The sequence below is a fragment of the Athene noctua genome, chromosome 3 (genome assembly GCF_965140245.1).
Source record: "Athene noctua chromosome 3, bAthNoc1.hap1.1, whole genome shotgun sequence".
NCBI lineage: Eukaryota > Metazoa > Chordata > Aves > Strigiformes > Strigidae > Athene > Athene noctua.
The window spans coordinates 5,717,081-5,773,431 of record NC_134039.1 but is presented as its reverse complement, the minus strand read 5'-3'; the positions used below and the strand labels follow the sequence as shown (position 1 = coordinate 5,773,431).

The 56,351-nt window shown below is 45.4% G+C and overlaps 2 protein-coding genes across 2 annotated transcripts; one reads left to right on the top strand and one right to left on the bottom strand.

Annotated features, from left to right (window-relative positions):
* Positions 1-229: 229 nt before the first annotated feature.
* On the bottom strand, positions 230-36,617 carry ARHGEF5 (Rho guanine nucleotide exchange factor 5). Its single transcript, XM_074901212.1, has 15 exons — positions 36,509-36,617; positions 14,315-17,882; positions 12,450-12,531; positions 12,022-12,086; positions 11,455-11,717; positions 10,414-10,574; positions 9,338-9,490; positions 7,828-7,957; positions 6,875-6,949; positions 4,883-4,972; positions 4,400-4,554; positions 3,571-3,732; positions 2,504-2,574; positions 2,070-2,174; positions 230-1,798 (listed from the first exon to the last, which is right to left on the bottom strand). The coding sequence occupies exons 2-15, from the start codon at positions 17,865-17,867 to the stop codon at positions 1,644-1,646; spliced, it is 5,220 nt and encodes a 1,739-aa protein (XP_074757313.1). The 5' UTR covers positions 17,868-17,882; positions 36,509-36,617; the 3' UTR covers positions 230-1,643.
* Positions 36,618-36,814: 197 nt separating this feature from the next.
* Positions 36,815-56,086, top strand: LOC141958352 (uncharacterized). The gene is made up of 4 exons (XM_074901141.1): positions 36,815-37,173; positions 41,397-41,502; positions 46,439-46,607; positions 53,916-56,086. Exons 1-4 carry the CDS (start codon positions 36,815-36,817, stop codon positions 53,966-53,968), a joined length of 687 nt encoding a protein of 228 aa, XP_074757242.1. The 3' UTR covers positions 53,969-56,086.
* The last annotated feature ends 265 nt before the right edge of the window (positions 56,087-56,351 follow it).

The following is a 56,351-nucleotide window of genomic DNA, read 5'->3' as shown; positions in this document are numbered from 1 at the left end:
CCTTCAGAGCTGGTGATAATGCCCTGAAGAATCTTAAGGTAGGGTTAGTAAAGCAAGATTTCTTCACTGCCTCTTAAGTAACGTTCACTCAGAAAGGAGAGTTACATGGAAAAAAATAATGAAGATACCAAATATATATTCAGTAAATATTAAGCTACTTACATCTGAGATGAAAACGTAAATAACAAGGAAAGCAGAAAGTTGTTTATTTTAACTGGAGAAGTGCATGAGTTTATTAGGACTAAAAGCAACTTTTTTTTTTTTTTTAATCCAGCTAAAATTATTGATATAAATAGGCTGTAATAAGCTATACTAGGTACAACATAAATGGGAATTAAAGGCAGAACATTACAGAGACAGAAAGCTGGAGAAATGAAGATAACTAATTCTTCAAATATATTAAATGCAAGAAGGCTACACATTGCTTTCTTTGGTGTATTGATTCTTATACTTGATCTTGCATTGACTGAACCGAACGCAAACACTTTAACACAGAAACAGTATTTTACAGTTGAAGGCATATCCTCAAATAGACAGGTTCTGCACAAAAGCAGGACTGCATGTAAACTGGACTTGAAACCAGAGAGTTCTAAAAAAGAACAAAGCCCCTGGTACATATTTTGACTTTATCTACAGTGGCTAAATATCTCAGTGTTTTCTATAAGTGTGCAAAATGGTGCATGCAATACCACATCAGCTATCAGATTAAGAGCAGCAGGAAAGTGCCACTTCATTGCATATGCCTAGTCATGGTTATTTTGTACAGGGCATGTACCAACACATAATAAAAATCTTTCTCAAAGTCACTGTTCTACTTTGAGTAGGAGGCAAGATGGCTTATTGGGACACTTGTTCAGAAAAGAGGTGACCTTTGTGAAACAGATTCTTCAGCTTGATACCTCTTAAGGTGGGAGAAATCATCACAGTGGCTTCTGAAAACTTTGCTTAACTCCAGTGGATTTTCAAATGCTGTCAAGGACCCTTAAGAGTATGTGGAGACTGAGTTAGATTTAGGTACAATGAAATATTTGCCTATCTAAAAACCAGTAGACTTGCACGATCAAATAGATAAATTGTTCTAAGTGGATATTACACCATGGAGATCAATACCATCAAGATACCAAGAGGATATTCAAATGGAAAACTCTCCTCAACTCTACTGTGCTTTGCACTTAGCACCTTCCTTCTCAGGAACTCAAAGCTCTTAGTATGCTAATACTAGTGAATTTAGCCTCACAACATCCAGTGAGGTAGGTAAGCTTACCCCCATTTCACAGATGGGAAAACTGAGGCAGAATTCTGACGTGACTTGCCCAACGTCCTGTAACTTGTCAGTGGCAAAACCAGGAATTTTCAGAAGTCCAGATCCCAGACCTCTGACCGATTAAAGTCCCTCCCTACTACCACAAAGCAAGCAATACATGCAACTGTTTTTTCCTCCTACTGCTGCCGTAGTCCCGGTGACACAGAGGAAATGAATGATTTTTCCTGATTGAATTCCCGCTTTCTTTGGCAAAAAGCACCTGGTTCTGTCAAAGTGCTGTATTATGCTCTTTGCAGAGGCGTTTTCTTCTGAGGCACTACAGAAAAAAGATGGTTTCCCCTTGGCAGGGAGACTGTACAGGTCCAAACACAGTAGAGTCTTATTTCTTGCAGAAGACCTGCTGCTTGGCATTCTTCACACGTTGTTCCTCCTTCAGGTTCTTCTGCCGTGCATGTTTGCTGGAGATGAGTTCCACGTGTTCTGAGGGGAACCAGCCTCTCTCCCGGTCTGAAAGTTTGACTCCTTCAATCCATCCTGCGGTACGGGGAAAAGCACAACATGAGGCAAAATAGTCAAACATTTTTTCATTCTTCCCAAAAAGTCCCCTCTGACAAGGCCCTAAGATCAGAGAAAAAAGATCCCCTTTCAGCTTCCAAATAGTGTCTTAACGAAGATGAAGAGTCTCCTCATCCTCTCAACCCAACAATCAGGGATGAGAGGCTCTTGCTGAAGCCTGATGGCATTGTTAAAGCTTTACACTACTAGATTTAACTAATTTAAGATAGCCATTGCTCGTTCTGCTCACCATCATTGCTGTACTGCATAACCATGATGATATCTGCTTTCTCCAAAGCCAGCTCATCGTTTTCCCGAGCCTTGTAAGTCTTTATGCATTGAACCTGTGGTGCATCTAAAGGGGAGGAAAGATCATAATGATATATTAGAAAACAACAGTAAACCTGTGTGCACCAGCCCCTGAGAAGGCAGGGGAGAAGGGACTGCCCAAACACTAGAGCAGAGAACTAGAATGGAGACTACAGGTCTTCTACCTAATACAAGGAGTAAAAATAGGTAAAATAACTGGCAGAACCTGGCACTGAGAGAAAGCCCGTGAGTATCTTTATTTACGAAAAGGCCAGTATTTTGCCTTGGAATCATTCTAGGATGTTCCACTTCACAGCGACTCCAACTCCTCTGAGCCAGCCCACCCCCATCGCTGTAGCAGCAGAGCAGTCTCACCAGGGCATTCCAGGAGGTCCAGCTCTCCTCGCGGAGGAGCCAAAGCAGAGATCCACCTCAGCTTCTCGCTGCTGGAAAACATCACCAGAGAGGTGTCAGGATTCAGCGTGAGGGATAGCAGTCTGATGACGGGAATGGGGGCGGGCACATGCAGGTTTGCTCACAGGAGGGTGTCCTGGTTTCGGCCAGGACAGAGAGAATTTTTTTTTCTTCCTTCTTAGTAGCTAGAATAGTGCTGTGTTTTGATTCAGTATGGGATTTGATATGAGAAGAATGTTGATAATGTACTGGGTTTAGTTATTGCTAAGGAATCAAGGACTTTTCAACTTCCCCTGTCCTGCTAGTGCGCAGGTGCACAAGAAGCTGGGAGGGAGCAGAGCCAAAACTACAGACCCAAATTGGCCAATAGAATATTCCACATCATATAACATCATGCTCAGTATATAGATGAGGGTTGACCGGGAAGCTCTCTATCACTTCCAGGATTGTGGTTTCAGGATTCTCTCTTCTCTGGGATCACTACCCAGGAACAGGCTGGGCATCATCAGTGGGTGGTGAGCAATCACTGTTCATTACCCGTTTGTATTTTCTACTATTATTATTTTTATTTTATTTCAATCATTAAATTGTTTTTATCTCAACCTATGAGTCTCTTTACCCCTCGAACCCTCCTGCCCCTTCCTTGGGCTGGGGAAGGGTGAGTGAGCAGCTGCGTGGTGTTTGGCCACCGGCCAGGTTTGAACCACAACAGAGGGGTCAGGGAGGGGGTACTTAGGGGAAGCAGAGAAAGTGGAAGTGAAGAAGGGGATGGGAAAAGGCAAAACCTCCCGGTTTTGGAGGCTGATGGTATGACATAACATGGTAGTATCATACGAGCAGCTACGATGAGAGAGCAGCAAGGTGGTCCATTAGGGGCTTGTTATGGCAAGAAGATGTTTTTCAAGTCCTCTGCTCAGCAGCTGCATTTGATATTTCAGCATTTAGGTAGCTGAGGGACAACCATCAGGCTCCTGGGAGGTGTCTGGCTATGGTAACAGGATATACTGAGGGTAACCTTGAGCTCTTACTGTGTCTCTGTACGAAACAAAAACTCCACTCTCTTTCCCTGGTAATTCTGAAGTAGAAAGAGACGGAAAACATTTTTGTTTGTTCCATGTAGTTTCATCTCGCACTTCTCCCCACGCACATCCAAGAAAGCAGCATGATCAAACACAACAAAACGTCCACCCCTGCAGGTAAAGAGGAGGAATAAAACAAGTTGTGAGTTTTAAGGTGATGAGGGTTACAAAGTGAGTCTGTGTTGTTTTCTGACGTCAGGAAAGCAAAAAAGCTTTTAATGAGTCTTCATCTGCTTCAGGCACCTTAAGCTTTGTTGGTGCCAGAAGTCTCACAAGGCCAGAGAAGAGAGAATAGAGTTAATGAAAAGGGTAGAAATACTAAGCTATGTCCTGTCAGAATTTTATTTGATAGCTTACAGCTTAAAAACAAAACCACCACCACCACCACAACCCCCAAAAAACCTCTTCGTTTCTTGACAATCCAGTGATTATGCACATTTACTAATCTTCATACTGTCCTTTAGGAAGAAATTATTTACCAAGCAGAACTAGAATAAATGGTTATTATTGAAGTGTTTCACATTATAGAGATGGAAAGGCAGGATAGAAGTGTTGCACTAGGGAGCAGAGGATATATTATCATACGTTGTAATTAAGTCGGGACTATCAGATTCCACATACTTGCGTGATACTCACATAATGTTGGGTTAGGAGAGTGACTTGACAAATGCTGCCACTTGCTGGCAGGCAGAGGGAAAGGACTCTTTCACCAAAGCACAGACCCAGAAAGAGACAGGTATTTTAGAAGGGGCAGCAAGAATTGTGTTGAAGCACTCACTCCTTCGGCCGAGACAGGAGCAGACAGTCATTGAAAAGATGTAGGTAGATGGGACGGGTGGTGACTTTCCATTTTGGACTCAGGGTGCTGAAGTCCAGTGCTGTCAGCTCCCCACACTTCACAAGTCGCCTTGACTGTGAGATGAGTGGGAATATCTGCGAGACAGAAATGAACATTTACGACAAGTATGTACAAGGAAATCTGTACCCATGAGGTTTGGATTTGCGTTTTTGCCTTTCTCTAGAGGAAGCGTGCTTTCATCTCTTCAGCTGGACAGGAGTAAGTCATGGTAGGCAGCTTCAGCTGAAGGCTGACACAAATGACTGGGCAAGGAAAGCACTGATGAAGAGCTGACCTGTGTTCTGGTTCAAAGGTTCTTGTGTATATTGCAGGGGAGAACAAAAAGTAAGCGCAAGTGACTCTGTGAGGAAAGAGAGACAATATGTTAGGCTAGAGCAAGGCCCAGAGAATGGATGAGCTCACCTTGCACTCAAATTCAATCTTCTGGCTGAGGTAGATCAGCTCTTCAGTGCTCTTCATGCGCTGGACATTTTCATTGCAATCCTTGATGAGCTGCAGAGGAAAACAGACAATCAGCGGGGTGGGAGCAGAACTGCCTGGTGGGATCAGTGTTACTGTCAGGAGCCCCTCAAGAGTCAGTATGACAATTCCTCAGGCACCCTCCTGCAAAAGTATTTTTCCAGGTGAGCGTACTAAACTTCTCTATACCTTTAATGATCATTATTCTTTCTTAAGGAAGGTATTCTTTAGTTGAAATCTCTGTGATAAGTATTTTTTTTAAACTTTGGGATACTGGCAGGGGATATTAGCGATATCTCTCAGGTGGCAAAGGTTGAATTGCTGGTCATTTGGAAGCAGCTCTTACTAGAAGCTCCACTGTAAACACAGGAGGCTGATTAGATAAACATCAGCCCAAATTTTCCACAACTCAGAGCTTGTTGCCCGCACCTGCGAGGACAGGGCACAATGAAACAGAGGTACTTCAGCCTGTAAGCTGCCTACGTAGCTGCCTGAGGCGGTACAGGGCAGCTGCATAACAGTGTCACGGAGATAACCCCGGCTTGAACACAGCTGGAGTCTAAGGATTTCAGTGTATGACATCCTGCCCACCCACCTCAGACTGCAGAGCTCTGGGAGCCGTGTGGCACACAGGTGCAGACCTAAGAGCTTTAAGGAAGTAGGCATCATGTTGAACTGGTCTTTAGGTTTGTGGTGGAGAATAGGGGAGAGATTGTAAGGAAGGGAGTGACACTCCAAGAAGGTCAAATCATCACTAGGCAGAATAGGAGCTAGTTAGGAACGAGTCTACCTCATGCTGCTGTTCAAATTTTAGATAACAAGCTGTCCCAGAAGACTTTAAATCTTTTCTCTGTAATAAGCAGGGTAGAGGAAGGGATGCAATAGAGTACTGTCTTGCCATGCCTTTTTTTTTTTAAAAGCAAGATTTTCTCGTGGAGCTAGGGTGGGAGTTGATCACTGATTAGAAGCAAGGGTAAGGAACACAAAGGGGGAATGGTGTTTAGGACACTAAAAATAGTGAGTCCTGAAAAAAGTAGATCAATGTGATGGGCACAGGTTCAGTCGCATCCCAGCTGGCTCCTGCTTTAGTGTTTTCTGCTCACAGCTACAGCTGCCTGTGCAGGAGTTTTGCACGGACACACTGATTTGTTACTCGTGAGGATCAGTGACAAAGGCCCTCGACAAGGGTGAGGATCAGTGAAAAGCACTTGGCCATGCCAGTGCCCTGCAGCTGTGTGATGTGACATGGCTGTGGAGAATCACAGAATATCCTGAGTCAGAAGGGACCCGTGAGGATCATCGAGTCCAACTCCTGACTCCACACAGGGCAAACCAGAAGTTAAACCATACATCCAAGAGTGTTGTCCAAACACTTCCTGAACACCATCATAGCCACATTCCTGGGGAGTTTGTTTCAGTGCTTGATCACCCTCTCAGTGAAGAGCTTTTTCCTAATATCCAATCTGAACTTCCCCTCACACAGCTTTAAGCCATTCCCTTGCATCCAGAGAGGAGAGATCAGCACCTCCCTCTGCTCCGCTTCATAAGGAAGTTGTAGACAGAAACGAGGTCACCCCTCAGTCTCCTCTAAACTGAGCAAACCCAGTGATCTCAGCCACTCCTTCTAAGTCCTGCCCTCTAGTCCTTTCACCACCTTTGTTGCCCTCCTTTGGACACATTCGAATATTTTCACATCCTTCTTTTACTATGGAGCCCCAAAACTGCACACAGTACTTGAGGTGGGGCCACACCAATGCTGAGTCGAGTGGGACAATTAGTTCTATCACCCAGTTAGCTAAACTGTGCTTAATGCACCCCAGGATGCACTTGGCCCTTTTGCCTGCCAGGGTACATTGCTGACTCCTATTGAGGGTACATCAACCAAAACCCCCAGATCCCTTTCTGCAGAGCTGCAGAATGGGTTGATGGCCTTACCTTTTCAAGAGCATCGTAGGCCTGTGTTGCTTGCACTTCCTCCTCAGACCCAGGCCGAGTTCTCTTCAGGATATTCTGTGTGAGAAAAGATGTTTTTCATAATGCAAACAGGGAAATATATGGATATATGCATTTGGGAAGGGCAAGAGAAACAAGAAGACACCAAGATGCCAGCCTCAAGGGAAACTAAAGCAGTGGTAGGTGATGAGATACGGAGGTAACAAGGCCAGAAATTTGAGATACGGAATGTCACTGGTAAGGTGGCATCCCTGAAAATCTAAATCGTATTAACTGTCCCGTGGCATAGGAAGCAACCGTTAATCAAAGCACAAATGGCCTTACACAAGAATTGTTCTTTGCCTCATACTCCTTTTCTCCTGTTAAAAAAAAGGCTCAAATAATCAAAAAGAAGAATTTCATAGAAAGAGCTCAAAATTAATTCATTAGGGACCTGCTTGTTCCCTATCCAGAAGGCTCCTATTAGTCCATGTTGCAGGCAAAAAGCAGGACCAGGCTGCCTTCCAGAGGTCAGCCAAGGAACCCTTGCTTTGTTTTCCGAGCAGGAAGCCAAAATATTCAATAAAATGTAAATCAATGTCTTCTGGGAAGGCTCCCTGAATTATTTATTGGAGTACAATTGAAGCAGTGTTGCAACAAAGTCCTAACTGGTATACAAACTGCATTGCCTCACACAGGCTATCAAATCCAGCTCATGGTGCTGGACTAACACTCAGCAGACATCTGTACGATGACAAATGGGTTTGTTTTTGCAAAGGCATATTCACAATATACGCAACGGAGTGGCTTTAGAGCATCTTGCCAAACTTATCACAAATGCAACATGAAGGGCTTTGTGCAGTTCTTCCAGCCAGGGCAGAGTTATATGACTTTCAGACTCGAAGAAGGATCAGCTTAAGAGAAACTGTAGGAAAGCAGAGAATCAACACAGTTACCTGTAGGAGGAGTTTGAGTCGAGTGATGCGCTGGAAAGGGAGGATGAGGAAGGATTTAAGTGAGAGGCGCTGGCATACTGGATCACTTTCCAGTCTCTCCAGGACTTGCTGGAACCCTGCATTTCCATTTCTGTGGGAGCGGTAAAGAAAGAAGCCATCCAGGCATCAGAGCAAATAAATAGTCTTCCTAGTCTCAGATTTCAGTGAGTGTTGGACTACTCCCAACAGTCAGATTTTGTCCCTAGGGCAAGAGATGTCAAGAAACCGCACCATTCTGCTGATGAAGAGCAAGTACGGGTTTCTAACAGCTACAGGACAGCAGTACAAATGTTATTATATCTACCTTTCCTCCTTCTGCCATGGCCCTCTGGAATAAAAGCCAGAAGTAACATCTAGATTTCAATTCCCCTCTATCAGTAGGCACCTTTTACTGGGACAGTGGTGGTCTGTATTCTTTCCCTACACTGAACGGTCCAGATTCAGGGGCTGTGTTCAGGGTCTGGAAAGAGCTGCTCCTCCTCTCTTGCTACTCCTGAGAGGAGCTGCCTTCCCCCGTAATGCCTCTCTCACACAGCCACTGCCATCCAGTTTTCCATGTTTGGCAGTAGCAGATAAAAGGCTAATGGTATGTGAGTGGCACCAGCCACCAGAACAGCCAATCCCATATCCCTGAAGAGATGGGGAAGAAGGTTGTTGCCCCAGTAGATATTGCCCTAAACAATATCCTGGAGGTCCTTTCTGCGTGGAACTGAACCTTCCCTGAAGGCAATCAGTTGCAAGACTAGATCTCTCCCAGGCAGCAGCACCAAGAGACAGCACCTGAATAGCCTGTTGGGAACAGTCTTGTCCTGGAATCACTGTAGCTTCACTGGAATTGGGCTGTTATGAAGGGAATTGCTGCAGAAGTGGCAAGGAAACCTTGCTCAGGACTGGGCCCATGCCTGCTTAATGCTTGGTTGTGCCACTGGGTGTGGAAGAAGAGGGCAAGAGGTGTTCCACTCCACCATCCAAAGCAAGAGAGACCGATGGTGCTGGCCCCAGGATTTTCAATCCATTTTAAAGACTCCTGGATAGCCAGTTGAAGCTTACTGACAAGCAGCCATATTTTTCTTGATCATAGAATGGTTGAGGATGGAAGTCTCCTTTGAAATTATCACCTTCCATTTCTTAGTATTCTTAAAACCACAGACTGAAAACCCTTATCCAGGACAGTCATTTTTGCTCTCTTCAGTAGAGGGTAGACAGAGAGAATAGCCTGCAGTGAAATCAGGTATTAATTATTCTTTCCCTTTCCAATGCTATGGAAGAGGAGCCTGCAGCAGCTCTGTCCTGCTGTCCCAAATGCCACTGAATTGAAGAAGAAGGTTCCGGCCCGTTCTTCTGGGGGTGTAGTGAGAGCACTGGCCAACAGCCTGTACCTGCAGCATTCCCCATTGTTTGAAAGAGTGAATACTCGAGGTGCAGCAAGGAAGTAAGGGAGGAGAAGGGTGCAACAAATGAGAAAACTTACAGTAACCGCTGGAAGGTTTGCTCCTGATACGTCTGGTTTGTTACATATGGTAGATACACCCTGCGGAACTCGGGGGCGTGTTTCAGAGCCACATCGCACACATGGAAGGTGAACATGTCCTCCTCAAATTTTTCCTCCAAGTCAAAGAGGAAACTGCAGCACATAGTTGTGGTGCCATGGAAAGAGAGGGAAATATCAGTGTCATTTAATAAAGCAGGAACGGCCTCAGTCCTCTAAAATCCTGACAGCCCACATATAAATGCAAGACAGCTCTTTATTTCTAGAGAGAGCATAATGCCTGGACAATGACAATTAAGGCTAGATATCAGCAAGGAAGAAGCAGAGGCAAAAGACATCTGGTTCTTGAGAGGTCATACTTCTAAAGGCGTGGTCAGGAAACAACTGAAAATTAAGACATCATGAGAATAATCCCACTAGTAGAAATGGAAAAGGTAGCAGCAAACCTTACTAGCTAAGCAATATATGCAGCCAAGCCTTGCAGGAGAAAAGCAGAACAGAACACTACAACACACAAGATTCCTTGCATGTGGGGTCATGTCTACATTTTATGACTTATGCTCAATTGATTCACATTAGGTTCTGTCAAGTGATGGCTGTAACTTTTTTTTTTTTCCTTCCCTCTTTTTTCTTTTTTTCTTTTTTTTTTTTTGGTCAGGGCTCGTGCAGCTGCTTCTTTTGTCTTGTATTTGGCAGGAGCTGTATTTGGTTTGGGCTGAGGTCTAGTTAGTCAAGTTTAGCTGTAGTTGAAGCTAATAGCACATGGCTACAGTAGCATTTTGAACATTCTGATCTCCTGCAATGGGCTCTGCTCAGAACTGCACCATTATATCTGGGACTTAACACCAAGATTTCCATTGCCCTGTCACCTAAAAAGGCAAATGCTCTTTTCAGGGCAGCGTTGGCCTGAAATCACAACGGGCCACGTGCGTGTATCTACCTTGAAGGTCAGCGAACACGCAGAAGAGGAGCGAGAGATGTTACTGATGGAAACGACAGGCTGTGTCTGTGCATCACGGAGGGTGTGTTAGTTCTGGGAGCAAAGGGCCGTATCTCACCTGGCGCTGACGTCGCGTACATCATGCAGGCGGGAGAAAAGCCACTGACGCTCTTGATTGGTGAGCATCGCCTGGAGCTCTGCTGATCGCTGGAAGTGATCCACCGCCACGTTTAAACTGCGCAGGTACGAAGCCTCAGACATGATCAACTCGAACTTGGCCTTGAGAGATGAAATAAAGGAGCACAGCATCAGTAGACTATGCAAGTCTGTGAGAAATCTTATGGAGAGGAGACAGAGGCAAAGCAAGAAAACCTCCCTGTACATGATGTAAGCAGCACATAATTATAGAAGAGAGGCTTTAGGAATGAAGAGCAAGCATGCCATTATGTATAGTCTTTCTTTCTTTAGAAGACAGACTTGTGGTATGACTTAAAAGAAAAATAGCTACCTGCTCTCACTTTACTTTTTATTCCCTCTCAACTCCACTTTCACTAGGTTCCCTGTTTTACATGCTCCCATAAATTTTCCAGCATCATCACCCACATTTTTCTCCATCATGTTTCCCATGCTGGTTTTGCCTCTTTCTCTGGGTCCTCCCATCCACTTCTCATTTTCCTTACCCAGTTTCTCTATGTACCGTTTTGCTGAACCCAAGGTCTTCCTGCAGCTCACACAGGTCAATTTGGTAAACTCACACTCTACCACAGAAACTACAATTCACTGTGGTTTTATTAGCATCTTTCATAAGCTTATGTGTGGGAGAATGCTGGAAGTCTTCTACTTTAATACTCTCTTTTGCACTGAACATGCTCAAAATTCCTTGTTTTATCTCGTTCCAATTTCCCCATGTCTGTTTTCATGAAGTTACTGATATGGGACAGAGTCTGTCCTTTTTCTTTACAGTTCTGAACTTCAGCACTGTACTACTTTGTAAACAATGATACCACACCCCCACACTGCTTATGTGGGTAGAGGTGACCTCTGCATTCAACAACCTACGCTCCCACATCAGAATTTTTGCTCTCCACTTTAACCACCCTTCTGGGGAGTCTTTCTTGACTACAGACCACCTATCTACCTTGTTACATCTGCCCGTTACCTCTTGCAGCTTCTGCTCATCACGGGACATATTGAGCAGCATCCTGCTGCCCCGTATCATGGGGATGTCCTGCCAGAGGGACGCGTTTGATGAGACTGACAGGCGTTGCAAATACGAGTCCTGGGGAGACAGCACTTTCCTCCGTAGCCTCGGGGAGCTTGGGAAACTCGACTCTATATCCTCTGCGAAAGAATCCACTCTCTTCTGGCTTTGAATGGCCTTGTTCAGAACCACATCGCTGTACTCCTGATACAGCAATCTTGCTGTGAAGAGAGGCATATCCATTATACCTTTTATAGCAGCTTCTCACCCTCTGCTTCAGTCTGGAGAAAACACTGTTGCTGTCTCATTTTAGGATAACTGAGCACATTAGACCTCACACACCTGCGGTAAGCAAAGCTCCCCAGCTGCCCCAGTGTACTGCAGGACTCTGCTTTCAACACCATGCTCTAATGCTCCCTCCTCGCTACCGTGTGGCAGGAGCCCCTCTCCTTCATGTTCACTCCAAGGGTGAGAGAAGATGGAGGAAAGGGGTCTGCCCCAGCACTCCGGGCAGAAAGTACTTACAGGAGTTGATCAGTTTGGAGTGCCGGCGTTTGAAGTTCTCCATCGCATCTGCGGGTTTCTTCTCTCTGCCAGGGAATAAGGATTTGGAAACAAAGAGTGAATGAAGAGCACAGCACCAGAGATGGCTTATCCAAACCTTAGTAACAGATCTGTCACAGCAAGGAGCTCTTTTTCCAACAAGCTCAAGCTCCACCTGCTTTACATAAAGTTTGGCTTAATGGAAACACTGTCCAAACCAGACAGAAATACTTCTGTTGCAATGGGGTCCTCTCCCAGAGGGCATAGACTGAAACATGGGCCTCAGTCATTTTATTATAGTTTTCTATTCCTTATCATCATCTTTGGTCCCTCAGGAACAACGGAGAGTGTCACGTGTCTGTGCTACACAGGGGTGAGGGCAAATTCTAAGGGGTTTTTGAGAGACTCACCGCAATATAACTGTTTCTGAACTGACTGGTTGTTCCCTGTGTGCCTTGTGAGCTTCTTCATCTGAAGGAACAGAAGGAATTTCTGCATATAAGACAATTAGAAAGTAAACACATAAGTCTCTTTTTAGAACCAAGCTACAATCCAAATGATATACAGATACCACTTACCTATACCCCACCTAGGTGATGGTCTTGGGTTGGAGTACAGGTGCCCTCCTGACCTTTATTTCTGGGTCAGAAACATTCTGGTTTTAATAATCCTTGACACTACTTACACTTTACATCTGTTACTTAGCCATATTTACTTTTCATACAAAGAATAAAAGCAGTGACAGTAACTCTAAGAGCTCTCCTCTCCCGTTGCCCAGGCAAACACAGTGCCAACGAGCCTTGTTTGGTGCCACCTCTCCCCTTTCAGCAACTTGTGCCAGGCACCAGAAGATCAATGGATCCAAAGTTCTAAACTTTCTTTCATGGATGTTGAGCCCCAAAAAAACCTCTCAGTGAATTCTGGGACATAAATGCTGGACATCTAAAAAAGTCACTCCTGTGAAGAGTTTTGGAAGGGATGTAGCCTGGGAATGGATGCTGTAATCCAGTTCTCACATTTATGTACCATGTGGGCATTCACAAACTGCTGCTTGAGTCATCTTCTGTTTACATAAAATGGGGAAAGTGTGGATTTTTCTTTTGTTTTGTGAGGGATTTAATTAAATAAGGTGTGAAGAAATTCTATATAAAATTCATTGGAAACAGGAGGAAGAAGAAGGCCCAAAGACTGAGCTGCCAGTATATGTCAGGGAAAAAGACAGTACCGTTGCCTTGAATGTTTTAAAATTTGGAACGAAGAATTTACAGGTCAAACACATGAACAAATCTTGATTCAAGTGCTGCCAAACCTTTTACATCCCTCCAACGCTTCCCTCCTTTTCCTCTGTGCCAAAAATCCAGTATGTTGTGGAGCTTGGAAAATAAAACTAAGTAAGAGCTGAAAAGAAGCAAGTATGCCTAAAGATCACAGAAAATATCATAAAGAACAGACACGCATCTTGACAATAAACAATGTCTGAATGAGGTGCACTACAGAAGATGCATGTTTTCCACTTGTGACATCAGTGATTTGGCTTCTATGCAAGTGGGGACCTTGGATTTGATAAATCTGCATTCTTATCTGTGATCTCAAATCCTACACTCTCAGGAAGATCATCACTTTCAGAAGGTCAGACTGGAACCTAAAGGTGTCAGTGGCAAAATAAAGGGAGGTAGCAACTAAACAAGGAACTCCAACATGCACTAACAGATAAGGGCTACTGAGGGGGCATGCATGAGTCCTGACTGCTTGGAAACGGGCTGCTACAAGTGCAGCCAAACGCAACGGCCATGTGATGGCAGCAGAGAGGACGAGCAGAAGTTCTGAACTGAGCCCCACCAAGAAACTCGTTCCTGCAGGCAGGCCAAAAGAGCCCTTGTTACTGACTAAAGGTGACAGATGATTAAACATGGAGAAGTGACAAGAAGGATGCGAAGTGGAGGGGTGGGGGATCCGTGAAGCGAGATAAAACTCTCTGTTGCAGGTGTTAGTGTGAAAAGAGGGGTCTGAGCCCCAGCGTGCAGCCCTACTCGAGAAAACAAGCAGGATGCGCTGGTTAGAGGGCAGCAGAGAGGATCTAGGGGAGAGCTGTGTGGGGGGAGCTTGGGCCAGGACAGCAAAGGGCCCTACAGGGCTGGAGTCAGGAGTATGACCAGAAAGGTGCAAGAGCAACGCCGAGCTCTCATGTCTCTCTACCACATGGCCTATTGAATTTAATCCTATGGGTTTGATATCTGCAATAAGTTTGGGGGCAGGAATGGAGGAGAGGACTCACCCTGCAAGATGTCTGGTGGTACCGACGTCCTCTTCAGGCCCTGACGGTGCCAGTCCTTGCTTTTCACTCGGCGTTTAATTGGGTTTTCTTGATTGGCTGCTGGCTCCTGTGCAACAACCCTGATCGTTTTTTTGTCTGGCCAACTTGACGATTTTTCCAAGGGTAAATGTTTGGGAGTTTCCTCCTTCGGTTGAACTACCAAGTTGTGTTCTCCTTCCAGCCTTTGCTTGACCGTCCTCTCACCTTCTGTTTTCTCTGTGATTGCCAACGGAGCTTGGATGATCTTTGTGTCCGCAGCAAAGATACCTGCCTGTTGCTCCCATCGCAGCTGCCCTGAGATCTCCTCCTCCTGGCAGGTCTTTCTGGTGGTCGGTGGTGATGGAGGGCTGAGCTGGAGGAAGTGGATTGGATTGGTGAATGCTAACATTGGAAGTGGCTGTGCAGAGTCTCTGCTCTTGGAGTCTGTGGATGTTATCAGGCCTTCCAGCGAGGGCCAAGAAGGGTGGTCAGGTGAGGATTTTCCACAACGTATACCCATGTGCTGGTCTGCTGTTTCAGGGCTGGTGTCAGAGCAGCCAGTTAATGCCTCATTTCCAACAGCAGAAAAGCTTTTGGCCAACAAACTGACCCCTGAGTCATCGGAAGTCTCTGTATCGTGGGTACCTGAGTCACCAAGATCCCACTCTCTAGTTACTGCAACAAGGTCATCTTTCTCTGCTACATCTTCTCCATCACAAGCAGAGGCCACAGTCTTAGAATCAGACATGGAGATGGTAGTCCGGAGAGGATGGCTTATAGTAGGGTGAATGGCTAGCAACTTACTTTCATCCATCCCACAGTTGAGATGTGGCCTGGAGTAGGGTACGGGGGCCAGTGGCTGGTGACTTTCAAGGGATGGAGGTTGAGCAAGGTGATCTGCATTAAGTGCAGGGGCCTGAGCTTGACTGGGGCTTTGGACATGGGCAGGAGGATGAGGAAGCTGTTTGGCATCAGGCTCAGACACTAGAGGTAGGCTTGAGTGGGACAAAGGGGACAGAGGTTCTTCTTGCTGGTTCACAGCAAGGACTGTATCTTCTTCAGAGGGCCAAGTTAGGGTGCTCAGGACACTGGAGATTCTGGATCCAGGCTCTTTTTGGTTTAAACTGCAGTCAGACTGATCAAGTAAAGGCAATTGTTGTGCTTCATGATCCACATTCGCTCCCGTTTCTTTTCCTTGGCTAACGGCACTTTCTTCAGGGGGGGGTTGCTGAATTGTCTCTGGGTGGTTCAGGGGAGTGGAAGTCCTGCCTGGGGTTTGGGGTGGTTCCAGAAGCCCGGCAATGATAGACACAGTCCTCCTATCCTCAGGAAGACTCTCCTCTAGAGGAAGACAGCTCTTATACAGTACAGATAAAGAAGACGGGCTGCTAAGGTCTTCATGAAAGCCTTCCTCAGAAGTAAGGAGCTCACGGGAAGTGTTGGCCTCCCCTGGATCAGTACCTACAGTAGCAGTTTCCCCTGATGTTGGGTCCTGCTCTTGTGCAGGAGTAGCTTGGCTGGCTGCCTCCTCTACAGAGTCTAGCAGTTTGTTCGGGTTGGCACCAGGACAGTCCTCAGGGGTCACAGAGGCTGTTCCACTAGGACCCTCTTGCTGTGGGACAGATGTTGAAGCCACAGAGGTGAGTAAAGCTGGAATGAATTCCTTAAACTCAGTCTCTCCCAAATTTTCTGGAATGGGATGAGGATCTATGTGAACAGGTGGCTCCAAGTTCTTGGTACCAGAAGAAGGGTGTGCTGGAACAGAAGCCCCTGGGTCCTCGGTGCTAGAAGGTGCTGCCACTCCTCCCCAGAGTGGTGTACCCCTTTTATCAAACCTCTGGACAGCCTTTCCATGCCCATCACTGTGCTCATCCTCCCTGCCCAGTCTTGTCCTGTCATCCCAGTCAGCTTCTCCAATATCCTGACCACCGATAGAAAAGCGGCCGGAGTCTTCCAGGTCTTCTGCCTGGTCAGAGATATGGCACGTGTGTGGAGGTGCCACCAGAGCCTCACTCACTGGGTTCAGGTTATTTGAGAATAGAGGGCTGACAGCGTGAGGCTGACATCCAGAATGTGCTTCTGTGACATGAGCTTTCAGCAGTACATCCTCATCAGCATGTTGATCCGCAGAGACAGGTTCCCCAGGAGGAAATGCTGATACTGTTTGCTCAGCCAAAGAAACATTCTCCAGACCACACAAGTCCACGTTATGCCTGGGAACAGAAGATACCTCTGACCTGAAAGCTGATGATAGAGCCTCCAGTTTGAGCTCTTCCCTCTGCAGTTGTTCCTGCTCATTTCGTTCCTTGTTTCTCTGATCTTTGGGCTCCAAAGATTTTCCTTCTTCTGGCAGATTCTGCTCTTTGCACTCTTTCTTCTCCTCTTCCTGATGAAGTTCAGATACTGCCTCCTCCTGTGCTGGTTCCTTATGCTGTGAAGCATTCACTTCCTCCATTTTTTTAGCAGAATCCTTTACTTGGAAGGCACTATCTGCTGGAGAGGCAGGTCTGCTCTCTGTTTCTCTGTGATCACTTTCAAAATGAAGGCTTTTGAATGAGTTTCCTTTAGGAACCATTGCTATTCCCTGGTCTTTGACCATGCCACTATTCCTTGTTTCACCAGCTAAGATGTTTCCTTCTGCTTGTAGTGAAATTTGGCTGTCATCTGTTAAGGCGGAAGACAACTGATGGGAAGAGGAAGACTCTGTATTCTCTTCCAAACCTTGGAATGTTCTTATGGTTTTCTTAGTATCTTCAGAAGTGTAAGGTTTAGCCATGTCCTCTACTGCTTCCTCTGAAGCAGGCTGCCTATCAGTTGCTGGTGCCACTTTTTTGCTGCTTTGCTTCTGCTCCACACCAGCATCAACGTCCTGCAAAGAATCCATGGAGATCTTATCCAGAAACGGTTCAGCCTTATAATGTCCCTCTGAAACAGTTTTACACACCAAGAAGCACTTAAGTGTCTCTCTCTGAGAGAGAAGAGCATCAAGCAAAGGAGATTTTGGGTGCTGGGCCTGAGGGTCTGAGCCATGAAGAGTCAGTTCTGCCTGGCACTGAGGAAACTCAGTGCTGATGTCCACAGCCTGAAGGATGGCATTGCCAGGGGCTGGCCCATCCTGGACTGTGCTGGGAGAGGAAGAGTCCTGGTTGCTTTCCAAGTCAACCAGCTCTACTTGCCTAAGTTTCAGAGAACAATCCAGATCACCCTTCTCTAAAAGCATTTCTCTTTCCAATTCTGAGAGTCTCTTTTGAGGTTCTGCATCACCTTGCTCTTGTTCCAGTCCTGCTGGCACTTTTTGCACAGGGTTAGAGGGTCTGCCCAGCATCTCTGCCGCTTTCCCTGGAGCAGAAAGACAGTCCTTGGGAGTGCTGAGCTCTGCTCCCTTTGCAGAGTCAGGTAGGCCAGTGCTCATTTCGGCTGATGTGTGAGGGGCATGGTGCTCTCTTTCAACTGCTGCAGAATCCCAAGCTGCCTCAGTGGTGCTGCTGGCTTCTGGGGAAGTGGTACCTCCCTCACTGGTTTCTTCAGACTCCATCAGTGACACATCCTGCTAAAGAAAAATGCATTTTTCTGTTACTACTACAGAATGATACAGTGGATCTAACTGGCTCAAGAGACTTTTAAAAATAGGTACTAATGCAGCTGAGAAAAAACCCAACATACTTAGTGGGTGATAAGAGTTGGAAAACAAAGACTGAAAGTAGGCAAACACCCAATGTAAGCTTGCAGTATGAGAGTAATGCCAAAACAAAACCGCTAGTGTCTTTTTAGTTTTACAGGTAAATCCAGAAAGTGACTTTGGTCAAAGAGCAGAGATGCTGAGATCCACTTCCAGATGCTCTGTAACAACTGCAGTGCAACTTGTGAAAAGTGTTGGCCATGCCTAGGTATCTCAAGCCCAAAAGGGGATTCAGAGAACAAGTAAACCATCAAAACCTCCATTAATTTTGTCATAGTGGACGAATACTCATGACCTCTTCTAGTGGCTAGCTGAGTCTTAAAGATCTCCTTGATTTCAACAGGGAAAGGCCTGTACTTTGGAGCTGATGGTTCTGTGTATGTGCAACAGAGGGCCCTCCTGCAACTGATCACAGGAATTGATTAGCAAGACAGAGGAATGTAAGAACTGGATTGGCAGATAACTAGGACATGACACAAAACACAAGATAGTTGAAGGTTGTAAACGACAGGGGTTGAGAGAAGTACCTCTGGTGTGTGTGGACATATCTGCAGATTACAGAGAGAAACTACATCATCATTTAGTCTACTCTTTTAGGGAGGGAGGAGGGGGGGGAAAAAAAAAAAAAAAGTAATCTCAGGATTGTTGGACAGTTTCCCAAAGGATATAGTGGAATTTCCCATCCATTATTGCATTCGAAGTTCAGACATGACAAAGCACTAGGGAATGTACATTTGGGAAATGTCTGTGAAAAGGATGGTAGAATCTGATTCACTCCTTTTATCTTTCTGGCTTCTAGCTATTCCATGACCCACTATCCCTACCTTAAAAGAGACAAACCTCAGTGGCTCCCCTCCCTTCTGCCTTTGGGATGCTTTCTCTAGTGTTCCAGCCTGTCTTCTCTATTCTCTATACCCTGTTTATCAGAAATGGCTTATAAATTGCTGCTCCAGGCTGCTTCACATACACTGGGTACCCTTTGCTGTCATACCAGAGCTTGTACTTTAGCCCTGAAGGATCTGCTGCAATGTGCAGTCAGACTTTCCCCTGAACAAACCTTCAGTGTTCTCCTCCTTCATCCTGTCTTACAGATGTCAAAGTTTCCAGACGTGAATGCATAGTCCTGAATCTTTTGGTCAGAGAAACCATTCCCCACTTCTTCATGTACAAGCCTGCTAGCTGTTTAGGGGCAAGAAAACCCCAAGGCCTGGCTCTAGAGCATCTGCAAAGCTCATACAAAAAAAAAAAAAGTTTATTTTTCTCACTCATAACAGACAATCAAATCAATATAATTTTTCTTTCTTTGCCATTCCAAATTTTCCCACAATTTTAAGAACAGTGTTTTTTATCAGAGTTTCAACTGCCGTTGTATGTGTGTGTGTGTACGTGACAATTTCAACTTAGGGGACTCACAAACAGTAAAAGAAAAGCTTCTCCATGGAAGGAGAAATCTTTAGGATCAATGGTGTGTTCCTTGTACTGGAGCGCCTCTATAATCACAAGTAATATTTTTCTGATCCCACACAGAAAGTAAAAGCAATAAGGGCATGATTACACCTGGATTAATTGTCCCAGTTAACTCCACGGCCAGGGCATGCCTGACCTGAAAGCTGGTTTATCTTATATTTTCCCTTACGTCAAGTGAAACTGGACACCTGCTCTGAAAGCAATGAGCCCATGCTCTGGAGTTTGAACTGAAGCATTTATACACACCTTAATCATGGGGACTGCTATTATCTTATAGCTTTTTAAAAAATGGGAGAAAAAATTTGAGTTAACTAATTAACTCATCAGTTCACTTTGTTCCTGCATATTTTTTCTCATGTGATCTTTAATTTTTATTTATATTGAAAAGATAGTCATTCTTAAAAAAACAGGCCAAAACTGGGATTATTCAGCAGTTTGGATTTTCCCCCGCCAAGTAGCGAGTAGTTGTAATTAGTTACAATTTCAACAAACAGGTATGTTTCAAAGGGATATGTCCATTCAGAAATTTCCCACGGGGCTTCTGCCACATCTTACTGCTGTCAGCTAATAGGAAACTACTTTGCTGCTGCTAAACTGTCTTCGAAACTGTTGCATGTGCTAAGGACTGTCAGAAAGAAGCTCCAGAACAGAAACGAGAGCTTGGCAGCGCACAGAATGTAGCAGGGTCTTAAACTTGTAAGCAGTCATAAGTTGATCCAAGGCAGGACCAACTTTACTTCTGTTGTCCCTAACAGGTATGTCTACCCATCCTTTAACAAAAATTCCATGATCACAACGGGTCACGCTTTGTGCTACACTGCTCTCAGCTCTTCTGGCTACCTAACTTGAGTCTCCCCTGCAACATGACTAGAAAAGTACTACTTTTCACATTTAATACAGACTGTTTTCAAAAACAGGCTGCCCAGGAGCAGAAAGACTGTTCAGGGAGATGCATGGTCCTGGATGCAAGCTGATGGCTAAGGAAGGTTTACTACTACTAAAGCCAGGACGGCCTATAAACGTTTGAGTAGCAAGATACTCAAACTCAAGCCCACACTCTGCAAGAGGAAGAAGAACTCTTGCTCCCTGTGCTATTACAGATGTACACAACACTGAATTTCCTCTTATTAAGCTCAGAGACCCAGTTTCCACTTCTCTGGCTCTGTTGCAAGGGATTTGGACAGGTGAAGGGACAAGTTTGAAGCTGCATTTGGAGCAGTTCCATGATGATACTGGGAGACAGGGTAGAGGGAGGTGCACAGCAGATCAACACTGGAAGCTGCCAAGTGAGATTTGTCTCATCATATTACTGCCAGGTGTTTTGCACACCTCAGGGAGAACAAGAGAGAAGCTTTGGGAAGTGAGGCAGGAGAAGGGACAGGCAAACTTTCTGCAGAGACAGTGGGGGAGGACTTAATCATCTAGTGAGGGAAACAGTTAAGCTCCTGCTTGAAGGCTGGTGCACTGTAGTGAAAGACGCAGATGTCTCTGCAATAAGGATTTCATGGAGATGGGAGAGGAAATAATAAAATAAGACTGACTGCACCTGTAGCCTTCACATACAGAGGAGCTATGTACAAGAGTCCAGTAGTTACTAGAAGAGATTGCAGGTGGAGCACTGACACGTTATGCTCTCACCGCAGGTCAGCTTGGACCTCCATGAAGGGAGGGCCCAGGAGACCCCCAGGAGCTGAGCTAGCCAAACCAAACTTTCAATAAGCATTTGCAGTAGGGCCAATAACATGACAGACAAGCACACATGAGCCTATCTGGCAACTGCCAGCTTCTAGCAGGCTACACAAACTCTCCCAGAAACTTTGCCGTTCCTACTGCTGGGGCTTACTGATCTTTCACATTTCTCTGGATCAGATGTTGAGTTTGCCATCGCTCCCTTGTATGCTCTATTTGTCAAACGAGGCGATCTGATGTCCCCCGCCGAGATAAAGCTAACCGTGCTCTTCTCCCAAGAGGGCATGGAAAGCCAGGACTTCAGCTCACGTGCACACAACTCGTAGGTGACTCCGGGTGCACAGACTCTCTGCAAGCTGGAACTGTGAGAGGGTGCAGCTAGCCGCATGCCAGCATGAGAACAAAGGGGCAACACTTGGTCATACTGCAGTAGGGAGTGCAAAATTTGAGAGGGGAAGGGAGCAGAGGGTGGCCAGATAAGCAAAACAGGACAGCGGTGAAAGCACTAGTGGACAAAGCAACTCCTGCGATGATGCACGCACCCATCCACAGCTTTCCCAGATTACAAAAGGCAATGGGCATGTCATACTTCCTTCCAGTGTGGGTTAACTCACCTGGATGGAGATGACAAACACTTCTGGTTTTAAATAGAAAGTACCTCACCTTCCCTCCCCCCCTCCTCCAACAAACAAGAAAGGAGAAATAACAAGTGCTATCAAGCACAGACAAGCCCTTCAGCTAGCCAGGAAACAAGGCAACACAGAATTAAGTGGAGCCCTGAGATCCTCCTCCTTCAAAATGAGGGAGAGACCCAGCTTTCAGCAGGCCACCTTCACCCTCCCTGCGTGGTGCCGGTGCCTCCCAGCCGGCCCTGGCCCCCACGGCAGAGCGGGCCATGCTCCCCATCCCGCTCCCCTGCCGCGGGCGGTGGGGCGGCCCACACGCCCGGGCTGCTGCAAACATGCTCCCAGCAGAGAAAGCCCTGCCCTGCAACGACGGGCTGGGCCTGGCCGCCCCGCCGGAGCTGCACCCACAGCCAGAGCCGCTTCACAGCCCATTGGGCTCTCCTCCTCTTCACCAAAGCAGCAGCAAGAGCTTCTGGCTGCAAGAGGAGAAAGCCATTCACAACAGACTTTGAGCAGCGTGGACAAGGCTACTGATTTTGTTACTAAACAAAGGCTTTCCCAAGCAGTCCACGGCTTGGGCATATCCACGCTGGTGTGGCCACAGCTGGGTGTAGAAATGCCAAAGCCAGCTTTAAGCACCGCAGCTCAAGCAGGAAAGAGCTCCGTGTAGGCTGTAACACTCACCCGAAGAGCAACAAGGATGCCCCAAGCCCTTTCCTGCTATTTCAGCTCAGCTTAGTCCATCACACCGTTCAGATACGCATTAAAAGGAGCCATCTCAGAGCCAGCCTTTCTCCATACAAAGTCCAGAGCTCACCGTGCAGAACTGCCACCAGTTAACATCTCTCCCGGGAGGTCACTTCTTTCAGTTCAGTGAGACACTCAGAAAAGGGGTCGGTGCAGCCACAAACCCTGGTGCTACCGCAAGTCTCAGTTTTTATTTTGATAAAGCTACTCATGCCACGCTTAGGCCTGCTTTCTCAGCTGGATGCCCCCTCCACATGAGGGATGCCCACTGTATGTATTTCTCTGCAAAGAAACAGTTACTGATCTTCACCCACCACCCCGGGCTGCTCTATCGCTGTACAGCCCCTTAAGAGAGGTGAAGGAGTGGGGTCAAAACTCTCGAGCTCACGAGGAGATTACACAGGGCACTAGAGATAAGAATGAAGGAGGGAAATAATTTTACATGGAGTCAGATTTAAGGGTATGGAAAGAAAATGGAACTTGCTGAAGGAAGAATATATCAAATAAGAAAAGCAATCTAAAATGATACGTGCCAAATAACATTCAGTCTACTGTGCTAAACGGTCGACGTGCTGTAAGTATTCTAGGAACTAGGAGCCACCTCAAGTGTTCTAGGCAGGGGAGAAAATACTAAAGTTGTCAATAGTACCTAATCTCCTGGAAAATGCATCTGAGCTGCTACAGAAGCTTGGTAGAAGTGAATGAGACCTCCTGGTCACACCAGTGCAGACAGTCTGCCTGGGTTTTATCACTTCCAGGAGCACCTCACTAACTTTTGCTCATGGTAGGCACACTCAAGATATACTGAGCCTATTAATTATCTAATGATTCACATTATTGAGAAAAAAATAAGGATAACTTTCCTACATTTGTTTCCATTTAAGTAGATTATAATATTTAATGCTAACAAAAAAAAAAAAAAAAAAAAAAAGTGCCAAAGAAACATTGTTTTGGGTAGAACAAAACTTCACCTTGGAAATTGCTACTGAACATTGGCCAGACGACGAGTGAAGACCATGGCTTGGATTGCACATTGCACTTCCCAGCGATGCAGTAAAAATGATTCAGTCTTTAGATAAAATGGGGTCACCTCTATATCAAAAAAACTGGTTCGCTTTAAGCAGAGCTTAAGTTTTGTATTCCTAAAAGCAATGGATAAGCCTTGACATTCTGCAGTCTTCTAGTAGAGGAACAAAAGGAATGGTGTATGGTTCTCACTGCTGTAGCTTAGTAGAAAGATTGACACTACTGAGCAGACAGAGGAAGAATTCCCGCAGTGAAAGCAACACAGTCACTGCAAGTTGCTCTATACGTGTCTCTCTCTAAACTGGGGATGGAGAAATGACTGACAGAAACATCTAGGGTACAAAAGGAGGCAAGGACTTCCGAGATGTACGCTATGATTTTTTTATGCTGCTAGCAGCACGCTATACACATTCCTAGACAGCAGTTTTGCTATAAGCCAGAGGAGTTCCCACTTTCTCTTTGAACAGAGTGATTCAGGACCTAGATGGGAGAGATTCTCCAGTTAACAGGCAGAAATTTTGTAGTCTCTTACAATGCTACAGCATCATGAGCCAGAATCCCACGCTCCTGTTTTTAAGTCTCAGATTAAAGAATGCTAATGTTTGCACCAAACCATTTTGACAGATGCAAATGCCATTAAAACATCAAAGGGCTTGGAAACACACTTGAAAGCTTGGCCTTGCCCAGTCTGCACAGTGGAACCATTGCTGAGCACAGCTGTTGTCACGTTACCTGTACCAGTCCTGAGCACAGTTAAGCTATGGACAGATAAGGATGAACAACATTCAGCACAGTGAACTGGGACAAACTGTCCTCCCCTGCAGAAGTGGCCTCTGAAGTTATCCTGCCTGATGTTCTCATCAAACACGTAATATGACCTCTTTCACAGCCAGATCAAGTTCCACCTTGAAAACTCTGAAGATTTCTTGCTGCCATTACTCATAGTTGTCAGAGCCCTACAGGACAGATGAGGCAAAGTTGGAACATTTTAGCAGTATGGGATGACTGATAAGTTAATACAGCAAAATATACTCAGCCATAAATATACTGGCAAAATGCTGCTTTTGTATCAGTAGGTAAAGCATATCCTATGCAACCAAAGCAATTCCCAAAATACCAACAAAACTGCATCTGTATGTCACACCATGCTAATAACTTCTACCAGCACAACTTCATCAGCCGTAACAGCTGTACCTACAGCAAAAACCTGTACCACGTATCTGGCTTCAGTATTGTCAGTACTATCAGCTGCAGGTAACAATAAAAAATTGTTGGAATCAACATACCATGAGATAGCAACAATAGGAAAAATAAAAATCTTGAACACGTTAATCCTCATTTTGTGTTTTCTGAATGCATGTTTTCAGCTCCCCACAGCACTTTTAGTTACCTGATGACTCCAATAATGAGATTTATAAAAAAATGTGGGGGGAAAAAAAAAAATGTTACGAGACTTGCATCGTAATAAAAAATACTTGGCAATACCGTAACAGTGATGCAGCTTTGTACTGAAAACTGCAGCTGAAGGAAAAAAAAGTCCATCCAAAAGGGATGTCGGGATGTGTGTGGGGAAAACAGATTTTGGTACAACCCTTCCCTAACCCAGCTTTTCAAGGAACAAACCATACTTTCTTGGAATTTTAATTGGTGTACTTAGATTGAAGAAGTTATCAAGCACAATGAGACATGTTTGCTATTGGGAGCAAAAAGTATTAGATATAAATAAAATGTTATAAGAAATGTAAATGTGGGAAAGCACCAGTGAGGACCCCTTCCCTCTCCCCGTGGAAAAATAGCTTCACACACCCAAAGCCACAGGAATTGTGTGGGTGCTGAATAGGAAGGTACTAATGCAAACACATGGAAAACTTGTTGTTACTCACGGTGTAACGCCTGCATGGCCAACTGGCATAGGTTTATTGTGTGCATCAAATATTTTCTGTTTTTCATATAGTCCCACTTCCTAGAATCATGTGGTTATGTGAGAATTTTGGCTTACAATTAAGAAAAATGCATGTCTGGCCTTTAATGGGTGTGGAAAAGGCCTGAAAAATAAAGTACGGCTCAAAAATTAGATCTGGCTGACTAGGTTTATCTTAATTTTTTAAGGAAAACTGTTAAATTTAAACTTACGACTAACAAGAGCAAGGGCAACTCCCCCTCTCCCCTTTACCCTGTTACTGTTTTTCAGCATTTGGGACTGATGACACTGAACTTGGTTGCAGAATATTTAGAGCTACACGAACTACCAGAAACTGAAAGACTGGCAGAGAAATATGCTGTGGTATAACTGAGTTAACAAAAATGAATAATCAAGTTCATCAGGCCCAATTTAGGTATTTGCAGATATTCTGCAAAGTTCATCTGTTTATGGTCCGGTCCTATAAAGGTACAGAGTTCCTTCAATTCCTTCTGCCACTGCTGACTGTAAAGCCAACACCAGCTGGAATCAGGTCCTAATAAATTTTGATTAAGACTCGACGTGATGCCCTGAAATCCAGAACAGATTAAGGCAACACATATACAGGTTGCTGCCATCTTCTCCCACGTGCTGGTGCACACGTGACCGTACGTAAGCCAGCCCAGGGAGTTATCGAGCCAAAAAAACAACCCAGAAGCAGAGTGGTGTGAGCAGCCATAAAGGTGAGACCCAGAAGGAAACACAAAACAACAAAAAAAATAAAGGTAAATACGACAGCTCTCTGCAGTAGCTGTACATGCCGTTGTAAAAGCTGTAGCAGCTGCAAGGAGTGGGCAGGAACAAGAGGCTGGGCGATGGGCTGGTGAGCGGGAAAGCAGAAACCTGGACTTAGACCTAAGTTATGGTGAAACCACACCCAGGATCTACAAGCAAGTCCCTGACACTCCAGCGTAGGTGTCTTGCCACGTGGGACTGCCAAGTGTTTCCAACGCAGATGCACCCTCACTAGCCCACAAAGAACAGAAGCAGCAGAGAAATTTTACTTTTTTGGGACCAGCTCTCTGCTAGTAAAGTTTGATACGTTAGAAGCAGGCACCATGGGAAGTGGGATATTCTAATTGCATTTATAACCATTTCCAAAGAAGCCATTATTTTATGGTTTAATATTTCCTTCTCTCATTTATTGTCACTGACTCTACCATTCCGTGAACCCAAACGCAGCTTTCTCCCCTCAGCAAAGGATTGGGTCTAGGAGGACGTTTCATGGCAGCCAGATGAACTCAAAGGAGCCAGCCCACTGTGAGCAACTCTGAAAACAAGTAACAACATGAAGAAGATGCTAGGGAAAGCCCTGGAAACCTCCTCAAACCCTCTGCAAAGTCTAGCATGGAAGTATTCCAAACAGAAGGGGAGGGGAAGGCATTTTTGTGACCCTGTCTTTCAGAACGAGCAGTGAAAAGTTGTATAAATCAGGGGTTTAAATGGTGTAACTGATATACATCAATCTTATGAAATGCTTTTTATAACCAGCTTCACCAATTACCACGACCTTATTTCAAAGTTTATAGTAGTAATTACAGCTCATACATGTTGTAGTTAAGATTTAGCATTAGTTCCTAATACCGTAATTAACACAGCATATTATTAAAAAAAAAAAATTAAAAAAAAATGTAGAGCCCTACAGGTAAAACCTTAAAAAAAATTAAGAAATAGCACAGCCAGATCAACAATACTGACATTCTCTATTTCAGCAATATATCCCCTTATTGGTCAATGGGCAAAAATTATGCCCACGTACTTCATGTGCAGTACAGCTCCACGTCTGTATTAATTTAAAGCACAGATTTCATAACAGCTTCAAAATATCACTAGCATTTCTGTGAAGTACTAATTACAATATTTTTTCCCATTTTAATAATTAAATGAGTTTCAATAAGGAATAATTACAGATATTTTAATCCTCCCTCCCTCCATTTTCATTTTTCTGCATATGAATGAGGGGGTAGAGTCTGCTTCCCACCACTACCCTTCAAGATTTCCTAAAATAGTACTCCCTGATGGCTTCATGGCTCTTCAGGTATTAGCTGAGCAATTAAAATCCTGAGACTGCCCTTTGGCAGTCTTTGAAGACATTGACTCTGACTTCTGAATGGCCTATGGCTTTCTTTCCTCAACCCTGGGGCATGTAAAACTACCTCTCTCTTTTCCCTCCCAAGTCCCACTCTATTAGATGGCGATGCAGAGGAGTAAAAGAAGGTCTGTGTGCTTTAAATTCACCCTGAGCGCATGATTTCGGTGTGCTAGAGAGAAATTAGAACATGAGGCAGTTTAACTCCTAACAGTCACCATGACTAATAGTGTAATACAGACCCGATACAATTTCCTCTACCTCTTTTATGACATGATCACAAAATAATGCCAGCTCTGGCTCAGGAATGCAAAGTCCTCAGTACACTTGCATCCAGCAACCTACGCAAGCGTGCACGCTATATTTTAATTGAAGTTGTGCATACTTTAGCATGAATGAGAAACTTCCCCTGGGAAGCTATAGGCACCAGTTAAATGAAATCTAAGACTCAGCTCGCTGTCTTTCCCATTACCTGCAACATGCTTTGATCAGTGGGGCATAAATAAACACATAAACATCCCATCTCTCCCAAGTTCAATGAGATACAGCAGAGTTCCTGCAGTTCAGCCTCATAGGTGGCTCTCAGTTGTGATTTCTGACACTGCCCATCAAACTCACCTAAACAGGTTTATCGGACTTGGCACATGGCAAAATGCTTCGCTGCGCTTAAAGAAAATCACTACAGGCAACAGCAAAGAGTACAATCTAGTATGATCGCTGTAGTTCAGGGAAGCTAAGAACAAAAGAGGTGCTCGACGGGGGGGAGGATTGGGAGGTACCAGGAAAGGGGGTGGGGTTGTCAGTGGACCATGCCCAGGAGGAAAGGAAGAGTCAGAGCTCTCTTTCTTAGATTGTCCTTCCCAAACACCCTCCTGTATGGAAAATGGGTCTTCAGTCTTACCTCTGCCAGACTGATGCACTTGAGGAACCCAGCTTTCAGCACGAACATTTGCTGACTATTATTGAACCCAGCACCTCGCCTCTTCCACGTGTGGCAGCCAGCTGGATGGACAGCACATTAGTGGACAGGCAGGGGCACAGAGTGATTTTTATAAGTCCCCAGGTCAACAGGACAGAAAAACTGCAAGTGGGGTGGAGAGCTGAGGACAAGACAAGCAAGGCCCTGCCCTTGCAGCAGGTTGAGCGACAGCCTGAGGCAGTGGTCCTTGCCTGGGATGGGCAGCAAAGCAGGAGGCTTTAACCACCCGAGTCCAGCCACTGTTTTATGAGCAATGGCGTTTTATGAGCAACTGCCTCGATGGCAGATCCTGCAGTGCTGACAGTTGTACCTGGCGACGACTCCCTGCCACGAGGCTGAAGTGAAGAACAGCGACACACGACTTGACGTGACAAATCTACTCTGTCAACCTTGGCAGCTCTTTACACAGGAGGTATGACACAGATCACGGCAGATCAGCTCCCAAGAAGCAATCCCATTAACGAAGGTGCAATTACAGCTATACCCACAGCAGGAGGTATCAGCATTACCGCCGTTGTTGCACACATGGGAAACACCCAGCACTCTGAACTTTTGGCTATTCCTGCTCTACTACTATTTACCCTAACAGAAGGTGATGAAGATGCACTCACAGGACTGCTGTTTCAAGTCTTGCCTCTACTAACAGCTACAGCTTATGAACAGTTAAACACAGTTGCGGTCACCCAGACATTTCAAGCTAGTGGGTCCACAAAGGATAACTGTTATTATCAGTAACATAATACAGGCTGAAATGGGAACAGGCACGTTAGGATACTAGGAGCTCTCCTTCGTTCAATTCCCTGCTGCAGTCATTCATTAAAAGAAGGACCTTAACAGAAAGCTTAGATTGTAACTGGGTTTTTTCCAAGGCAACCAAGAACTGTGCCACCATCCCGACATCATCCAGCAGAATAATCACCTAATTCTGGCAGATTCCAGCAGTTTCTGCCCATCTGAGGGTCATCTGTGCAGTTGAGGAAATGCTAACCCCTCCTACCTCACAGACATACTCTGAGGATTAGTCAGGGAGTGGCTGAACAGTGCACTGAATATGCAAAGCCCTGTTATAAACTCTGTATCTGATTGCAACCGTAAGCAAAGTTGTATTTAAGCAATCCCTTCACCAACAAAAATATACCGACTGCCCATTCTGTTCCTTCCTTCCGTGTCTTTTGCCTCCAAGCTCTTTGAGATACAAACCAGGTTACTAAGATATTTTCCTTTTGTGCTGCAGATTTGGTTAGTACAAATAATAGACGTGTATTTCACACAAAGCAGTGTCTGTAATCAGTTGTTTCAGCTCATTCTGGACCAGTGTTACGTTGGTATCATGCTTCTTGCCCTGTAGGGATCTCACTCCCAGTCAATGAAAGCCCCTGCCCCATAACCTCACATATGTCAGATACTCACAGTTGTCCGCATTCAGGTAAGACCCTTTCTGAAATTCCATCAGTTTTATAAGCTTAGGACCTACAGCACCAAATATTTCTTGCTACCTCCAAGCACAAAACTGCATCTCTCAAGCCATTCTTTAAAAACCAAGTTGGTGTTTTTGCACATGCTTACCTCAACACTTCTGTTTGTGGATCCTGCAACTATTAGTGCTTTTATTTTTTCCTCTTTTAAATGTGCTTTGTTCACTCGTTTCCTTTGTCACAACCAAACCTTCTACAATGCCATCTTTTAAATTAACTTTTCAAAGGCAACATTCTATTAAACATAATACATTTCAGGGTAGATTTTCTTCCATATTACCTTGCTGAACTTGAGATTTCTGTTCATGCCAGTTTTCATTGCACATGCAATGCAGCACATCTCATCTTTTCTTGTTCTTTTTTTCCATTTTTGCTATGACTATCAGAGTCGATCCATTTTTCCCCTTTTATACTCAAGATACCTATTTTCATGCCTTTGATATCACTATTATTACACACTCAGCAGCTGAATAGATAAAAATATGAAGGAAAAACGGCTCTGGTGTGTCTGATAACACTCACTGAGCAACTCAGCTGTCATGATTCTTCTATACACACAGCCACCATTTTTAGGCTGCTTTTCACGGCCCTGACCCTCCGCTGAAACTGGTCAGAGCACACACTACAATGACCTAACTCACTCCTCCAGGATAAGGCACATTTCATTGCTCTAGCACACATCCAAATTGCTCATCTTCCTTTCTCTTCACCTCTCTGAAATGAAACAGCTCATTTTACTCATTGTGTAGGGGCAGGAAGATAAGGTGGACTGCACAGGCAATGTCCAAAGAAGACTGCCTTCCCAGAGGGCACATGACTGACTAAAATGAGCAGCGTTGACCTTGTGCTTACATAAGAACACCTTATAGCTTCCTTTTCAATCACTGCCACATGCACTAAGAGATTGTCCCCTCTTCCCAGTGGTTCCAAGGGATGAGGAAGAGAATGAGCGTACATTAATGTATTTCCCATCCTTTGACACAGCACCGGATGGTGTCAAGAAGTTAGTGGGTATCTTGAGGGCTGAACCCACCTCTCTCAATCACTTGTGCATTTAGGAAGGCACACTATGACCCATAATTCGTTATAAAAACAGAGGTACTCCCACTTCACCTGTCTCCCCACAGCATCCCCTCTCTGCACTTCGAGGTTTGTTACAGAGTCTTGACAAGGTTGTGAGCTGTAGTGCAGCCTTCTCAGTGCTATCCACACTGAGCCGCTTCTTGCCTACACTTGAAACACACCTTTCCAGGAGAAAACACCTTTCTGAGGATGGGTAGAGATGGGAAGAGAGAAGTGTATCATTCTAAAGCCACCCCTAATGGCTATAAAAGAAGTGTATCATTCTAATGCCACCCCATCAGCTATACTGTACTCAGACTCATATCTCAGTGACTTACAGCAAAAGAGAGACGCAGAGAAGCAACAAACAATGGGAAGAGTTTTTTGAGACAACTGCAACACCAACAGTCAGGACCGAATCCTCACCATTCTAAATATTGTGCAGTGAGACACTGTCCCTGTCCTGAAGGGCTGGCAGTATACTCATAACATCTCTTCTCCTATAAATCCAGCAACAGAGGGGAAAGAGACATACACTGCACCTTCTCAACTTCACTGCTGTGCAACCTGACAGCCCTCACCTGTAAAAACAGACAGTGATCTCAGATTATTTTAGAAAGGAGGTCGACTCAAATGTTGCAGCTAGATTACATTTCATAGGCCTTAGAGTTACCCTCAGATGCCTGCACTATGGAATACCTACAGCAAAATTTCTGCATTTAAACAGAAGCTCAGGCTTAATCCGTGCCACAAGGATTTTGCCTAGAGACTAGAGCCACTAAAGACACAGCTACAGCATCGGAGTTTTGCTCAGCACTGGTATGGCTATGGCATCCTTCTCCTTTGAAGTGAAGTATACCAGCAAAGCTGTACTCTTACTGGTATACTCTTACAAAGTTTCCACTAGCACCTCCTCGCAGGACAGGAATCTGTAGTAAAGACATAAGGGCCCAGTTAAGATTTATGCTATTCAAAGAATTATATGTAGGCACTTTTGATCATTACACCTGTAAATTTTTGTGAGTATAAAGCGTACATACCATAAAGCTTACACATTCTTACTTTTTGTAGCTACCCAGCAACACTGTGGAAAAGTACCTTCTTGCCACCCTTCCTCCCACCAGCGGTGATTGTGTTAGTTTAACACTGACCTGGACATCTATTTCTCTATGAAGTGAATATGGAAGTGGAGCCATTGCAGCCACCTTGTGGCTGCTGCGAACAACCACCACGTCCCACAGGTTACAGGTCTGTGCGTAACCCAGACTCCTGCCTTGCACCCCATGTCCCCCAGATTATCTCAGGGCTTCTGCCATCTGGACGAATCGTGCCCTGACACGACCAGGATGCCAATCCCCTCCCCTCTACTTTGGATCCATAAATTCTACTGTTGGAGCCGTTGTTGAAGCAGCAGCTGTTCCTCCTCCAGTCACACCCTGTGCAAGGCTGGGTCTGCTCACCAGCCCGTGACTCTGCTCTGCCCACGGGTGGCACATGCAGGGCATCACCAAGCTTGTGGATCCCACTGGGCACCTCAGCCTGACCCATGTAAGGATTTGGGAAGTTTTGTGTATGACTGGCACCAGGAACTTCAGTGCTGAATGCACTCTGAGCACCAGCAAGGCCACAGGCAGCGGACCTCACACACTGAGCGCCTGTGTGTAGCCAGTTGTTCAATTAGAGACTACAGAGAGGTAGTTTGATGTCTGAGTGTCAACTCTTCTACGTGACTTACAACAAATAGGATATGTTCCCAGGAAGCTAATTTATGGCCAGCTCTGCTTCCATGCGATACTGTCCAAGCAGCAGGCTGAGGAGCTTCCTCAGTTCACTTCTTGTATACTACCCAATTCCAGTTTCTGTAGCCACTCCTCCTCAACCTCTTCTAGCATCACAACACCCTTTATTTTGTATACATTTACATATGTGTCTGTTTACACACATACATTTGTACACGTCACAGCAATCACCTTCCCCCTTCTAAATTTTTCCCACTATCAAAAGCAATAGCCCTCCCCCTGACCTTGCACTGAACTTGTACTAAAGTCATGGGAAATTATTCTTTGACTTCATCTAGCTGTAATCCAACCCCCAAACCGTGAGTTCGAAATGAGACTCCACCACAGGCTCAGCTCCACGACCCTTGCAGTGTTCAGCCTTGCACTTGAAGGAACAGCCTTTAAAACAAGAGATGGGGAATGGATTTTGTCCCAGAAAACGAATTCCACTACAAGAGCAAGAAAGCTGGAGTTGCTTGTTAATGGAAGAGACAAGATTAATTAAGCTTTCCCAAAAGGGAACCCTACCTTGTTCAGGCACTGAAAACCACTGAGAATCTCACATCTAGAACACACGAATACATTAGGTTGCAACTTTTCTGCACTGATGAACCTTTCATAGGCATCAGTATATCACAGCCAAGGCACAGACCTTCTTCTTTGTACATTAAATGTGCTTTCCCACACGAAGTCTAACTCCAACACACACTTTTTGACCAAAGGCATAACTGCAGCTGAACTAAATTTGGTCTTGGCTAAACCCAGTTCCCCCAAGTCATGCATCAGAGTTAACCTGGGCTACTGAGCAAATCAGGGCAGGTATTCTCACATGTCTGCTGCAAAGGGAAAGTGAAAAAACACATTAGCTTCCATTAAGACTTAAAGTGAGGTGTGCTCGTGGCAATTCCTGTATGTCAAGCCTTAGTTTCACAAGCTCTTTGGCTTGCCAGAAGGAGTCCTATCCCCTGCCTTCCTTATTCCCACCCTCACACTGCCCTTTCTCTCCGTGTGGTATAGGCATGCGTGTGCTCACGACGAACCACAGCAGGGAATGACAACAGGTAAGCACAATAGCTTCTTTCAACAGCAGTGCCCCAGTGGCATGCTACTCTTTGCATCAGACCTAGCACTGTCTGGCAACAGAGCAGGGTGATCCAACTTCCAGACGAAAAGTTATAATTTTTGTTTAGGAAAAGGGGTTTATTTTCCGTTGGAGCAGTGATTTGAGGCCACTTGGTCACTAGATCCGATCCAAGGGAAGCAGCAGGAGCTTGCAGTCAGGACTGGATGAGAACTGGATCGTCCCTTCAGCAGCAGCCTGTAGTTATGCTGGATTAACCATTACACGAAGCCGTACTCCAGGCAACACAAGTTATTCAATTACATCTCTCCGAAAGCCCTGTCTATGCACAGACACCACAGCCAGGCACACTCAGCCGCTGCTCTAAATCACACCAGTCACCCTGTGACTACAGCTCCACCATTGCCTCTTCCCAGAAGCAAGAGGTCAGCAGGGATAACACCTGTAAACTTGCGGTACAATAGGCCACCTTTTTGCTGGAATGTGTCATCCTGGCGGCAACAGGCTCTGTAATCTGGCATGAAAATTTGTAGCAAGACTTTGTGGTTAGGAACCAGGCTGGACAGATTGAGATAAGAAATTAGCGAGTGTAATCAACCGTTGGAATAATTTACCTGGGGAACCAGTGCAATCTATCACTTGATATCTTGAAATCAAGACCGGGTACTTTTCTAATAGAATTTTGGATTTGATGCAGTGATAACCAGCTGGGATTGTAAATACCAGGGGTCAGAATAAAGCATCTGTCCCCAAATGGCTGATACCAGGACCATCAACTGTACAATCTCCTCACAGAGGGGGGAAACAATTTCTCTCTGCGCAGCCCAAGTGCCGAAACAATAGATCACAACTACACTTGCACTGAAGACACTTCTAAGGACTTCATTAAAAGATACAACGGGAGTTCAGTGGAGAGCTACAAAGCTGAAAGGAATTACAAAACTTACCAGGCATGACTACTGAAATAAACTAGCCATGTATAATTTAGCTAAACAGTAACTGTGTAGCAACACCAAACTGGAAAGATCCCAGATGACAGAAAGCATAATTCTTAGAATCAAATATTCATGGGGGGAAAAAATTGATTCCTATTATGAATTTGAAATCCTTTGCAGGCCGTTTCTTAAATTTTGCCTGGAATAACCACAGAGAGTGAACATAAGTTGCATGAATACAGATTAATTAAATAAACCGGCTTGCTTTAAACTGGACTCCGAAGTAGAGTGTGTTAAAAAAAAAAAAAAACCACAAACAAAACACTACAGCAAAATTTGGCTCTTTACCTATAGAAAGCACTTGAAACAAGTGAACCGTAAGAAAGGAGAAGACTCAATAGAACAGAAAGAGCATCTACCTAAAGTTAACAGGATGAAATAAGAGTCCCAGGAAACAGACTCTTACCGGCAAAATCTATCGGGATGCACAAGAGGTTCCCAGACGAAGCATTTGAATCCCACTATTTCAGAGAGCAGGAACAGGGGGGTTCAGCAAAGAGCACCAAGCTCATGCCTAGTCTCCTGTTGTCACTAGCAATGACACCACAAACCCCCACTCACAGATTTACTGAGATCACCAGGCTACTGCACGGACAGCACGATACAAACGCGACCCTCAATCACGAGTCGGCGAGATGCGGTTCTACGTGGAAGCCAGCTGAGCTTTCTAAGTATTAATAGTAATTGAGAATTAAGAAGAAATCTGGATTTGGTACAACTTCGAGCCTGATTTATGGATGCCTCCTCCTCGCCCAGTTCAGCTGCAGTTCTGAAATCTGGGTCACCCATACATTATTGCTCCAAACCAAGCCACCTCCCTCCCATGCAACCCTTTAAAAAGACTCTGCCCTTATCCGAGCCATCTCCAACAAGCCATTTAGGTTACGAGAAACTCCAAAACACCAGAGAATCAGGTCACAGAACTTCAACAACGCGTTACAGATGCAGCTTGGTCAGAGAGGAATGGCCGCGCAGCTCAAGGGGAAGCCAACAGCATCCACATCCAGCAGCTCCTTAGTAAAGTCTGCAAGGAGCCAACACAGAGCTGAGCCCAGATCTCCTTCCCTGACCCAGTATTCCCGACTGGGTTTGATCCAGGTCTTACCCAACCGCTGGGAATAAGCGAGGCATCGAGCGCAAGGATAAGAGGGGTGCTGGGGCAGGATGGGTCAGGCCAGAGCTGCGGGAGCTCGGAAGCCCCCCGGCAGGTGGGCTGGGGTTGCCATCAGAGCGGCTGCGGGCAGGAGGGGAAGGCAGCAGCAGGCAGGTACCTCGCCTTTCTGCCTTTCCCTCCGTGACAGGCCATAAAAGTCACGAGGCGGCCGCCAGCAGAGCAAAGAGGAAAACAACGAGGTGTCCAGAGTTCAAGCGCGGCCCCGAGACTCCCGGGCCCCGGGCACCGGCGGCAAAGCCCAGCCGACACCGTGGGAGCTGGCTCCAGCGTGGGAGGCACCATTTCTGCGGGAACAGGCTCCGGCTGCTGGCACCGGAGCCTGGGACCGGGCCTGTGCTGCGGGCCCTACCTGCTGCCGGCAGCGGGAGGAGGAGCGGGGCGCCGGCGGTGCTGGGGAGCGGGGGGGTGCTGGCGGGGCGCGGAGCCTCCGCCGTCCCGCACAGGCCGCTGCGGGCTGCGCCCCCGCCTCAACTTCCCGGGGCCTGCCCAGGGGCTGGCGGGGAGGATCCCCCGGCACCGGCTCCCCGGGGCTGCGGGTCCCGCCGGCCGAACCCCCTTCTCCTTCCCCCCCGCGCTCTCGCCCACACCTGCGCGCCGCGGGCCCGCCGGGCCCTTCCCCGGAGATCCCTCCTGCCCGGCCCCCTCGGGTCCTAAAATGGTGGGCCGCCCTCCCGCGCCGCCTCGGCCCCGGGGAGCAGGCGCCCGGGGTGGGGTCGGGTCGGGTCGGGGGGGTGAGCGGCGGCGGGCAGCCGCCCCTCCGGCCCGGGCTCCGCGGGGATCCGGCGCCAGGCCCGCCTCTCCCGGGAACACGGCAACGCCGCTCCCGCCGGGCCGGGCCGCGCCGCCCCCGCCCGGCCGCCCTTACCTGCGCCGGCCTCGCATCGCCGGGCCGGGGCCAGCGCTGCCTCCGCCGCCGCCTCCTCCTCCTCCTCCTCCTCCTCCTCCTCCTCCCGCGCCGCGGCCCCCCGCCCTGGGCAGCCGGCCGCCGTCTCCCCGCCGCCCGCGGGGCCGCAGGTATGTCATGAGTGCCGGGGCTCCAGGTGAGCCGGGCACACCTACAGGAAGGCAGGCGGGACGCCCTGATTGGCGTGCGGGGAGAGCCCGGCCGCCGCGGGGACGGCCCGGCCCGAACGGAGCGGCCCGGCCCGGCCCGAACGGGCGCAGCCGCCGCCGAGGGGACAACGCGGGACCCGGCCCCGGTCCCCCGCTCTGCGGCCAGGCACAGCTCCCCCCCTCCAACCCGTCCGTCCGAGCCTAAGGTACTTTGCCTTTTTTTTTTTTTTTTTTTTTTTTTTTTAAACTCTCTTTAATTGTTAACGGGGGCAATAACTGCGGCTCCCCCGGGTTGGAGAGGAAAAAAAAAAAAAAAGAGGCGTTTAGCGCTCGGGTGCTTTGCCTCCGGAGTAAAACCAGAGCGGGTACACCTGACCTGCTGATCCCAGGTACCCAGACCGGCTCAGGAAACAGCGGGGCTTTTCATTTATTTATTTCTTTATTCATTCATTTGTGTGTTTATTTTAAAATTTTTTCTTCATTAGAAACAGAGGGGCTATTTATTTGTTTGTTTAGTTTTATATTTTTCTTCATTAGAAACACAGGGGCTATTTGTTTATTTATCTATTTACTTTTAATTTTTTCTTCATTAGAAACCAGCTAATTATCTATTTATTTATCGATTTATTTATTTAGTTTTAAATTTTTCTTCATTAGAAGCCAGCTAATTATCTATTTATTTATCGATTTATTTATTTAGTTTTAAATTTTTCTTCATTAGAAACAGAGTGGCTATTTATGTAGTTAGTTTTATTTTTTTCTTCATTAGAAACCAGCTGTTTATTCATTTATCGATTTATTTATTTCGTTTTATATTTTTCTTCATTAGAAACACAGGGGCTATTTATTTATCTATTTATTTTAAATTTTTCTTCGTTAGAAACACAGGGGCTATTTGTTTATTTGTCTACTTATTTTAAATTTTTCTTCATTAGAAACAGAGGGGCTATTTGTTTATTTAGTTTTAAATGTTTTTTCATTAGAAACAGAGGGGCTATTTGTTTATCTATTTATTTAGTTTTTACATTTTTCTTCATTACCAAAGACTCTTGTTTTCCCACTCCTCAAGGTCGCTCCTTAATTCTGCGTGTGTGAACCCTCCTGCTTTCTGTTATTTCTTCTCCCCAACAGGCAGTTTGGATTTTAAGGAAAGGGAAGGGGTGTTTAAAGAAAAGCAGGGGTTCAAGGAAAAATGATGCTTAAGGGAGACTCGTCCTCGCAACGTGTGGCAGGACTTTGCCTCTGCAGCAGCTGACCTCAGAGGTCCCAAAATTACATCTGAGACGGTCAAATAAATGTAAATGAATTAAACACCTGGGTTCAGAAGTTGAGTGGGATGTGAATAGAAGAACTCTGTAGGCTGTATTAAAAATCTGAAGCCACAGGTACCATTTTCAGGCATCCTGCCTCTCCTAGGCACACAGGTGAAGATCCTGAGGAGCCCTGCCTGCACTGAAGCTTTCCCTGGTTGCTGTGTTCAGCTGTGGACTGAAAGGGGACAGCATACCTGTTCCCAACAAAGGAAACTCTGTCCCTGTCTGCCAGCTTGCCTGTAGCGATAGGGGAATAGAGTCTGCAGCGAGACTTCCCCCACGTAGCAGAGTGGAACAGAGCTTTACAGAGAAAAGGCGTAAGTAAAGGGAAAGAAGAAAAGGGGAGGCTCTCTAGGTATCAGACAACATGTTTGGGAGTAGCAGGGCAAAAGGAAACCCTGACACAGCTGATTATGATGATCCTAGGGGCAAATGAAGGTCATGAAGTGGCAAATTCAGAAATTTTGGGATTTTTATTCAAAGGCAAAATAAACAGAGTAGGTTGCTTGGTTCTCCACTGCCCTAATTTTAGTATTTGTGGCATAGATGCCTGGATTTGCTTGAAGAAGTACAGGATTAATGTGAGAATACACTTTACTGCAGTACAGATCTTTGCTCACAAAGAATGCCAGGTGACCAAGGAATTCTGCTAGACAGGTGCCTGAGGAAGGCATTACCTTTATTATATTTTCTGTCTCCTCAGATTGATAACCAGTGCCATCTCTTTAAGTGGGGATTGTTTGTTTTTTTTCCCCTAATCGTTTCATGAGTCTTGCAGGTGTCTGTCTTCCAGGATGTGCTCCGAATGAGTTCAGCAAAAGAGAAGGGGAAGCTTGTTCCAACCACTGGAGAAATCCTGTGCCCGACACCCAGGCAATACTCAAACCTCCCTTCCCTGTGTGACATGTGCGGGGTCTCCCAGGCAGGAGAACTCCCCCCAGAAGTGGCATGCTGAAAGCTCTACCCAGCCGGCGACAAAATCATACTCATGCTTGCTACTGCTTTCTGATTCAATTAATGCTTTCATTCATTTGTGTGGATGAATTATTTCACCGTAGCGGATCAGCTTCTGCAGTTGAGATTCCTATTCCACATCACTGTGTTTACAGTTGACGGAAAGGGATGCTTCAAATTCCCACAAACCAAGAGAGTGGGGAAACGAGCTCTGGATCATGTCTCTTTTGGGTTGGTTCTCAAACCTCTGGGACATTACATAAATAGGTGATGCCTCTTCCTATTGCAGTTTATAAGAAGTTCCTAGCAGCTGGCAGCAGGCTGGAATTGGACATCTTGACTGGAAAATGGCACCTCTGTCATCCAGAAATGGACAACCCATTGTCTTGAGAAGGGCTTAACCTTTACCCCTCTCTTTGGCATGTCAAGCAGCTGCAGAGGCAGTTTTCTATTTGCTTTTGTGAATCATATCCCGAGGTACCTTGCTTTCCCTGCCTGTTGCACAGAGAGTGCCTGACTTCTCTTCATGTATTACATAGGCTGAAGAAGTGCCTTGAAAGTGATAACATGCAGCTTTCAGCATCACAATATCAATATCCTTGTGTGTGCCAAGCTCTTCTTCCCTAACTTGGTGGGAACTGGGCTCCTAACTTCTATGTGGACTATACAAAATTACTGCAGTGCCATTCAGGTACTTCTTCTGCCAGTGACATGGAGGAAAGGTCACTGAAGAATATAGGTGTGCTACAGAATTGCTGAGGTTGGCTGGCACCTCTGGAGATCATCTAGCCCAGGCCTGGCTCAGAGCGGGGTCAGCTGGCACAGGCTGCCCAGGACTGTCCAGTCAGGTTTTTAATATCTCAGTGGATGGAGACTTGACAGTCTCTCTGGGCAGCCTGGGCCAGCATAACCACCCTCACAGTGAAAGAAAGGGTTTTGTCATGCTTGGAACATCTGCGCATCTGGAACGCTGCACAGTGTGAGCAAGGGATGTGCTGTCCCAACCCCCCCACCTCCTTTAGGATGGTGAGCTACAGTGAGTCAATGTTTTTTGGCCAGTAGATCCCACCGTACAGGGGTCCTCTCCCGGCAAGTCGAGTGCCAGCATTAGTGGGAAGCAGGACAGAGCAGCACAGAGGTGTCCCGGGTGGCCTGGGCTGCATCACCTCCTATCTCAGCCCACCAGACGCTGGGCTGCACCGAGTGTCTGGCGTGTCCCTTTCCCTCTGAGCAAACTGATTCTCCCAGGAGGCCCAGCAGCAGCGAGAGCAGGGTCCTCCTCTGCCCTGATGTGCTCCTGCTCCCGCAGTGCCCTGTACTATCTGAGCACAGCGTGACCTCGGCAGGCTGAGGCAGTTTGGACGCTAACCTCCCTATCAGACGTCCTCCTGCTAAAGTCCTGTGTTGTCCCGTCCCCGCCGCTCCAGAGCAGACATTATTTTGGGTTTAACTTCTGCTATATGCAAAGCACACGGTTGTAAATGTAAAAAGCCAGGCAGACAGCGGGATAGAATAGAACCTGGCAGTTTTAGTAACTCTTAGATAAACTGCTGACATGTCGGAAGTGCTGCGGGGGAGGTCTTTTAAAAATTAACTAAAATCATCTGCTTGAGCCCTCATTCCTTGGAATCCCAAATAAATTCCCTGGGTGTGTTTAGTGGCTCTACCTTCCTCCCAGCAGATGCAAGTCTGTGTATATGGCAAGAAAAGCCCTTGTAAGAATGGAAAGAAATGGAAAACTGAGCTTGGAAGCTGAACAAAAGTAAGCTTATACAAGCAGCAAGTAAAACAAACACCCATCCCCAGTCAGTCAGGTCCTGGCTGTTTCCTTCATTTCCTTGAGAGCTTGCTGTGAACATCCAGTGGTAACGGTCCTTCTGAAATTCAGTCATCTTCTTTCCTGCCCCTTTTTTACAGGTTAATTGGAGTCACAGCAGCCAGCACAGCACTTCCACGGGACCCGCTCCAGCACACGGAGAGAAGGGCAGAGCCTCCCAGACTCAGCGCAGCTTTGGTGCCACAGGTCTTATCCTCTCCTTGGATTCGTAGGTGCTAGTGCCTTGCTGAGCTACAGCAGATGCTGGAGTGAAAGAAAAAATGTCAGATCTGCACAGTTCACTCACGTTTTTTGTTTTCATCTTGAATACAGCCTTATTATTGACAGGGTTATATATTCCTATAACCATCCCTTTGGGTTCAGTCAGGTAGGGCAGAAAGGATGCAGTGGAATATTAAGCTGTTCCAGTGTGCAAACACTGGTTTGGGCCTCCCCAGTTCAGATTAAGGTGTATCTCATGCTCTGATTTCCCCATGTGATAGCAGCTGCAAAGGAGCAGTATTTTTAGCTTTTGTTTCTTTATTTGTAGTAGATCTTAATTTGTGGAAGTGAGCTTGGGCCTGTTTTAATCTGAGAATCTGCTTCAGTAACAGTCGTGGATGCAGTTATAATGGTGAACTCCTACTGTCGTCTGGCAGAGGTGTCACTTATCCCAGGCCAAGAGCCTATGGACTTCACAGAGGCAACTACTGATTTCTGGAATCTCCTGAAATTTTTTCCAGCATATGTGGCCGTGACAGAAAGGATTAGGAAAATGCAGAACTGAGAAAGTCCTTCAGGTGATAAAGCTAGATGCTTTCCTATGTGAAACTAGTTATAAAACTGTGTTGCTGACACAATCTGAGTTAATAACAAAAGTCCTGAGACAATGACCTGTATTGTCAAAGAGCATGTACATCCTGAGAATGTCATCACAGACTGAAACGGGCTTCTCCCATTTCATTCCCACATGCTTTCTCTTCTGGGAATCCCAGCTAGCCTGCAGCCAACAAATGGCTAAGACACAACACTGTTTGCTCTTACAGAGTAAAACCAGGAGAAAAAGAATCCACTTCAATTATCTTTACAATCCTTATTTGACCTCAAGCATTTTTTTAAAATACAAGAAGTAAGGACTCTTTGTCCAAATGGATACCTATGTATGTGGTGTGGAGTGGTAGTTTTATGTCATGATGGACAATGTACTAGTTACTATGACGGTCTAAATTGGCAGGATGAATTAAGAATGAATGGCCCATTTAGCATGTTGTACAAATTTCTTCCAGAATACTGGCAGCGATCTTGCCTGCTTTGCAAATTGGGCCATTCTCCTAAATGGGTTGCTTGCTAAGCCCCACTTTCCTACAGGTGCTGTCAGGAAAATTTAAATAAATGGACAAGACTTCACAGAGACAGAGCTGCTGTTAGAGGGTTTGTCTGCAGAGTCCCTGCCTGTCAGCCACATGATGTGGCAAAAAGCATATTTTTATCTGCATACATGTATTTAGCCCTGACATTGTCCAACAATTCATGTGATTATACGCTACTGCCTGTTTAAATAGTCAAGAAGGTGGTTCTTTCTTTGTGTCTGTGAGCCTGGTGGAGGCTGATGGGCTTTCCCAGCACAATCAGAACTGCAGCTTTCACTGCAATCCAGACTGGTGTCAAGGAAAATGACTGCTTGTGCCAGGGCTTCAGAAAGGTGTGAGCTTCACACGTGCCAATGTAGGTTTCCTTGACCCTTCCTGAATGTGCTTGCATTGGAGCTAGGAAAGGCCAGTCTCCAACAGCAAAAGCAGGCAAAACACTCTCAATAATTGTTATTTCTTTTTTGTGAGGGTGCAAATATTGTCAGCTGAGCAGAAGGCAAGACAAACTACTGTGAACAGCTCATAGCATTAGGTACAAACCAAAGAACAAAGAAAGAAAGAAGAAGAAATAAAATCCCCACATTGTATCTCCTACACAGGATTTCATGTGATTAGCTACAGCAAAACACAACCCAAAAGTTCACATCTATTTCCTTATATACTGTTTTAAAAGACAGAAAGGAATAGCTTAAAGCCTAGTACAATTCAATTAAACATCCTTTTATTCAAGATTAATAAAGTGTGGGCTTCTTGCACAAGCACTGAAGCTCCTTTGAATAAACATTGGGGGGAAAAAAAAAGGAGCTATAACTAAATGGGGTGTATTCTCTGAAGCAGTTAGCCAACCTTTAACGATACATACTGTGGTCAACGCAACCTGTTTCCAGCTCACCAATAGTATCTGTCAAGTCAGTGACTGAAATTTCAGTGAAATAGTGGTGAACTTTTACATTTTTAGGAAGATTTTCCTCAGCCAAAATTGCAAAAATTAGATTTGATATACCTAATGCAATATGACATCACATTCCTTCCTGTTGAATATATATGGCTTTTCTAGCCCTATTCCCACCCAATTAATATATGGAGATCTATATGGAAGTGTGCCTGCAGCTCAATAACATGAGCTTGAGTTATACTTTTTTTTCCAACATGTAAAGCTTGAACTTGTGCAGGGAAAAGATGGTTTATGACCAAGAACAGCAGTGAGGGCATTCCCTGGTGCTGAATGTCTAGGTATAGGTGTCTTTCACTGAGCAAGGCTATTGTAGTAATTTCTGGTCTGTTGTCCAGACATATCAGGAGGTCCACAGGCTACCTGAAGAGAATCTATGAAAGGTAGCTAGAAATAAAACACGGGTCCTGAAAACAAAAACAAGTTAAAAAATGGTGCTACATATTATCGAGATGCCTCCAAGAGGACAAAAACACATTATACAGAAAAAATAAAGACTTGTATTGGTGACTGAGCAGTCAGATAAGGAGAAAGGAAAGATTTTAAGGGGCTTTGCCTCTACTCCATCATCAAAAGTTTTAATCTGTGATAATCCAGAATATGCAATATTGGTCTTACTATCCAGAAATAACACAAATTTTGAAAAATCTTAATGGAAACCGGTTATGCAAACATTTCCAAAAGCTGTTCTTTTACAGCAACTGACAGAAGCAATTTCTAGCTCAGTTACAATTTTAAGGAAATCTTTGGGTTTATGCTTTCTCCCCACTGAGATGCTACGTGCAAAGGATACTCCGGTTATTGCTTGTTCCTGGCAGGTGCCTCTCACAGAGAGAGCTCCCAGGGAGGCTTTAGGAGGCAGCTCTCTGTTTCCTGCAGCACTCTTGATTTCTGCATTTGTGATTCTGAACAGTGCAAGAGGAATACAAAAAACTGGTTTTTTTCCCAAAATCCTTCGGTGACCTGCGAGATCTGCGAGAACAGCTGAGAACATTGTGGGCTGCAGGATATTGCAGTGTCTGGTCCAGGCAGTGAGGCTGCCGTGGTGCCTCTGCAGCTGTCTGACTGGGATCCAGTTCTTAAGAGCCCCATCTTGAGTGTTTTATCCCTTGAACAGGAGACTAATTTGATAACAGTTTTGCTCGTTTTCATCTGGGGCTCCTTCCAGAGCCCAGGCTACGTGCCTGTAATTCACAGCCTCGATACTTCAAAGCTATCATTTCCTCTCTTTACTCCTGCAGGACTCTTGATCCTACAGACATTTAAGAATCAAATTCTCCCTGCAGACTGGTAGAGTGGATGGCCTGTGAACTTGGCATCTTGGGATGGAGGAAGTCAGTGGAGATCAGCATCAGCCAACAGGCAAATGGGAATTTGCCAGTGTCGTGTCCAGCCATCCTTCCTTCACGGTGGCAGCAGAGGGGCAGGGAGGGCAGCTGTGCAGCAGATAAATGCTCGAATTAGACCCAGCTAAGTCCTCATGCAAACATGAATCAGAGTCCTAATGCTATGTCTTGATGCAGTAAATTGTTTCCCAGCCCAGTCCACACGTCTCTTTTACACACACATGCTGGATTGGCGTCTCTAACAGCCTTGCCCTTTACCTGGATCTCACACACGGATGTTTCCCCTCCTTCCTCAGGAGTCAAAAAAGGCCTAAACAGAAAGGATCAGTGACGATGGCTATTTTTATCTCTTTCTTTTCCCCCAGCATCCTTTGAGAAGTCCGGGAGAAGGCTACTGCCATCTCTTAAAATACTTCCACCCCATTTGCCAAGGCAAGAACTTAAGCAGAGTCTTCCTCTCATATTTTTCTCACATATATGTGTGTTCATGGCAATACCTTGTTAGGTGTGTGTGTATGACACTCAAAGCCCTCTCTAGAAAGGCTGCTGACAAGAAAGAAATCAATTTGCTACCAGAACAACTAGGAAACTTCACTCCTCCTTTCTGCTCTCTTCAGATTCAGGCAGGCCAGTTATCCTGTGGCCATTTCTTCAGGCTTTCTGCTCAACTGTGAGCTCTAGAAATAAATGACTTTAAGGCAAAGGTGGAATACAAAGTCACAGCACTGCAGGCAATCTTATTCTAGTCCAGAGCTGCTCAATCAGCAAACTATCGTTAGGACCCCAGCGAAGTCCAGCATGGAGAGCAGAAATGAAAGAAGCGTGCTGCCTTTGAGGAGCTTGCCAAAGAGCCCTCTGGTTCGACCTGGAAAGGAGGAATTTGCGGTGTAGGAGCTGGATACACATGCACTTGTGCAGGTTTTTACCCATGCAGGTGGCTGCAGCACCTTAGCACGTGCAGCACAAGTGGGAGGATGAAATTCAGAAGCCCTCCCCTGTGCTCAGAACAGCAGCACTGCCTCTGCCCCGACCCCATCCTGCCTGTCCCCCCTCACACAGAAACCACTGTGCTAGGAAGCTGCTGCTTCTCAGCTGAGATCCTCACACAATAACACCCATCTGAGTGTTGTTGCTTGTGGTATAGCTCAGTAGCAGTGACTCAGACCAGCCCTTCACTTTCCTTCCTCTTGTTGGCTACACACAAAATCAAGCCCACAAACAAATTAATCTGTCCCATGCACCAATAAAGATGATTCTCTGTTAATTAACATTGCACACAAAAGTCCCTGGCTTGTGCTAAGAGTCTCTTGAATGGCTGTGAAATCAAGCACTTAAAAGTTCAGAAATTCAACATTCTCCCTGCGACCTGCATGTTGGGTTTGGGAGTTTTGTTTGGGGGTTTTTTGATGGGTATAATTATGCGTAACAGCGTAAATTTTAATGAGATAAACACAGCAATTTTTTCATCTGCTTAGTTTCTGCAGAGGAGGACAAATGAAGCTGAAATCTGCCTTCCTCCACATTCCATGTCTTTGCAGGAGAGGAGTCCTTGGGGTGACGATCTCCCAGCCTTTATATATAATAAAGTAGTGCCCTCTGTTGGGAAGCTTTCCGGACAAAACCTGGTCTCCTGGCTGCATCCAGGTGAGATAACATTAACACAAATACTGTACCGTTAGAAATGCTCCTCCTGTACATGGGTGAAGTCTGTACGGTGTCACACCAGCAGGTTTAAATATCAAATTACCTTTTCCTCCCTCAGATATTTTTTGTTAGGCTCAGGCAGGCAGTTGCATTGGATTACTACTAAGGCTATGAGAGCGTGCAAGAAAAATCCACTGTTTTAGTATAGTTTCAGCTTTTTAAAATAAAATCTCTGTTATTTTAGCCACAGAAGGAAACGAGAGGCCCTCGTTCAGCTCAAGGCACACGGGTCAAGCTGGCTCATATCAGCAGGGAAATGTGTGGGACTGCAGACCGGCTGCTTGCTCCAGACCTGGGGATGGTGGGGATCAGCTTTAGCCCAAAGAAACAGTCCCTAGTCTTTGCCTGGACTGAGAGGAATTGTCAGGCACAGTAAGCAAATCCTACTGCCTGGGATACCCTCTCCTCTAGTGCAATAGTTATTTCTCCCATTCCTGACAGCAGCAAGAGAAACCTCTCTCCTCTGGGCTTTGCTGATCCCTCTTCCTCCCCTACCCTGCAAAAGCTGGCCCTTTATATCCAACCCAATCCTGCCATCCTCAACATCCAATCCTAACCCTACATCAATGAACCCTCACTCCAAAAATTGCAAGAAGATTAGTGCTGTGGTTCTCCAAAACACCTGCACTGTGTTGGCCCAGGATAATGCAACTTGGCAGGGTTTACCTGGAGATCACAGCCCTGGTCACAAATATCTTCTGCGGGACCAAACCCTTATTGTAATCCACATCTCACCTAGTTTCTGATCCTTAATATCAGTGACTTTGTTAGGTCTTGAAAATGCAAGTTCTCTTCTGGCCCATGGTAGCACAAGACCAAAAACACAGCTAGGCCACCCATGGTGGTTTTCCAAGACCTTAAACTTACCATGAATCCTATAATGGGTCACAAATTTAATAACAGAAAAGTGAGAACATGTTCCTGAAATCACCTCCACAATGTTGGCCCATTTTATACCGGGAGAGGATTCCTCATGCCCCTCATTCCGCTCAGTTATGGGAAGTGAAACCTTCCCCGTATGATGGGTTGTAAAGATGGATGTGAGCTTGCAGAGAAGTGTGACCATCCACACAGGGTGAGGAGGTATTGTTTGTCTGGAGCTACGATGCTATTGTTGGAAGGGCAGACTGAAGCAGAATTGTTTCATATGAGCAAGGGCACATTTCTCATGAAGTAAGCTTTTGTCCTAAACACACAAAAAGGGCCTTTTTTATGAATCACACTGTGATATTTTTAGTTTTCGTTGCATTTAATTAAGAATGGCACAAGAATAACACTGCAAGTAAAACATAAAAGCAGAATGACCCTATAAAAAAGGTGGGGTTAGTTAGTTAGTTAGCTAGCTAGTTAGAAAAATAACCCTTTCTACATTGCACTGGAGGCTTAGATTGTAAACTGGCTGAGGTAGGGACTACATCCTTGTTCTGTGCTCACAGTGCATTTGTCACAGTCAGAGTCTTCTGTCTGTTCTGAAATTTTCACATCTCCTGGGACAGGTGAGTTGCAGTCCTCAAAGGATCTGAGAGAATAAAGAAACAAAGACCAAAAAGTTGTTTACAGGTTAGCTTGTCATGGCTCTGTCGGTGGATATTAGACCTAGATGTTTGACTTCTGTCAAGGTACAGAAGGTGAGGGAAACAATCCCTATAAGGTCTTGTGTAGCCTAGGATCTTACAGGCTACAGCTAGCAGTGACTAATGAAGTGCAAATAATGACTCATAATAACTAGAGTATGTTGTACTATGCTTTCTTAGAACAGAACAAGGATAAAGTTACCTTCTTTCTGGTTTGGGCAGGTGCTCCGGATGCCCAAGTTAACTACGAAGCCAGCACCCAGATAACTCTCTTAACACCCCAAAGATGCCATTTGCCATCCTGATGACTCCACTCACCCTGCTCCTTTTTTACCTATTCTCTTTCTCTCTCACCACTTCAAGGATCCCCCTTCCCTGGACCTCCTCCTCCCTCATTCTCCCCAAACCAACGTGACCATCGTCTTTGCAGGGTACTCACATCCAACCGCTGTTACCCCACTGCACTGGGGTGTTGTCAGATTGCTCTCTGTAGGTTGTGCCTCATCATCCCTGCAAGACTCCCAACAGGGGCTTGGATGCCTTCGCCTTTATCCCATCTCTGGTGCAGGAATGAATGCCTGCCCTGCTCCATTCAGGTGCTGATTTCTTGCTGAGGTGGCTCCACTGATGCTGAGTCAGGGATGAGTCCTGGCTCCAGCTCTTCCCACAAGGACTACAAAGATCAGGCTTCTCTCCAGTGTGAACCAGGGTCAGAATTCCCATCAAAATCATTTCCACAGTTAACAGCACCTAAGGGTTTTCTCTCCCATCTAGGCTCTCTGGTTGAATGTAAAGGTCAAAGTGTGTTCATTTTCATATCAATTTTTAGATGATGGGTCTCCTTATTTTCAGCTGGGACAACATCATCATCAGCTGGAACAGAGGGGCAAAAAACCCTTCGTCAGTTACGATTATTGCCTCAAACACCACATGAAGAACAGCATTTGTGAGAGTGGAAGCCATGAACTGATTCTTCAGATGAAGGGTTCTTGGGTCAGGAGCTTTGCAACCTAGAATTCATGGGTCCTCATCTTCCATCTGCCACCAGCTCTCTCACAGCCTTTATCATTAAATCTCTGTTTTATATAGTGCCTCTCACCAACAGACGCATGCCACAGTTCTACAAGTGGAGAGAACCGAGACGGGGAAGGTGGTGGGGGGTGAACGGCCTTGCACAAAGCAGTACATCAGGCCAGAAGCAGACATAAGAACTGGACACATACTTCCAGAGTCCTTGGCCAGTGTGCTTGCCTCTTTCTAGGCTGGTACATTCATCATAAAACAATGATAAATCTTACTCCCCAGTCTATTTTGCAAAGGTGTGATGTCCTCAGTAGATACTATCTGTGCATGACTTCGAATGCTCAAAATTTTCTTTCAGCTAATGAAATGAGCTACCCCTGATGTGTCTAGATGGCTTTTCCAGTTTGTGGTTATGCTGTCCCTGAAGCTCAGAGTTAGCAGAGCTGATTCTGAGAAGGCACATCTTATCCTTATAGGGCTTATGAGAAGGAATATGCCCAGATGGTCTCAGAGTCATCTTGGGTCTGGAAGCACGTGGTGAAGAGCCCAAGCTAATGTGCCCTGATGGAGTCAGAAGTTTTGGGGAACAACTGCAGAGGCACCTGAATGGCTCCCCAAAGAGTCAGATCAGGCCCAGCAAGGCTTATAAACCGTGGCTCAGCATGGTCACTGCTGACCCTGTGCCTGGCCTGAGGATGGAGCCTTGCAGCACAACCTGCACCACACTCCCCCAAAATGTCCATCTCCAGAGAACCTTTTATCCCCCGTACCCAACAGATGTGGGCTCCCTGTATTTTCATGTAGCACCGTGCCTGAGCTCACAAGCTATGTGGATCCCAAAGCACTGGTGAGACAAGTGTCTCACCAAATCCCTATGACCCAGAGTCCCTAAACTTTACCAAGCCCGTTTAGCCGTTCCAGTGTCACTGCAGCATATTTCCCAGCAGAGGAAGTGGTTAGGCAGTGTCAGTGTAGTTTAAATTTCTCTTCATGGGATGGACTGAGGAACACCTCCTAGTATTGCCCAGGGACTGCCAGCAAGCTGCCCGGTCAGGACATAGCCCTAACCAGCTGTGCCATTAGCACTGGCTGGCCAAGCTTACTGGAGTATATGGTAGTGGGACCATTTGGTGCCGAAAGGCTGGACTGAATTCAGCATCTGATTAGATGATTTCATTAGACACCCAATGCAGAATCTCCAGAAAATCTCCCTGACTCTGTATCCTTTAGGTGATGGAGTTAAGATGTCCCGGTGGACCTAATATCCCCTGATGGACTGGGAAGGTCTGCATGCCTCAGTATACTCTATACGTTGTGAGTGTTCTGCTCTGTGGTGAGTCCCAAAAGAACCATTTGATCTGGATTGATTTTTTTTTTTTTTCCAGTGTCTGAAGCATCCTATGGCCTCATAACCTCAGATGGTGGAGAGATGACTGTATAATCTTGCTGTGAGATTGGCCCAGCCCAAAAGCATTTCATTAGGAATAGAAGTGCCCCAGAGAACACAGAAGTGGCCAAGGCTCCTCTGCAGGACACAACCCTGCAGGCTGTTACATGAGAGCGGGAGATAACAGAGGAGAAGGGCTGGTAGCAGGAAGGAGGTGTGATGGGGTAACGTGTGTGAAAGAAGTAGTGCTAAAAGATCTTGCTAGCATTTACCTGCTCAAGAACTGCAAAGCAAGTTCTTTCAGAGAAAAGATCAAAGTTTGCTATCCATTTTGGTTCTTAACGATATGTTGAATTTAAATGCTTGTATTTGTAGTTGCAAAATTAGGATTTGTTTTTTTATAGTCGTTTTTTTTAATAGCATGTTTTATTTTATAGTAGTTTTTATAGCATTTGTTTTTATAGTAGCTTTTTAACCTAAATGCTGAGCATTTTTATTTATCACCCATACATCTAACGCCATAATGATATGTACGGATTTTATTTTTTTTTTTTTTTTTTAAAGGTTAGATGGACCTTTACTTTCCAAAGGCAGAGAAATAGCCTGGCAGTCTGTCCTTTACTGAGAGATCACAGTGGCGTTTGCGTAACTTCTTACAGCTTCCTGTGAAGTGGGTTTCGCAACCTCCCTGGGTAATCTATCCCATCACTGCCCTACTCAGAGAAAGTTTTTGCAACATCTAGCCTTTTTTCTTTTTTTCCTTTCTTCTTTTCTTTCCTGAAAATTAAGCCGATTAGATCTTATCTTTGTCCTTCCAGCAATGTAACCGCTGCCTTTCTTAATAACAACCTCTCATAGACTGCAACCGCGTTATCATGTCCTGCCCTACTTCCAGCCTTCTCCTCTAGACTCAACAAACCCAGTTCCCCCGCTTCTCCTCAGAGACTGTTTAGCAAACCTGTTATCGCTGCAGATGTGCTCCCGTGCCCGTGCTCCCTGCCTGGACCAGCCAGGCTGTTTGCTGTACCCCTGTGTACTTTCAGGGGTGGCTTCTCGTTTCTCCCTGGCTGCCCGCTGCCACCCCGCAGACCCCAGCCCTGGGTACCCCCTTCCCCAGCACCAGCGGCTGGCTGGGATGCTGGCTGGGGCCGAGCGAGGGTGCCGCGTGGGTGCTGGGGGCCTGCTGGGCCAGGTGCTGGGAGCATGGGTGCCAGGCCCCCGGGCCCTGCCGAGCACAGGAACCGGCATGTGCAGTTCACTCCTCTTACCTCCCAGTCCTGCCAGGAAACTGGCGTCCTTGCCTTCTGGGCTTTGTCCTGAACTCCCAGGTTCGGGAAAATCACCAGCTCTCTGCTTGGGTGCTCTCAGATCATAACATCACAGAGTGGTTTGGGTTAGGAGGGACCTTCAAAGATCATCCTGTCCACCCCCCTTGCCACGGGCAGGAGCATCTTTGACTAAACCAGGTTGCTCAAAGGCCCCCGTCCAACCTGACCTTGAACACTCCCAATGATGGGGCATCCACCACTTCTTTGGGCAACCTGTTCCAGTATCTCACAATCCTCATCATAAAAAATTTATTCCTTATGTCCAACCTAAACCTACCCTCTTCCAGTTTAAAACTGTTGTCCCTGCAAAAAAGTCTTTCTCCCACTATTATATAAACTCACTCTACATATTGAAATGCCACTCTAAGGTCTCCCCAGAGCTTTCTCTTCTCCAGGCTGAACAGTCCCAACTCTCTCAGCCTTTCTTCATAGGAGAAGTTAATTAATTTCTGATTAATTTCTGGTAATCTGCTTTGGAAATACTCTTAGAAGGCAGAGGTCCCCACATTCTACAGGACGCGAGCATTTCAGGAACGCCTAGAGAGGGAGGGCTACCAAAACCCAGGTGTAAGTCCTCTCCATCACTTTAGGAGCACCAGCTTCCAGTCTCAGTTGGAGTTATTTCACCCCACATTTGGCTTTTGACAGACCTTGTATCAGCTACTTCAGTGGACAGCAGTGGAAATTATGGTCATGTGCAGTGTTACAGAACCAAATCCTTACAGTCTAAAGACTTCAAACAGTATATAGTTAGCTCATTATTACCAATATCCCCATTAATACTTCATTACTTGTCACATTCTGCTGTTGGTTATTTTAGCCCGAAGAAAAGGAACTTACTACTGTTCCCTCTTCCCAGTAGCGCTTTCTTCCCAAATCATCGTTATGTCCCTCCCATTCCCAACAGATTCAGTGTCCCTAAAGCAAATATTTTAACCTGCTGCCTCGACAAACTATTAAATAAACTGCCAAAAAACATGGGTAAAGGCCAGCCTCTCCCTGCTGATCCTCTCGTGGGGTACCAGTAAGAGCTCTCTGCTGTACCCAGCTGCTGATCTCTGGCTGTAGGAGCATGTTCATCTTTAATTCCTCTATGTGAATGTTAAATTTGATTGAAATGTGCCAATTGGTTCCTAAGTGACTAATGGGGGATTGATGGTGCAATAAAAAAAAACCTGATTTGCTCAAGAAAGTACAGAAAAACACTCTATGACCTTGTCAAATGCGTATCATTAAATTGATCCTCAAGTCTGAAAATACATATTTTAATAAAGATCGAATAGAGCTTTTGAACTGATTTGGAAACTTCTGCCTTGTTCCGAATATATCTAAGTGGGAAGAAAATTTAGGATGTGCAGACTGAACCTGTATTCACATGGAAAAGGGGGTAGGAAAACATTTTTTTAATTATCTTTTCCCGCTTCATCCAAAACCTCTCTGGAGGGGAGGGGTGAGACAGAAGAGCTCTGCCCACTTACTGCAGCAGCTCTCTTTGAATGCTTTTCTTGAGAAAGCTGGAAAAGAGCAGGCAGGCAGCCAAAGGCACCAGGCAGAGCTTTTGCTCCCCTTCCATCAAGGGCCTGCTTCTGCGGGGTAGCTCCTGCAGAAACTGGGGTGCATTTGAGGCAGGGGGGCAGGGGGAAGGCTGGGGCTGGTGTTTGTCTGCCCGCATCTCACCAGCTGCAATATGGGTGTCTCCATCTGAGTTATGGTCTGGGCTCCCTTCACAGTCACTGGAGAGAAACGGACACTGTTAGGTGGTGATTCATCTGACCTATTTTAGATGTCTACCTTAAGAGTGGTGAATCATGCCCTAGAAATGCTTCTTGAGTATTTGAATAAGGGGCTTTTGTTTTGTCAGTGACTTATTCTCTGTTATATGCAAGATTTCTTGCTTTTAAGTAATAGTTTTTAATTGTTTCCATTTTTAATACAGAGTTAATCTTTGCTCAAGACAAGGATGTGCTGATAAGACATCTTACTCTGTGAGCTGGGGTTTCAAAAAATCAGCAGTTTCACTCCTGTGATTTTGTAGTTTGTCTTCTGGAAGGGATGTGTGGAGTAGAAACGATGAACTATGAAGACCAAAGAAGACAGAAGCCCAGAGGGGAAAAAGATGAGCAAGTCAGAATCTGAAACAACATAGTCAGGAAACACAGATGATGTGGTTTCTGTAAAAAGCTTGTTTGTTCAGTTAGAGGGGAAGGGAATTTGTGTATGCATAACTGCAGTTTAATTAACTGTAGGAATCACTGTGTATATACAAAAGGCAGATTAATTCATTGGATAGACTATCCAATATATTATTATATTGAATATTATATGATATAGGAATATACTATTATAGATTTTATATGTGCGTGTGTCTGTATGCTATTGTGGACTCCAAATCTATGTGTGTAAGGTGGCAGAGGAGCTTGACAGAGAAAGGTCTGTGTATGGAAAGTTGAAAGTGATGGAATAGATAATTTTTTTTTTATTACATCCAATCATCCAGCTAGATCTGTGGGTTTCAAAGTTGCATTTCTAACCCTTCCGTATAGCTAAGAAACACTTGAAGATGGGACCTAGCTTCAGAAACGGTCCCCTAATGTAAAGATCTCTGTCTGTAAAAGCTAAGGATTATATTTTTCAGTTGTCTGAATTTTCCCTCTCGACCCCTTCTGTGCCAGGGCAGCATGTGCAACAGGAGATCAGCAGCTGCTGTATTTTGAATTAAGTATGTAGAGATGCTGTGCTATTGCTCCTGCCCCCCGAAGGTGTCAAGAGTTTGGTGTTGCTGTCTCCGACTTCTTGCTTTTTCTTGCTTCTTGCAAGTAAGAAATCAGCACAGCATCCTGCAGGGAGCAATGTGGGAAGCGGTTTCATTCAGTGGAACATAGACCCGAGCAGTAATTAATGTTCCTGCGTAAAGATGGTTTTCTCTCAGCCGTAGACCAGGTTTAGAGGTTCTTCATCACAGACATTTTATTCTCTCTGTTGTATTCACTTTCCCTCCTGCTGAGCCCTTGTCAAGAGCTACTGATGAGCTGCATTTGTTGTTCTTTTTTATCCATGTTTGTACAAAAGCTGTATTTTAAAGTATATATTGTATAAAATGCGGTCGTATCAAATGTGTTTATAAACTTAACTTATGAAAAGGGTTACAGACTGAGATATAAAAGACATTTCTCTGGGCAGAAGACAGAACTTCATTTACAATGGATAAATACGTTGTTGTTGCTCAAACGAAGCAGCATGCAAGCTATTCATGGAATGGCATTCATCTTTAATAAATATTTTACATAATACATGCAAGTTATTCATGGAATGGCATTCATTTTTAATACATGTTTTATGAAATGCTGACCACTCAGGACTCCCAAGAATTAAAGATTTGGTTAACAGCGTGGTCTCTCATATTCTTTTCCTCACTTTTGTCTTCAGTGCTATAAAAGCAGCTGTAAGGTTTTTTTCAGTTCCAGACCCCCTGAATATTTCCAGTGTATTGTATAGTACATGCAAGCCTATTAATAGATCTTTCCACTTTTTTGTGACTTTTCATAGATTCCTCAGTACTTTCTTTAATCCCCCCCCCCCAAAAGGTCAAAGGCTCATAAATTGAAAATTTGTGGTGTATTTGTGATGACTTCTCTTTTGGGGATTATGGGATGCTATTTTAAAACATAATATAATTGAATCATTGCAGTTACAGGTCCCTTCACTGGTTCAGACATTAATCTTTGGTAAAAGCCTGTTTATGAAGTGGTGGGGCCATTTATCAGCTGCACTGACATTAGTCTTTGCTGGAGGTAGGTGTGGGGCATAGCAAGCTTTGGCCCGGAGGAGCAGACGATGTTCTGCCTACTGAGTCACGCTATTAAATGTGCTTTTTACAATTATTTACGGTGAAATTCACTGTAAGAATGAATCAGGGCATCGGTATTTAATCTGAAGTAGAGTTGTGAAATATCAAATGACTATGCAGGAGTTAGGTTGCTGTGATGACGTGTATCATCCGGGGCTATGTAGCTCTTCGAGGCAAAACATGTCCTTGTGGTTATGTTTTTTCTTGTATTTCTTCTTGCTTATGTAGAAAACCTGTATGTGTAATAATTTGAAAAATGTAAAGGCTTTTTAAATTTTTGAAATAAAATTATTTAAAAAAAAAAGCCTCGATGTGAAGATACATATTTGATTATAATGCATATCACTATAAATATAAATGTATAAATGTGTAATTAGAAAATAATATAACAGTCCATTCTCAAATGTTTTATCTCTGTCAGAGGAAGAACTGAGTTTTTGTGGTGGCTTATTTTACAGTAATGTTATGTGCAACATTTTTTGTTTATACTGCAGGGCAGGGGCGGGAACACTTCTATTTTTAATT

Coding starts and splice junctions, on each gene's coding strand:
- ARHGEF5 (XM_074901212.1), bottom strand. CDS start 17,867: ATGGAGTCTGAAGAAACCAGTGAGGGAGGTACCACTTCCCCAGAAGCC. Junction 3,733..4,399: donor CTCCTGTCTCGGCCGAAGGA/GTGAGTGCTTCA, acceptor CTTTACCTGCAG/GGGTGGACGTTTTGTTGTGT. Junction 1,799..2,069: donor TATGCAGTACAGCAATGATG/GTGAGCAGAACG, acceptor CCCGTACCGCAG/GATGGATTGAAGGAGTCAAA.
- LOC141958352 (XM_074901141.1), top strand. CDS start 36,815: ATGGTGGGCCGCCCTCCCGCGCCGCCTCGGCCCCGGGGAGCAGGCGCC. Junction 37,174..41,396: donor CGCCGCCCGCGGGGCCGCAG/GTATGTCATGAG, acceptor CCTTTTTTACAG/GTTAATTGGAGTCACAGCAG. Junction 41,503..46,438: donor GCGCAGCTTTGGTGCCACAG/GTCTTATCCTCT, acceptor TCATCTGCTTAG/TTTCTGCAGAGGAGGACAAA.